The following is a 70,236-nucleotide window of genomic DNA, read 5'->3' on the forward strand; positions in this document are numbered from 1 at the left end:
CCTCGTCAAACATATTTTTTTGGTTTCAATGACTAATTTATAATTATTATTTTGATAATCAAATTTATTTATGTTTCACTAATATTATTGTAAAACTTATTGTAGATGATCAAATTTTTTCTTCGAATACGAAATTAAATTACAACACACACAAAAATAATAGTTTAAATTATTTTTTAAAACTAAGGAATGAAAGAAAAAAATAAAATAAGAATAAAAAACTCAAATAATTATAATAAAAGAAGTCAAAAAATAATTTATGTATGAAAAAAATTAAAATATACCTTGAACTTTGATAGAAGAATCATATATACCCCTAAATAATTTTTTGTAAAAAAATTAAAAGTAATAAATATAAATTTAAAACTATTCTTTTAACTTCCGTTAAATGAAGGGTATATGTAATCCATTTTGTAACGGCAGAGGTATATGTGAGCCGTTTGTATAACGATAAGGACATATATAAACCACTTTTATAACAAGAGTATATCAACTACAAATGATAAAGTTGAGAAGTATATTCGACCATTTTCCATTTTATTTTATTTTTTGCATTTGGGTTTGGCTGCCAGATAGGCTCTGTAAGCAAATTTTAGCCGAGTGGCGAGACACACCCCTGTTCCGCTGCATGCAACCGCACATTTGGCGCCAACTTTACTTAATACCCCATTTACCCTTCTATGTCTTTTTCCTCTCTCAATTATACTCTTTCTATCATATTTTCTTTCATGACTTAAATACCCTTTCTTGAACAATTATTATCAATATCTATACTATTTGATTAAGTTGATAGTTATATTATTAAATCAAATGTGGTCTCTTAATTAATATATATATATATATATATATATATATATATATAAAATCCTAGTAGAACTTGATCTCCAACATGTAGGTTGAATTAAATATTCCCACGGTGAACGGTGAACATCTCTTTCTTTCTTATCTTCATCATTTTTATATTTAATTTTAATTAAATTATTTAATTTGAGTTGAAAATTTATTAAAATTAATCTCTCTATAATAACAAGAATAGACATTAAAATTTCATAGAGTTAAAAATTTGAACTAAGTGGGGAGGAAATGCGAAGGTTAAAAATGTCAAATAAAAGGTGAAGATTCTCAAAGGCGCCACGTGACGAGATTCTCTTAGGCTGGTTTTTGTTATTCCACCCTGCCAACGCCCTTTTATATAATTATATAAGTAGTAATTCCCAGTAAACACTAATTAGCAGAGAGAGAGTGAAACATCTTTGGTGTTCATGTGCTTTCTCCGCACATGAAAATGTACCAAATATTTTCACTTTTCTCAACAACATTTTTGTTTTTCTTCTAAGCTTAAAAAAAAAATTCGACAGTTTCTTATCGAATTTGGTGCGTTAGTACTTCACTCACATTCAAGGTTCTGGCATTTCTGCTGGATGATAGTGAACCGATTTCTTCGAGGTATTTTCCGGCAGATCGGAGTTTCTTCCTCTGTTTCTGAAGCTATCGGTGACGACTGGTTCACGCGTCGGAGATTTAATTAATGCATTAAGAAAAACTCGAAATCTGATTTGATCGAAACTTGAAGCTGCTCCGGGAAGTTGTATCAGCATTGTATGTTACTCATTTATTTGCAGGTATAGCTAATTTTTTGATTGACGAAAAAATCTGTTTCTTCCTTTGGTAGATTTTTGGATTAAAAGTTGGAGGCAAGAGTTTCTCACCTCATTATTTGAAGAAGTGTATTGAATTTTCCCCCTTTGCAGATGCATTAACTTTTATCAGGGAGGAAATTGATTCCAATTCTCCTAAGTTTTCTGGCAGAGAGATTAATTTGAGTGATCAGAGTTTCTTCCTCTGTTTTTGCTGTTCTCTGTTCAACGTGAAAATTTATGCGAAAATTTGATCGCATTTTGGTTTGTCTGTTCCAGCGGATTTTGGAATCTGATTTGATCAACTCACAAGTCGTGTGGAATCGTATGCGATCGTTGAATCAATCATAAAAAATTCCCAGGTAATTATTTATTTATATTTTGCTACATGCTAGTATATTTTAATTTTGCTTTTTAAGAAAATGATTTCTCGTTATCACTGATATATTAAAGATATAATTACAGTTCAATATTTTCAAGTGATCTATTTTATAAAACAGACTATAGGTTTGCCTTGTGAATCCATTAAGTTATAAATGGCAAATCGAGCCTTATCAAAGCTTACGCAATCAACCAACTGAATTATTAAGGTTAATCACGAATAATTTAAATACAAATAAATTTTGTATATGCGCGGAAATGAAAAAAAAAATTAATTAAATTGTCATATTTTCCAATATGGACTCGGTACATTGAATTGTTCAGAAATGACAAAATCTGTTTTTTTTTTTTAAAGTTTGTTCTTATTGGTGTTGTGGTCAATATTTTGGAGTAAATGTTGATGGTGTTGTTCTTAAATGCTGATATAGTTTGTTAGTAGATGGTTCACTTCATTAACACGTATAACATATAGTGGCTCCTTTTAGTGCTCTTATTTATGTGCGATGCTTTGGAGTAAAATTGAGTTCAAATTTACTACTATATAGTTTGACTGATTTAAAAGAACGTCAATTTTATTTTTAAAAGAAGAAAAGGAAATCATAATTATAGAGCTGGAGTAGAATCTACTTTTGAACTTTGAAGCATTAATGGGCGTTATTTCCTAAGTAATTGAACTGCAATCATAATTGCAAGCCGCAAGGTGTTTAAACCTTAAAACTCCCTAATAAAGAGACTAATTAAGAGTTAAAGTATTTTTATAATATTTTCATTTTATTGGATCACATATAATTTCATATTTTAACCAAACTTATATCTTTTAAATGATTTAATATGTGACCATTGACCCATAGCTTAAAATTAATCGAGTGTAGAAAGGTCATATAATCGACTCAAACTAATCTGAATGGAGATATAATTATTTACATGTTTCCTGTAGAAGTTACGTGAGAAATATTTGTTACCCTAACGTGATGTAACTGCTAAACTAATGTAATAGATTTGGCAAGTTTTCTCCTAGAGATAAGCTAAACTAGGGATAATTGAGTAAGATGAATTAAGATACAAATTGAACAAGTAAAAGAAAATAGAAAGAAATATTAATTAACTAGCCAAGAACTTTCTGGTAGTAGGTGTTCATTTATTAGTTTATGGTTTTAAATCTTTTCAAATATTTATTTGAGTTTGATTTTAATAGAAATCGATAATATTTGATTTGATTTTTAAAAAAATATATCAAAACCGTCTATAATTATATTGTATGAAACACAATATATTAATTATATAAAAAAACCGACCTTAATCGAACGATGAACATCACTACTTCCCAATGTTCATTCATATATAAATGGAAAAAGGAATATGTTTGTAACACTATTACTATTCCCTTAGTAATTCCACATTACTAAAAATATTCATCAAAAAATTAGTTATTTATTTAAAATCAAGACAGTTCTAAAATATTATTTCCTATACACAATTAGTCAAAATAGTGATTAATGAGTGTGTATATCTAGTAAGTATTATTGATGAATAAGACACATAAATAAAATATACCCAAAAAAGCTAAAGAGTAAAGGTATTATTTTTGAAAGAAACATATAGTAAAAAGAAAGTAAACAAGGAGTATTACATTATGAGCATAGAAAATAGAGTTCGAATGTGAACATATTTAATTAAGATGGTAAGGGAAATTTATGGAGCTATATACTCTATTAAACTGTACACTTACCCACTGACGATAACTCCGAGGATACAGTAATTTAAAGAACGATATGGTCAATGAAGGAGTTAGAAATTAGGAGTGACAGACTCATCTTCCCATACCCAAACTTCAATTTCTACTTTCTTATCAAACAACCACTTATGTGTCATCCTCATCTCAATAAATACTTTTTCACGGGCTCCTCCTCCTTCCGTTTTATATTACTTAGTCTATATTGATCTGACATATTTTAAACGATATTAATAAATACCCTTTTAACAACATTTCAGTAATATTGAAACAAATAAGGGTATAAATCTGTGAAAAATATTTTTTAAACAAATTTAGTTTGTTAAATCCTACTATCTAGTAATTATCTTGCATAGATGTAGGAATAATTAGGTTTATTCCAACATCCCTCACACCCCACGTGCCCATTTTTTCTCCTTAGACTAATTCATCACCTAGTATACAAAATTCAACGCCATCGTTCTTTTCATAAAAGATTGGAGCTCAAATTTGTATCCATTGATGAAGTTTAGTACTTACTCTTCTTCTTCGACATTAAAACTGAGGGATTCTACATAGAAATCGACTGCAAAATTATGCTTATTATGTCATATTCATAACTGGGGACAAATCTTTGTTCTTTACAAAGGTAAGAACCTAGTTACTCTTTCGTGTGAACTTCACAAGGATAATGTAGTATCCACACGCAGGATGCAACAGCGACATGGATATCTAATTACTCTCCCCGTCTCAAATTATTTGTCGTGTTTCTAGTATGAATTTTTGGTTATTTATGTCTAGTTATATAATACTTCTGGTAATTTTCTCAAATTAGTTCTCAACGCACGTCAAATCTCTCATAAGACTTCTAGTAAGTCAAATTTTGGTTTACAAATATGAAATGGTTGTAAATTCCAAGGAGAAATATTAATTGGTATTTAACTCTACAATTTTTCTACTACTATTACTGTTTCATTATAGGTCAGTCCAATTACGGTTATACCCATATCCTTTTAATAGAACAGGCAAGCTAAGTAAGGATAAACTAGTCATGTTCGAAGTCCTTTTTAATTTGTGCTTTGCGGTTGTTAAACAGAATCATCCTTTATGTGTTCGTTGTGCACAAAGCATACTTTTGTCATGAATAGCTTCTTTATAAAGACTCATCTCATTTACTGTTTAGAATTCAACAAGCCTCCAACAGACCTTCTTACTTATCTCTCCTTGATTTCTTCTTCTAATGTATAGGTTCTAGGTTGCTACAACAAGTGATCAAGTCTCTTAGCGATTAATCATGGCCTGTAGTTGTATATCCATAATGAACTCTCCTATAAACAGAACCTCTAAAGATGCCTGGACGGAGCAAGACAACTTTCGGAGGTCATTTCCGAGCAAAGAGACTCGTGAAAAAGCTCAAATGAGAAGATCTTATTCCGACAACCACCTGTCTTGTCGTGCAAATCGTATCCAGAGTTTAGAAACTCAGCCAAAATTGAAGAGTAGTCGTTCTACAGGAGGTCCCTTTAAAATTCAGTTGTCAAGTTCGTTCCTCCCGGATTCTCTACGGTCATTCCTGTTTGATATCGAGACCAGTAAGGATATTAACATCGATGGTGTTATCTTTGAGAGTGATCATGATCATGATGATGACAACGAAGGGATAGAGACTGAGGAAGAGACAAGAAGGTCCAATTGGATTCAAAGGCTCGTTGAGCTAAAGAGGAATTGGATAGAGAAACAGAAGGAGGAGGATGCAGAGATAAGTGAAGACAACCTGGAAAACAGCGGTGAAGACTGCGAGGAAGAAGGTTGTGAAGTAGACTATGAGGGTGACAATGAAGAAGCTGATGAGATGAACATTGATAGAGAATCATTCTCCAGGTTGTTAAGGCGAGTTTCATGGTCAGACTCCAAGCTTTTCTCTAAGCTGGCATTCTTATGCAACATGGCTTATGTTATTCCCGAGATCAAGGTTTGTTCACTTATCCAGGACATACATAAGGTTTTTTGTGCATATTTTTCTTTTTCTGGAAGTCTGATTGCTAAATCCCACCATGATAGCCAATTATCCTGTCATAGCCCTTCGTAAAACAAGCTAAGGTAGATTTCCCTGGGAAACCATATTCTGTGTTCAACGAAGGCCTTCCAGTACCGCCCCTAACACCTGCCTTAGGTGATCTTAAATAAGGTGACCATGGCTGTGCATCGATAAATTAGCCATGTAATCAAAGAGGGACCTAGAACAATTCAAGCCTCTCAATCAACATGCATGACTAATTAGTTAGTATCTATTTCAATTATTCTCATCAAGTCTAATAAATGAAAATCATTTGTCCAATATGCAGGCCAGGGATTTAGAAAGATGCTATGGTCTGGACTTTGTAACATCTTCCTTGGTGAAAAAAGCAGAAGCTATGGCTATCAAAGCCAAGTTCGACAAGGATTCAGTTTGTGTGCCAGTTCCATCATCAGATAATTCAGTGCCTAATCGAGATAAAACAGAGGAAATTGAGCATAAGTGTCTACCTCCGCCATCAGTTGCTTATGATATAGCAGCTTCGGCAGCATCTTATGTCCAATCCCGTGCTAAGGGCCTATTATCAGTTGGCAGTGAGTCCAAATTGGTAGTTGATGATGCGACCTTGAAAGCTAACAAAGGGTGCTCAGCAGATGAAAAAGATAACTCTTCCCAAAGAGTATACAAGTCAGAGATGGCTGCATATGTAGCTGCATCAACAATGACAACAATGGTTGCTGCTGATGAGAAACAAAAACTGGAGGCAGCGAGGGACCTTCAATCACTTCAATCCTCACCTTGCGAATGGTTTATTTGTGATGACCTGACCACATATACTCGCTGTTTTGTTATTCAGGTAACTCCTTTCTAGTAAACTTGATGACAAACAAAGGAACATGCATGAAAAAGTGTAGTGAAATAGCACAACTCATATAAACAATTGAATCTGCAATCGAAGTGGGACACTGAAAAAGAAACCCTCCGTTTCTTTTTATATAGCAGTATTTGACTTATCACGAAGTTTAAGAAAAAAGAATTTTTGGAATTTGTGATCCTAAACAGGCCATGACATTCCAATGGCTAAAAAAAAATGTCATATTAAGAGTTATATTATTTTCAAATATGGAAAGGTACCATTCATTTTTGGAGTGGATTGAAAAGGAAGAGTGTCATATAAATTTAACAGGTGTGGATATTATTCACGTTCATCCAGATTGACAAGTTTATATGTGCGAACTGCAGGGATCAGACTCATTGGCTTCATGGAAGGCAAATCTCTTCTTTGAACCCTGCAAATTTGAGGTAGGCATCAGAAGTGACTCTCTGTATTTCTTGTTTTTATAATTATGGGAAAGATGAAGTGATTCAGCAACTAATAATTTCATTGTCACAGGAAATGGATGTGTTGGTTCATCGAGGAATTTATGAAGCTGCAAAAGGAATTTATGACCAATACATGCCAGAGATAATGGAGCATCTGCAGAGGTTTGGCAACAAGGCGAAGTTTCAGTTTACTGGCCATTCTCTTGGAGGAAGCCTCTCACTTCTGGTCAACTTAATGCTGCTAACTCGGAAGGTTGTCAAACCGTCCTCTCTTCTACCAGTTGTCACTTTTGGATCACCATTTGTGTTCTGTGGTGGTCAAAAGGTGCTCAATGATTTGGGTTTAGATGAGAATCATGTGCAGAGTGTGATGATGCATAGAGACATTGTTCCGCGAGCATTTTCATGCAACTACCCAAACCATGTGGCCCAAGTCCTCAAACGTTTAAATCGTACATTCAGATCCCATCCTTGTCTGAATAAGAATGTGAGTACACACTCTCATACATCGTTTCTAGATTTAAAATTTTGAAGCTACTTCAAACCCCTTCTAATACAGAGAATAACCAAGTTTTACAACTGAATGTTACTTCTAGCTTTGTGTAACAATCTAACCCACCCTGGGACGTGTGCTTGTTCTTGCAGAAACTTCTATACTCTCCAATGGGAAAGATATTCATCATCCAGCCTGATGAGAGGTCATCTGCCCCTCACCCTCTGCTTCCTCCAGGCAGTGGCATTTATTCCCTAGACAGCACCAATTGTGCATTTACTAGGAGAGCTTTCAGAGTTTTTTTGAATTCTCCACACCCATTAGAGATTCTAAGTGTCCCTACAGCATATGGTTCTGGTGGTACAATTCTCAGAGACCATGACTCGAGCAATTATCTGAAGGCTGTGAACAACATTATAAGGCAACACACAAAACTACTTGTCCGGAGAGTAAGAAAACAGAGGAACCTGATTTGGCCGTTATTGGCTTCACAATCTCCACATGCATGGAGCCATGAGCGCGACATAGAAGATAGAGGAATATTAAGAAAGGAAATAATGTCAAGCGTTTGATTTCCTAGTGAGAATTCATACCCTACCTATTGAGGCCTTCTCTTGCCCCAGACCTGCCAGCCAAATTATAAGTCTATTACAAGAGCTCAACCTCATTTGAGAATTGTTCTACCTAATTAGAACCTATAAGTTATCCTACAACCTATGATCTTTAGAGAACTATAAGAGGGAGAGATGGTTCAGCCTATTATAATTTATATGAAGACTTTCAATGTACTAATAGCAACAAAGTGCAGACATATCAGGAGAGCACATAAGCAAAGGAGCTTGGTTTGACTACTTTGGTGCATGATATCAGTAGCCATACTTTGGAAAAGAAGAATGGGTATAGTAATTACTGAAATCATAAGAGGAAGTACATGAAATGTTGTCAAATTATATCATCTTCTATATAGTCTACCGAGTCAGAACACCTTGTCAAGTAATTGTATCATGGAAATAGTTGTTTATAGTGTAAATAAAGTGTCAACTTGTGAAGTCTTACTTGAAAACTAGTGATAAGAATTTGTAAGCTCCTCTCACCATACACAATTACACACAGTACGGGATCATCAAAAGTTCATAATGCTCTTCTTATCAGAAGAAAGAACTATGCTAAATTGTCCTACATTGTTTAACGTTGTTTCAAGTACCCAATGTGAAACACTGCATCCATACAAAAGCACAGACGTGTTATTGTTATAGAAACCCACACTCCTTCAAGAAATGAAATGACAACGTTTCAAGAGTTTGTCAAACTCCTTTACGTTTTCCCCATTTTGCTGTTTTTCTCCCACAAGGCCAGAAACTCCATTATTCTTAGGTTGAGAAATTTGAAGAACTAACTAGTCGGCGTCGGAAAGTCTATTGTTAATGTCGAAAAAAAATGCTTAACGTTCTTTAATTTTATAATATTAAATATATCATGTGGAAACTTAAAATTAATGATGCTTAAAAAAACATTTTTTCCAAAAACAAACTAAAAAAAAAAAATATAACAAAAACGGAAGGAGTAATGTGAAAGGGAAAGAAAAATTTACATTCGAGAAACGTGTATATTAGGAGCTCTATTCAAGGACTGCATGCATCCGGCGGTCCAACACAACCTAACGCTAGTTGAGATTAACATCGATGCACATGAGGTACTAACCTAAATCAATACAATTTTTTCCTAATTTTCAGACCTAATATCTTAAAATATGATTATTGAATAATTGAATTATGCCAATTAATTAATCTTTCAAGATTTTCTAAGTTTATCGTATTGAAGATTCCTAATTCTTTTTAACGCTAGAATTTTTTATATAATTAAAGTAGAAGTTTTATTTTTTGTATAATGAAACAAAAAGTGTATGTTAAAAGGAGAACTTTCACTTATAGCCACTAAAAATAGCCTAATTGTTCTTTATAGTTATAATTTGATAATTACAATTTGTAGTTACATGTTTTATGGAGGAGAGAGGTGAGCGAGACTGGGAAGAGAGAACAAAAAATGGAAGAGGTGAATTGTATACATATATTTGTTAGATAATTGTATATTATACATATGCATTTGTATAAATGACAAGCAAAATTGGAAGAGAGAGGAGAGAGGCAAGCGAGATTGGGAGAGAGATGAGCGAGAGAGGGCAGAGAGTGAGAGAGAGAGGTGAATTGTATACGTATTTTGGTTAGATAATTATATATTAAACATATACATATGTATAAATGACAAGCGAGACTGGGAGAGGAAAGAGAAAGGCGAGCGAGGTTGGGAGAGAGACGAGCGAGAGAGGGTAGAGAGTGGGAGAGAGGTGAATCATACATTTGTATACAAATGTATGTAGCTAATTATACAATTTGAAGTCAGCCCACATAATTAATGTAGAATGTTAGTGGTGAGTGATAATTATAGTAAATTATAATTATAATGAATAATTAAGTAAAATAAATTTGCTTAACCGCATAATTTTCTCGTATTAAAATTGACAGAACTAAATGATATAACATACATTCCATCAATTTTTGAGAAAATTGACAGAACTAAATGATATAACATACACTCCATCAATTTCAATATCTTGGACATAGAATATAGCTATATATATAAGAATTAATTTTGGATAAAATTTAAAAGTCAAATAGATTTAATAATAAAAACCTAAAGGTCAAATCAATTATATTTATATGGCTTAAGTCATATTCAGCATCCTAAAGTTGTCCGTATATTTCACTTGAACACTTGAATTGAGATTTATACCTATTAAACATCTCTAGTAATTTAAATTGATACCACTTAAGCACGTTTTGCCTACATGGCACTTTAAATGTGATTCACGGCAAATGAGCGCGTGAAAACATATCTTTAGACATTTTAATTTTTTATTTTTTTTAAAAAAAATCTCTTTCTTCTTCCTTAAGAAGGTTACAGTCACTTTCTCCGGCAGCCACTATTACTGCCGCCACCATACACCTTCTTCTTCATATATTCTTTTCTCCCCCCTCATTTAAGTCGTTGTCACTATCATCTCCGCCATTAACGTCGCTGCTCAGTCATTTTTTTCTTCAAATCTATATGCTTGGTCGTGTTTTTTCTTCAGTTTTAGAATGAATTGGTTGTGTTTTTTTTTCTTCAAATCTTGGACTAAATTATTTTTTATGGATTTGTGAAAGAAAGCAAGATTACAATGCCATTAACGTCGCCGCTCAGTCGTAATTTTATTTATTTTGAATCTCAATCTTCCAGGATTGATTTAAGTTAGAAGAGAAAATGATGGATTGTTTCCAATGAATGGCAGCACCGCGGATTTAAGTTAGTAGAGAAAATGATGGATTGTTTCCAATGGATGGCAGCACCGCGATAGGGGAAGACTATTTGGTGGATGGTTGGGTTGTAAAGGGTTACCTAACAATTATTTTTTTAACTTTAAAATATTTTTTTTCTTTTTCTTATTTTTTTAATAATATTTTTGACTCACATGACATATGTCATAATTTAATTTGTTGTTGTGCCATGTCATCGCGAGTGTATCTCACTCACTTAATATTTGAGGCTGATTATTAATAAAATGTCAAATAGGTATCAATCTGAAGTACTAGAGGGGTTCAATAGGTACAGATCTTAGATGAAGTGTCCATGTGAAATATCCGGACAATTTTAAGTAACCGCATATGACTTAAGCCTATTTATATATTATATCCGTTCAACCGTCTTTCGTAATGGTGCATTCAATCATGTGTATGCCTTTTTACCACGTAACCAAATCTAATGTATTTTTGCTGGTTGTAGCCTTAGCTCTAGTGTTAGAATTTATAATGGTTGGTGCACCTATAGCACACTAACTCGTTGTACCCCTTTTGAGTAGTTAATGAAAGTTTTGATCTTTCCGGCCATAAAATAATACTTCCTTCCGTCGTATTCAAATTCGAATTTTAAATAGGTTTATCTTTAATATTATATTTTTTATATATATTTTAATTTTTTTGATTTGCCAATTGTTGCAACTAATATTACTTTTTACATAGTTTATAAATAGATATATTTCATTTTATAAAAAATTAAAGATTTCACGCATAAATTTTCGATCAAAACTTAAATTGTTTGACTATTAAAAAATAAAAAATACTAGCAGTGAAAAACTAGAGAAAGAAAATATAACAATGCACTTTTTTCACAACTAAACTGTTCATAATAATAATAATAATTATTATTATTAAAAAAAGAATTAAATTCAAAATTAAAAATATATATATAGAAATCTCTTTCATTATCCCCTATTATTTTAAAAATTTTATAATGTATCTGAGTTGCATATTAACGTATATGAGCCAATATTTAATATATTTGAGCTGGTATTCAATGTATTTGAGCTACATATTATGTGTTCGAACTAGTTTTTAATATAACGGAAATAATATTTAATGTATCCGAGCTTTAATTATTGTATCATGTCTTTTTAATTTTTAAGGTATCAATGTAATTAAAAATTTATTAAGAATAAATCATAATTTTATATTAAAACTATGAGATTTATGTAATTTACACGAAAAAAAAAACAAGAAAAGAGAAATTGAACATGGTTTGGTTAGAGGGTTAGGCCTAAGGCCCATCATCGCCAAGGCCCACACTATAGGGGACCGTGTCTCAGATGAGATTGTTGGCCCAAAATGGATTACGTGTAGATGCGCATCTATATTTGCTTTCCCAAATAAGCAAGTACGTAATTACTCGAAAAAAAAAAAAAGATCAATAGATTTTTGATATATAATTCAAATTGAATTTATTGATCATTGTAAGGCAGATTAATTAGACAAATTAATTACCCTGAATAATTCCATGTACAACATAGAAGTACTATTTTTCGATTAATTAAATTCGTATAGTTTGTTAATTAATTTTTGTAATTTTATAGCTGATTAAATGTGTTTTTTTCTTTAAAAAGACAATAAAATTGATAGGTAGCATTAGGTGTTTTCAAAAGTTAAGAACGGTATAATAGATAAATGTATCGTTTAACTTGCCTCTTCTAACTTTGGGCGTGCGCTGGTAACACTTAAACTTATAGAGAGTAGATTAAATAGGCATATGTGTCATATGTGACATCTTACATGATCAATTTGCATCATTGATATATTTATCCGGATGAGATACCATATTGTTCGAGAAATCCTAGGTTAGAGTAAATGATCATTAACAAGAACATTTTATTGCATTGTTGAATTTTATCCAAGACTTGCATAATTTATGCCACGTGAATCACCAAAAATACTTGGAGTGTAAGGCTAACCTAATAACCAAAGTTTTGTGAAGAAACATTTTTGTCCTTATTTTTTCTTTTCGGCGCGAATTAATTTATTATAGATTATGTTTTGGAGTTATCGAATAATTTGTGAGTAATAAAATTACTTGAGATTTTTCTATTAATGCTCTTCTAACTTATAATGTCTTTAGATAACTGTTGCAGTTAAATCAATTAAAAAGACTAAAAAAATATAGCGAAACACAATAAAAATAATCTAAATAAGTTCCACATAAAATAAAAAATTAGATTTTATACCGTAAGTGAAACTAAAAATCTTTTTGTTGGTCATTAATTATACCAATAATTCTATTTTTTTGTGATTTTATAGTAATCAAAAAGCTATCATTTGCTACAAAATTTACCTACCCACCCCTTTTGATTTTCTTTGAATAGAGAAAAGGAGGATAAAAGGGGCCAAAAGAGATCAACAAAGAAAAAAAAGAAAAAAAAAACAAATCTCTCTTCTCCTTTTGCCCAATTGGAGTGTTGGTTTTTTTTCTACATCGTCAAAACCAATTCCTCCCTCTTTCTTGAATTCCATTTTTCTCTCTCACACAGACACACAGTTCAATCTGTGCTTCCCATTCGCACACACCCTCTCTCTAACGCTTCCCTTGAAACACATTTGCCTGTTTCCCCAATTTATATATCTTTCCCTTCTCTGTTTTCCTTTGGATTTTCAAGAACTCCCCTTATGTACGCTTATTGGGAATGAAAAATTCCATCTTTATTTGATAGAAAATCAAGAAAAGTTGTGGATTCGTCATTCTGTTGTATTTCAGGGCTTTCTTGATTTCTTGGAAGTTCTGTTTTAGGGGTATCGGTTGCTGTTTTAATCCATTGATCAACTATTTCTATCAGACCTCTCTAGGGTTCCTCTTGTTTTAATTTTTTATTTCTAGGGAAAGGTGGGTTTTTTAATTCATCATTTTCTTCCTTTTTGGTTGATATATAGGAGTAAACAAAAACTGCTATTGACACCCTTTTTGGTTTGCAATTCAGGAATTAGCTTTGCTTTATTGAACTGCTTTGTTGGGGTTCTGTTTGTAATCAGATTTAGCTTTTGTATGGGATACATGATAAAGGGGTTGCGTTTAGTTTTGTGAGGATAAAGACTAGTTTGAGAACTTTTTAGCAGCATTTTGAGGGTAGCTGGCTAAAAAAGTTGGATTTTTATTGTTAAAGTTCTTGAAACAAGAGAGGAACTTTTGTAGTTGGGTTATACAAGTAGTGTTGTATGGGAGAACATGAGGAATGGGCAGAGCCAAGTGGGCTATTACCGAATGGGTTAGTGCCAGATGCAGGACCTGTCATCAGAGTCCTCGACTCTGAGAGATGGTCAAAGGCTGAGGAAAGGACTGCAGAGCTCATTGCCTGCATTAAGCCTGACCAACCATCCGAGGAGCGCAGAAATGCTGTTGCTGATTACGTCCAGCGGCTCATCATGAAGTGCTTCCCATGTCAGGTTGTCTTGATGTTCTGGTTACATTCAATATTGTTGGAATTTTCTGTTGTTATGCTGTCTAATAGTTTGCTACTTCTCTGTGATACGTGTGTACTTGTGGTTATATTTTGCTACTTCTTTGCGAAAAGGACCAACAAATTCACTTGTTCTCAATGCATTAGGAACTCTAGTGTGCATTGTAAACTTCTGGAATGATGTACATCTTGTTGAAACAGTGATCTTTAATTTGTATTCTAGAGCTCTTTATTGAATATATGTCAGGTGGGTAACTAAAAACATTTGGTTAAATGTTGGATTTGCTTACCTAGGTAATATTACTATGAAGAGGAGATTCCTATTTTTCCTTTATTTTCCAGAAGTAAAGGGATCGGAGTAGATACAAAAGTTGGATATAAATAGTTGGGGGTATTATGAAGGCCAATGAGTTATTAAGTGTGAAAATGGAAGAGAAGTTAGAGTGTGGGTATGTGGTGGAGATGGGTGAAGAGAGTAGAATGTGAGCTGGTGATATCTTTTGGTGGTTCAAACTTTGGTCTTGTAGTCATTTTTACCCCTAGTGTGGAGTCATTGCTCTCATAGTCACATAGTTTTGATATGTCAAAAAACGTTGTTCTATGTCAGATATGTGTAGAAGTATTGACTTTTTTGGGGTAAAATGAATCTGGGGTATAAGTGTGCATGAGTTGTACATTTGACTGTGCTAATTTTTTGTTTGTTGCAAGTCTTTCTTCACGAAGGAAGTGAATACTTGGATTTTCCATATGGGACTTTGTTCTCCTTGCTCATCTAAACACAAAAAAGAGAACAAAAGGAGTAAATGTTTCAACCTTGTTTATGTGTTGTCACATCTTTTGGGGTTTTGCTTGTTATTCCTTTAATGTCTTCACATTTCCCAGGTTTTTACATTTGGTTCAGTGCCCCTGAAGACTTATCTTCCCGACGGGGATATTGATTTAACTACCTTCAGTAATAACCAAAGTTTAAAAGATACATGGGCTCATCAGGTTCGTGATATGCTAGAGAAGGAGGAGAAAAATGAAAATGCTGAATTTCATGTCAAGGAGGTTCAGTACATTCAGGCAGAAGTAAGTCCTTTTTATAGACTCCCTTCTCCTTAAGGTTTGCATGCATATTCTTAATCTTCTCCATTGGTGCCTATTAGAGTGAGAAGTAGGTAGTCGTGACTGGCTTTCTTTAGTGGTAAATGGTATTTGGCAATTTGTGACTTTTGATAGGATGGAGAATGTTCCTTGTGTAAAAAGAAACGATAGGATGGAGAACGTTTTTGGAGTAATTTTTTTTTCTATTATAAGGAGTTCTCATCAGGCATTTTTAAATTTCAAAAACAAGATGGTACCATGATCATCTTTGTTGGTTTTATTTGGGCTTGAATTTCACTTGTCCCTTTTGTGGGATTCTATCTCTGGATCTGTAAAGATATCGGTGTCCATGCTTCTATACTTTGATATTTGTTGTTGAACTTTCAAAAGAACATTCAAAAATTTGCTTTGTTACTATTTTTTGGGTCAATCTTTTGAAACTTTTTTGCTGTTTGGCTTTTCTGAGATTTTTCCCCCCTTCTATTTTGATGCAAGAAAGCAGGCATTATCTAGTTTATTTCTGTGGTTTATGCAATTGTTTTATCTTGTGGTTTTGGTCAGTTTAGTAGCGCAGATTTCTCATGTTAACTAAGATTTGTGATTCTTCTTTGATAATCTTTTTTAAGGCGAAGAAGTTACCATATCTAGTATTCCTCCGTTTCAAATAGGATGACCTAGTTTGACTTGGAACGGAGTTTAAGAAAAGAAAGAAAACTTTTTAATCTTGTGGTTCTAAATTAAATTTATGTCAAATGTACCAAAATGTCCTTTAATCTTGTGGTTTTAAACATGCCACGTAAAAAGTTAAAGTTAAAGTATTGCCACAAAAAATAAAAGGGTCATTCTTTTTGAAGCAGACTAAAAAAGAAATAGGGACATTCTTTTTGAAACGGAGGGAGTACTTACCATCTGTTGTATTGATTTTTGATCAGCATAGACTGAACTATTCCTATCTTATTAAAAAAAAAAGAATTATTCCTTTGAAAATAGGTGACACTCATTTAAACCTTTTTTTTCTGGAGTTGCAAAAGCAGTGAAACATTGTTCTCATTTTACTTGAGACTAGATCTTAATTAACATTAAAGGGAGATCTTGTGAACATTAAATGTCTGGTTGTATTTGACTGTAGTTATCAGAGCAGAGTCATATTCCCGAAACTGTGGCAATGCTATATTAAGTTTCTTTTCAATGTGAAACGAAAATATTATAGAATCTGATGGTGTTAACATTTGATATCGTACATTGAGATATTTTGAGACTTTGAGGGATTATATGTTCCAACTTTCAAGAGTAATCTATTTATGGGATTCCTTGCCAGTAAAATAAACCCCATTTTTGTGTCTAATATTTCATGTTTGTTACACACCACATAGAGGTTCTGCAATATCATCTTAGTTTAAAAGTGTTCTTGTGAAGCACCCAGTGGTGTTTCAAATTCCACTGGAGATAAAAACACTAGGTGATCTCTTCCCATTATCCTAGCCTTGGTGGACATGATAACCTGGCACCTATTGCTAATGGGAGGTGATAGACAACCTGTGGAACTAGTCAAGGTGCAAGCAAGTTGATCCGAACACCATGGTTACAAACGAGTGTTCATGTGAATGCTTCTATATATTGAATATTGCATCTGGAATTTAACATACATACATTGAATTTATTCTACCTTTTCCCCATATTTGATGAAGTTGTAATGGTATCAATCATATATTCTGTTTACATAGTATATTCTGCCAGAAGAAAAATATATCGAGAGCCTATTTCGAGAATTTGGGGAATTTATCATGTAATTAGTTCTATATCTATAGTTTGATTTGTTGTGATGGTTGTTCCCAAGGCCAATAAATGTAATACTCCCTCCGTTTCTATTTGTTTCTTAGTGCGGGTTACCTCTTCTATTATGTGGGTTGCTGTTATTGCATAGGAGCGGGGTTTTTTACCCTGTGCGCACCCTAAGGATAGCGGCAGCCTGATTCCTTGTTATAAAAAAAAATTAGAGTTGTTTATGTACCAAATGCCCTTTGAATATTGTGGTCTTAAATATGCTAGGTAGCATGTTGAGTATAAACCGTTATTAAATAGAAAAAGTGATATTTTTTTAAAAAAAAAATAGACTTAAAAGGAAAGTATGACAAACAAAACTGAAATGTAGATAGTACTTTTTATGTTTTCTTAATTCTATTTTCGTTGCTTTTAGGAATGAATACAGTTGACATTCACTACAGTGTTATTTTATTATAACTCTTAGACAGAGACATTTTTCTCTTGCCTTGTTTTGCCCGAGTATCTGCCAGGAACGTATAAATGGATCTATTAATTCTCCATAGAAAACTTCGTTGGTGGGGTTTGGCTCTTATCAATCAGATGTAGTGATGATTAGCTACGTCATTTTTGGATTTCCTGAGGCTATTTATAGAATTTTTTGAGACTTTTCTAGTTGGATTATATACTTCGCAGTTACTTTTCACAAGTTGCGAGGAATATCCTCCACTTCCACTAGTATTTTGGACCAAGCATGGCGCACTAGGAGAATATAGTGTCGAGTGGAGTTGTGTGAGGAAGGAAATGCTATTTGAGTTTGTAGCTAATACTTTTATTTAAAAAAATAAATAAAAAAGAAAGAAAGAAAGCCAGCAAGCTAATACTTCAATTTGAATAATGAATCATCTTTGACTATTTGGGTAGCTTAATAAGGGTTGTAGTTGCGAATGTTGGTTATATAGTTGAATTTTCTGTTTTTCTCTTCATATGCACCATCGTCTTGTTGATTATATTATTCCTGAATTCCTCTCACTGTTCTTTTTTTTTTTTTTTTCTGTCTGCAGGTGAAGTTAATAAAATGTTTAGTTGAAAATATCGTGGTTGACATATCTTTCAATCAGCTAGGGGGTCTATGTACCCTTTGTTTCCTGGAGGAGGTGTGTAGTTGTTTCTTATGCTATAACAAGGTCTGCTGTTAGATGATACAGCCGTAGGGTTAACATGCTGTGCTAAGTTATTACTTTCCTAAATAGAACTAGTTTAGAAATTAACAAATTCTTATTAAAAGGACAATGAACTCTTTACTCTGTTTGTCTTTTGTAGGTTGATCACCTAATAAACCAGAATCATCTATTCAAGCGCAGCATTATCTTGATTAAGGCATGGTGTTATTATGAGAGCCGTCTACTGGGTGCTCATCATGGTCTCATTTCAACTTATGCCCTGGAAACCTTAGTTCTTTATATATTTCATGTGTTCAACAATAACTTTGCTGGGCCACTTGAGGTGCATGCTACTTTTACTTCTGTGTTTTTTCCTTTTGTTTTACTGGTTTTGTTTTTTATTTTTTGATGTTTTTATTTCATGTATAGGTCCTTTACCGCTTTTTGGAGTTCTTCAGCAACTTCGACTGGGACAACTTTTGTGTTAGTTTATGGGGTCCTGTGCCAATTAATTCACTTCCTGATGTCACTGGTAATGACCATATGTAGAGTCATTTTTTTTAAAAAAAAAATTCCTGTAGTTTGGATTAAGTTTATTTAATGGCTTAATTTGTTGTTCGTGTTACAGCGGAACCTCCTCGTAAAGATGGTGGGGAATTGCTTCTAAGTAAAACATTTCTTGATTCCTGTAGCTCCGTCTATGCTGTTTTTCCCGGCGGGCAGGAAAACCAAGGGCAACCTTTCGTCTCTAAACATTTTAATGTGATAGATCCTTTACGAGTAAACAACAACCTTGGCCGTAGTGTGAGTAAAGGTACTTGAAATTTGAATATTCCTTTTTACTAATCTGTACTATATTACACTTGCCCTTAGTGAAATGTCGTTCATGTTTTTATTCTTAAAAAATATAATATACATTGGACGAAATAGTAGTTTATGTTATCTTCCTAATATGTAGGAAAAAATTTTATCTGAATTTTAGGTATTAAATCCTTATTTGAAAAATTTTGGAAGTCCTAAATGAAAATAAAACAGTATTCCCTTCCTTGTGTGATTGGATAAGTTCATAATAAATTTATTTACTAGAAAAGAATAACAAATAATTTCTTTACTTTTGCATCTACACACATCGGGAATGTACTCTCTTTCTTTCTTAAGCTAACGAAAAGATTGTGTAGTAATATACAGTAAATACTGACTTCAAATATGTACTGACAATATGTTTATTATCTGTCAAAGAATTTAAATTTTAGTGAAATGAGCTTATATATTCCTACCTGTTTTGGTGTTTAAGGTTTAGGCTTGGGTTAGCTTCAGAATTCTAAGTTTGATAACATGTTAAGTTTTCTATATTTTTATTGAATTGAGAACTTTTATTTATTACAATTAGTTGATTGTTTTGTAGAAGATTTAAAAAGAAACAAAAATAACATATTAAATAAAAGTACTTTTTCTTCAAATGTAATGACATACACCTTTTAACAATGTCATTGCATTCTTTCTCAAAATAAATAAATAATGTCATTGCATTCTTTCTACCTCAAATTATGTATTTGATTGTTTGTCGCTGCCTGCATTTGGTGGTCTATATGGATGGGAGAGGAACCATAGATGTTTTAAAAACAAGAGTTGCCCTATGCAGAATTTGAAGCGGAACTTTTTTTTTTTGGGTGTAAACATGAATATCCTCAAGATGCAGAGGATATTGCTAGTATTTCAGAGTTCTTATGACCCCCATAGGAGTTGTTTTCTTTTGCAACTTTTGGATGTAAGTACTAGAATACTCCTTGTGTATTTTTTTGTATATAATACAAGTTACCATTCTTTAAAAAAAAAGTAATTTAGAAAGAAATCATAGGTAGAACAAGATAACAAGCACACTAAAATGTCATAAGGACGGTTAATCATTGTCAACTTCAGATGCCTATGTGATATAAGTTTTAGCACTCGTAAAATGAGTAAAATGTGGTAAACTATCAAGAAAACAAAACCTACATGCAATGCACATATAGTCAAGTGGTCATGTACAAAAGGATGAGTTTGTTTACCTTTCGATCAAATGCTACTTCTATGACACTTTTGTGCAATGAAGCAAGTAGAACACAATGAAGGAAGAATCACTTAAGTGAGTCAAACCCTTAAACATAATTAACACTTATCTTTGAAATTTGTTAATTTTCATGTTATTATTCAAATAAATCTATATTCATGTTATTTTTACCCTTAGGGGTGACCTAATGGTTTAGGCTTAGGACTTACATGTTAAAGGTCTCAATTTCTAAACCCCTTGTAAAGCAAGCAAATGGGTTTGCCTTCTGGATCAAGCTCATCGCATTGGGCTTGGCTAGTGCGGTTACCTTTCCTGTGTGGTTTGGGAGTTATTGCATAGGAGCCGGGGTTTTACCCGCTGCGCTCTCTAAGGTATGCGACTGCTGGTTTCCCTTGTCAAAAAATAAAATAAAATAGTATTTATGTTATTTTTAGAGTTTATTCTTATTTAATACAAGGGAACTCATGTGGTGCTTACTCTAAAACTATTTTTGTCAATATGACTGTTGATGTCATCTTTTTCATTCTAAGTTGCTCGGACTCTTCACTTTTGGTGCCGCATCCCTGTTGACGCGACATGGGGTGTGGGATTCATACTTGATTAGCTCAACTGATTTTGGGTACTTTGACCAAAATCAACGGAGAAATTCGAGAATGATATCACAATTTCTGTAATGGAAATAAAAGTTAAAGATGAAATTGAAGAAAATGGAGTACCTTGTATAGAAATCTCCATCCGTACCCCCAATCTTATATTTAGATCATGAAGGATCCGCACCCGCACCTGACACCCACACTCGAGTCTGTGCAACTTAGATTTCATCAACTTCCATTCATCCCTCAACTTCCATTCATCCCTGGCCATACTTGCGGAGGTCTTTGATCATGAGCATTTACTTATATTTGGCTTTAGATCTCATTATTTTTTCCATGAGTTTTCTTTACTAATTTGATGCTAAATTTAATTATATATGTAAAGTTCTGACGTTTAATTTTTGCCACCACTGACAAGTGAGGGATAACCTAGAGGAAAACACCCTCCACCTAATTATCTTGAGGTTGGGGGTTTGAATAGATTGCAAAAGGGAAAGTCTGGGGACTCCTTGGCAGCATGTCAGTTTGACCATATCAGGAAAAAAGGGGGTCCACACTACTGTTTTTTGCATGATGCATGTTAGTGCACTAGAAGAACAGAAAGTTACAATTCGATTGCTTACTGTCGTAGCTAAACTTTCTTCGACAGGTAAAAAAATTGAGTGAGGGAAATTTTTGAGGCATAGCCTTGTATGGATACTGCTTAATAGCAAGTAACTGCATGGTTTCAAAAGATCTGGTTTTGACATGCTCTTCACATAATTGCTTTCTGATACTTCATATTGGTCTGATTATTATTCTGGCAGGTAACTTTTATAGGATACGGAGTGCGTTTGGATTTGGTGCCAAAAGGCTAGCAAGATTACTGGACTGCCCCAGAGAAAACATAATTTATGAAGTAAATCAGTTTTTTATGAATACATGGGACAGGCATGGCAGTGGCCAAAGGCCTGATGCCCCAGAGGCCGAATTGTCACGCCTAAGATTGTCAACGCCAGATGACATACCAGAGTCTCAGAATTTCAGTGTAACCTCCAGTGGAAAAAAAGTGAAGAAGGTGGAGGGAGCCAATCCACCGAATGTTTCTTCTCAACATGGTAATCATTCTTCTGGAACCTTTTCTAGAATGAATGATTTTTCTGTTTCCTCTTATTCTGAAAACCAAAAGAACCATGGTAATTTGAGAAGCTCAAGGGTTTCTGATCAAGTGCAGAAGGAAACCACTTCCTCTCAGGTTTTACATTCAGACAAAATTCAGAGAGAATCTAAATCTGATCAAATAGCGAATGATATCCAGGGTAGGTTCGTTTTTGCCAGAACAAGGTCTAGTCCCGAGCTTACAGAAACCTATGGTGACGGTAACAATCAAGGAAGACGCGGAAGAGCTCTAGAGACTGCAAAAACACAACCCACTCTGTCGAGGCAGGACAGCAGTTATAAGAGGAGGAACCAAGGATCTGAAAATGTAGCAGGTCAGAGTGGTCGATCTTTAAATGATAGCATGCCAAGACACATTCCATCCCATCAGAGTCATGATCCTATCACCGAATCTAACTGCGTATCAAATAGCTTTCATCAAGAATCAGGCATCGATGTTCCGAATGAAGAGCTATCATCCGCTGGTGGGACACATGGGATGCATCAGGAAGAGCAAGATCTTGTGAACATGATGGCATCTACTTCAATTCATGGACTTAATGGGCAAATTCATTTTCCTTTTAACTGGGCTTCAGCTCAATTACCGTTTCCTATCTCTCCTTCATTTCTGACTTCTATGGGTTATAATCAACGAAATATGCCAGGAGTTCCCACAAATATTCCATTTACGAATCCTGCATTTTCGAACATGCCATATCCGCATGGTTTGATTTCACCCCATCTCAACCAGTACTTCCCAGGCCTCGGGTTCAATCCAACTTCTGAAGATCCAGTTGACCGCAATATTGAAAATTTTAGCTCTATGGAGATGAACTCAGGTGAGGCAGAAAATGATTTCTGGCAAGATCAAGATGGTGGCTCCAGTGTTGGATTTGACCCAGAAAATGGAAATTATGAAACACTTCAATCTGAATTTAAGCAACAGTCTGTACATTCAGGTTTTAACTTTGTTCCTTCAACTTGGGTTAGTGGCTCTGGCAACCCTCTGGGAGCTCAGCAGAAGTATATGAAGGAAAAACATGGACCAACTAGGGAAGAGCATTCTGATAATATTCAGTTTCAGGATAGCCGGTTGAATGACATTTATGCTGAAGAAAGGATGGCAAGTTCCAGGTTCTCATCCAGTGCTCATAGTAGTTCTATGAGAAGTAAAACCTCCTCTGAGAGTTCTTGGGATGGGTCTTCCGCTAAAAGCTCAAAGTCAACAAGGGAAAGGCGGGGAAAGAAAACAGGTGCTTCAGAGCCAACTACTGGTTATGGAAAAGGTAAAATGATGTCTGACCATGTTTCAGATCAAGCTGAGGAGGATGATCAGGATTGGAATTCTGTTTCAAATGCGGGTACTGAAATGGCTGAGAGAAACCAAGGACCTCACTCTGTTATTTCCATGCACCTTGCAAGGCATGTGCCTGAACATGAAATTGCTCAGACTAGTGACTCGGACACAATGATACCCATTACACCAATGCTTACTGGGCCTGGTTCTCGGCAAAGAACGACTGATAATTCTGGGGTTATTGCATTTTACCCCACTGGACCACCAGTTCCATTTCTAACTATGCTTCCAATATATAATATTTCACCTGAGGCAGGAACTCCTGATTCTTCAACAAGTCATTTAGGAGGAGAAGAATGCCTAGATCATAGTGATTCAGCCCATAACTTTGAGTTATCTGAGGGACTTGATCACTCTGAAGATTTAACTCCATCCAGTTCTTTCAGAGGGGCTACTTCTATGGAGCCACCTGGTGAACGGAAGCCTGATATACTTAACAGTGACTTTGCTAGTCATTGGCAAAACTTGCAATATGGAAGGTTTTGCCAAAACCCTAGACATACTGGACCACTAGTTTATCATTCTCCAGTAATGGTACCACCTGGATATTTACAGGGTCGTTTCCCATGGGATGGTCCTGGAAGACCTCATTCAGCCAACATGAACGTCTTTACTCAGCTGATGAGCTGTGGTCCTCGTGTATTGCCCATTTCACCCCTACAGTCTGCTTCTAATAGACCTCCTAATGTGTTTCCACGGTATGTTGATGAGATACCAAGATTCCGTAGCGGGACAGGGACATACCTGCCAAATCCTGTAAGTAGTTGACTCATCAAACTTTTACATTATTAAATTTTATTTCTCTCTCTCTCTCTATTATGTCGCTTTAACTGATAGTAATTAGGTGGATGTTGGAGTGGCTCATCAGTTGTGAATGGGTACTTAGTTTCTTTATATATTCTTGGGCAATCCTCACCTCATGACCTAGTTTTGGAGTTGAATTAGTTCCAAGGTCCATTTCTTCATCTGATGTTAGTGCCAGATCTATCCCAATTCATGATTTACCCGATGTAGGGTCCCATGTTATATTGTACAATCTTCCAGATGTCCAGTCTTGAGCATGTTTCTGTGAGGGAGAGGGGGTCTTGGAAAATCTTCACCTAATCAGCTAGCTTCTAGGGTTGAGTTAGGCCCAAAGTTCAGTCTTCACTATGTATATCTTTTGTTTGAAAAAAAAAATGCAACTCTCTCGTTTCTGAACCTCTTATTTGTGCTCATCCTGTTGTATGTAATCTATGGATTTGTTAATGCAATTCAATGTTTTCATTCTGTTCGTTTCGCATAATGTTCAAGCATTAGTATAAAGAGTAAGGCTCAGTGCCTCTTTTATTAGTCATTAGGGGGAGACAGCATTATCCTTGTCACTAATTCCACGAGAGATGTTCTTGAAAAGTGAATCTCAATGCTGCTTTACTTTTCAATGCTTTTGAGTTGATGTTTGCGGATGGTAACAGTCATTTATGTGCTAAATATGGGACAAATGAATCCGTGGTCTTTCCGTAAAACTAGATTTTATGTATACATTTTCTTAAGTTGGTACAATATTATTTGCTTGCATCCATACTACAAAAGATTAAATGGAACAGTTGGTTGAATGTTGAGTTATTTACCTTGAAGACTAGGGATCAAATCCCACTTCATACATTTTTCCTTTTTTTGGGGGGTGACATCCATGTTCTAAAAATCATAAATTCGCCTCTAGTTACAACAACATTTTGCCTATATTATGTCCATGAATCTTACATGCAGATTGCCTTTCTTTCCATTTGGGGGAAGCTTGATTTTGTGTATTTTAGTATTTATTCTTTTATTCTCTGTACGCAAGATCTTTTTAGATTGATATGTGCTTACTACATTTCAAGTTGATATTTTACCTTTGCAATTTGGTGTTGCGTCAGAAGGTTTCAGTTAGGGATCGACACTCATCTAATACAAGAAGGGGAAATTACAACTATGAGAGAAACGATAACCATGTTGACAGAGAGGGGAATTGGAATATGAATCCAAAATCTCGTGCTGGTGGGCGCAATTATAACCGCAGCCAATCTGAGAAATCAAACTCAAGAGTGGATCGGTTGGCATCCAGTGACAGCCGGGCAGACAGATCATGGAGTTCACATAGACATGATTCTGTTCCTTATCTGTCCCAAAATGGCCAATTGCGTGGAAATTCAAGCCATAGTGGCCCTCCTAATGTGGCATATGGCATGTATCCATTAACAGCAATGAACCCAAGTGGACCGACTTCAAATGGGCCTGGTGGTTCGCCTGTTGTGATGCTGTATCCATTTGACCACAATGCTAGTTATGGTTCACAAGGAGAACAACTTGAGTTTGGGTCTCTGAGTTCAGCAGGTTTCTCAGGTGCAAATGAACAACCTCAGCCAGGTGAGGGAAATCGACAACGGGGAGCCTTTGAGGAACATCGATTTCGTGCAGTTTCTGGGCAACGGTCTTCTCCAGATCAGCCATCTTCACCTCATCATCAAAGGTAAACGAAGGTAATATTTATGGTTTCCTCATGGGCTTTGTTCAAATCACGACTCTAGGGCATTTGTTCCAATTGCAGCATCTCATTTGTGAAACTGAGCTGGTTTTGCCTTTAGGTTAACAGACAGTCTAGTCTTCTTATCTTCTCTGGTGATGAAACTTTCTTGACTTTTTCAATTCATATTACTAACAGGAGGATTTAGTTAGTTTGGAAGATCAGTGGCTGGAAGGAATTGTTATTAAAGGGTACAAATTCGACATCCCTTTCACATTAAGCTGGAAAGAAGACAATGATTTGGTGATGGAAGAAACAGTGGTGAGGGGCAGGTGTGTTGCTACCATCAAATGATAGTTTTTTCAGTGAAGATCTGGACCATGAGAAGTTACTCATCAGATTTTACTAGAAAGTGGTCACATCTGGTCCTTCTGCTCTTATTTTTGTATGTTAGCTATGAAATCCTTTTTTAGCTGCAGCAACCCTCTTCAACGAGATATAGGTTTTATTCTGTTCTTGTAGATCATTGAAGTAGAAACTTTTTCAAGAATTTAGAGTGTAAAACTTGTTATAGTAGTTTTACCATAAAAAAAAGAGTTTCATTTTAAATAGAATGTACTGTATTAGCTTTTGTCAGCAAAATGAACTTGTACTAGTTCTCGCTCACTGTGGGATATTTTTAGAGTGTAGTGATGTGATTTTGGTGGGCACAGAATTTAGAGTCCTTTTCAAAATGATCTTTAATCTGCTGTGCTACTAACTGTTCAAGGCAATTCTGCATCAGGGTGTTATTTTTCTTCATGTTATTGCTTCTAAAAAGCACGCCCGTGGTGTCAATGAAAGCTGGTATAGAGCATGAGTTTCAACTCCAGCTGTGGCAGAAATCTGTCCAAGTTTTGTGGATAGAGAGAGTTACATTGTACTTGTGTCGGTTGAGGTAGCAGTTAAGTAGTTCACTTCTTTTAATTAGAATTGTAGAAGAACAGATCATTGCCTAGCAACTGAAGTATATATTTTAACAAGTACCTAAGAGTAAATGTTTCGGTAAATATGCAAGTGAAAGAAGCAATTATAGATAGACCTCTGCTGGGTGGGCGTCCAATATCATCTTCCTAGATATTGAAGGGTAGGCAAAGTGGATAAATTGTTTTTGAAGGTCTGAACTGTGAAAAATTGTTTGAAATTAGTATCCGAATGTTCGATATCATATTTGAAGTGAAAAATAGGAAATGTCTCGTTAACTCTTGGTTCGTAAGCAAGTAATTTCAAAGTTACAGCACAACTTCATACTAGACCTCTGCTAATTCACCAGGATGTGGCAAGTGATTTGCCACATGATAATTTATATTCAAAACCCAGATATAAGTGCATAATCCCTTAAAAGTGCAGTTTGCTCTTCTTTTATCTATGTTGATTTATTTTATGGTCGTACATTCTTGGAAGTTGGAGACTAATATGGTTTCCAATGGCTACATATTCCAGTCCTTTTTTGTGAAATTTCGCTGTACCAGATCTAATATGGTGTTCATTCAACACTACAATATTAAAGTATTGAAAATATTTTTATGAGGTTCGTATTATCTATTTCTCAAGACTTCTTAATAGTTGGATACAATAAAAGCTCGTGTTTATTTGTCCCCTATACATCAAAAACTAGTTGCGTTATTTAGATATTCCTATTCAGAACAAGTATGAAGGCCTTCTCCATAAATATGTTTTACTATTTTAGAGCCTATTTGAAAATATTTCCCAAAAATGATATAAAATTTTAGCATCATTTTGGGTTGTATACTACAATTAAAGATTGCTGATATCTGATAACTGTGGCTGTTTGTAATTCCCACTTACTAATAAATGAAGAGACAAAATAGTTCAACTAGAAAGAGGAAAGGCCAAATTTCCTATTAGTAAAAAAGGAACTCAACTTATGTTCTGTCAAGGCTTTGAATCCTCCCTAGCAAAAAAATTACAAACAATGGGTAAAAACAGCACTTAGCTCGAAATTAATTGTTGCATTGCACGGCCTATGCTGTGTATATATACACTTCGTATGCATATATGTGTATGAGAAGAAGCAGCAACACTATCTCAATTACTTGGAACGTAGTCCAGGAATATTTTTCAATCCCATTTTCCCAAGAACAAGCTTTGGAATTGCTGGAGGGTTGTCAAGCCCCATGGTCCGACTAAACTCGTTTGCAAGTTCAACAAGTCTGTACTTGTCCTTACCGATAGACCTGTTGGAATTATAGTAACCAAGCCATGCCTGGTATGCAGATTCTTTGGTTTTCATTTCTATATGGGCTAACGCACGTTCCACCTACACAAGCATTTATGTCGCTATTACCAAAGAATGTTACTTAGAAAACCAACAGAGAAAACCAAGGAATTAAACAACTTCAAGAACAGAATATACTCCACATTCAGCTTTGAGCTTCAGATTATGCCAAGCTACAAAAGAAACATTGCTCACGCAAAGTTAATACCAACCTTTTTCTTGGCCTCTGGATCAAGCAGAGGTACAGGTGCCTTTGATACGGGCAAATCTTTAATTGTAGACAAGAAGAATTCCTCCCATGGAGCCAACAACAAAATGCCTTGTCCTTCTTTTCCTTTCCGTCCGGTTCTACCTAGACGATGGATGTACTGCTGTCTATCAGCTGGCACTCCAATCTACAAAAGAAAGGAGTCGACATAAGCCCACAGACACATGATATCCATTAGCAAGCAGATGAGAAGACATATTATCTGTCTAGATGAACTGCTATAAATACTCTAGTAACAAAACCCAACTTTAGAACAAATGCATGACTTAAACTTTTGCATGATAGAATGCAAGATTGATTTCTTCACAGGGGAGAGAGTTTAGACAAAACTTACATACAAAAAAACATATCAACCTTGGCTTGGTATAGATATTTAAACACTAGACAGCACCAAGGACAATTGATATTGTCCAGATGACATCACATATAACCCAAATTGACACATACCTGTACAACTAAGGTAACATCTGGATAATCCACTCCACGAGCAGAAACATCTGAGGAAACTAGAATAAGACCTGTTGACTGGCGAAATTCATCTGAAACCCTTGTTCTATAGCTTTGTGGCTTACGAGAATGAATCTCCCGGACGTTTAAGTTAAGTTCACCAAGAAGTTCAGCAACGAGTTTTGTTACCATTGCAGTTGTGCAAAATACAAGAACCTGCACTCGGGAACCAGAATCAAAGTGTTGGTGACTTCTGCAAGTGATTGTTATTTGAACTTCCAGTTCAAAAATACCATAAATGATATATGACAAGTAAGCTATGGGAGACTTAGAGCCTGTTTGGGTCGGCTTATTTTATATGCTTTTAAGCACTTTTGTTGTGTTTGGTGAAGATGAAAAAAGTGCTTGTAAGAACATGTTTTTAAGTCAAAGAACAAAAATAAGCCATAAGTTGGGATCTCTAATTTATGTCTTATGCTTACAAGCCATAAGTTTTGAGCCCATCCAAGCAGGATCTTACTGTTCCTAGCAATTTAAAGAGCCAGATTGATAACATGAACCAGAAGAGCAGCACAATAAATGTGACTTTCCAAGAGTGTCACACTTTCCAGGCCTACTTTTCCTTGTCCCCCCTCAAGAAACCCAGAAAAGAAAATGCCTAGAATATCAAAATTTACAAGTAAAATACCTTATAGTTAACATCATCAGCAATGTGCTCTTTTAGTAGAGCATAAAGAAGGGAAAAGTGTGATTCTAGAGGAGAAACCAGATGCATCTGCTGAACCTGAAGAATTCACAAAGTATTAGAAAACAAGTCAGATCCAACAAAGGTATCAATCCTAGGAACTCCAATAAATAACCAAGACCTACTTGTGCATGTGTCTCTTCACTGCCTTCCTCAACAGTATTGATAAATTCGTGGTCTCTTTTCAAAGCAATATGACAAATTTGACGGACCTGCAAAGTCGGAGGTAAATTCATTTCCTTCTCTTTATACTACTTACTCCAGGAGAATAATTAAGAAAATACCTCCGGTGGAACTGTTGCAGAAAAGAGAAGTGTTTGGCGCTGTTTTGGAATAGCAGAGATGATTCTCTCAATTTCTTTACGGAATCCCATATCCAACAAATGATCGGCTTCATCAAGGACCAACACTTTAACACCCATCAACCGAGTAGCAAATCCTGCTGTATTCTCTACATGATCTCTGAGTCTCCCAGGTGTCGCCACAAGTATCTGAGTCGCTTATTGGAAAACGTTAGTAATTATTTCCTTTTTGATAAGTGGCATTAGTAGTTATTTTTGGAAGTGAAAAGTCAATCAGTATCAATTATTTAAAGACAATATAGAGCAACATAAAAAAAGTAGTTTTTTTAAAAAAAGAATAGGTAACCAAAAAAAAAGTAGTTTTTTAAAGCATAGAAGCAAGAAAAACGTTCAAGTCTGTCATTAATTGATCATTAGTTAAACTGGCTTGCAGCTACACCCATTCTCGCTTGAAAGGAGAGTGGTAATCATGAATAACCAAATAAAAATATTTATTCTCAATGATAGGATGCACTGAGATGGTTAAAAAATTGGCCTTTTAACAGGCCATCTGTATCTTCACTAATACTTGCCTGACACATTCTCCATAAAAAATTAATAAACAAGCCTTGCTCAGTCTGACAGATGCATAGAAAAGATGAATTAAGACTAAGCTAAGAAGGTCAGCAACTATTGATCTAACAAAGGTGCTTTGCGAGGTCAATGGAATCAAAGAAGAGAAGCACTTCTAATATTCATCATGTAGGGCCTAATTTTCCCTTATAATAACCCCATGCCTGCAATGTTAAATCAAATACACAAGCATATCATTATTGTTGTAGTAGATATATGGTGGTTGTACTACATTATTGTATCCAACAGTTAAACAGAATAAAACCTCCTTTTTCGATTCGTCAAAAACTTAAGCTCGCCAAACATTTTACTAATGTTTCAGAGGTTTCATCTAAATGAATTTCTTCTTCTCAGCTAGCTGTTGCTTCATTTATCACAAGAATCATGTATATATTATTCATAAAGCAGGAACTTTATAATGAAATAAAGTAATAACTACTACATCTGGCATGACTTCTGTGCCCTTCTCAAAGAAATACTATATTTTATTTTTAAAATGGAGTCTCAAAGAAATAATTACCTGACATGGATTTGCTTGCATCCTTTTCTGCTCAAGTGCAAGCCTTGTTCCGCCTATAACAACTTGAACCCCAATTGAAGGGTGATATTTTAACAAGGTGTTGGCCTCGGCAGCTGCTTGAGTTGCAAGCTCCCGGGTAGGGCATATCACAAGCACCAGAATTGGTGGCCTCTTTTGATCACGGGTGTTGGGGGGTGATTTTACAACAACTTCAATTGAAGGAAGCTGAAATATAAGTACTAGAATGGTTTAGGCCAACGTGATATCAGAGATGCCAGTCATTTTCTCGGATAAATTTTAAAATGACCATGAAAAATCTATATCAATATTTGGAGAATCTTTAACATGACTAATTTAACTGAGTTGATATTTAATTAATTAAAAAGGATTAGGTTAACAGAATCCATTTCAAAGCCATAACTCAATCACAAAATAGGTGTTGAAGCTCTGCTTTCTGGTTTCTTAATAGGAAAGAAATTAAAAAGTAAAAGGCAGCTGTGGACAAATGAGACAAGTTGACTATCAGAAAATCTAATAATCACTGAATGTTGTGTAACTGCAGTATACCTAAGATCTAAAGTTAAAAAATATCAAAAAGGCAAAACCCATGACCCAAGATGGATACGAACTTTGTCCTCAATTATTATGTGTACTAAAATGTTTTAGCTTCCCTCTAGTTTTTCCATTTCTTGTTATATATAATGCTTTTTCCTTAAGTGTGAAGCGAAGTACGAAAACAGCATATACTTGTACCAAAGAACAATAATTACCCAGCATATTGAGAAACACGTCATATAAAAGCAGAGAAATGTTGGGACTCAAAATTAGCAGACTATCACCACCTTTTTGTGCAACAAAAGAAATTTCATGTTTAAATATAATTTAACTTGTTAAAATTGGTTAAACAATTTTTAATAGTGAAATCACACCTGCTTACAACTTGGTTGTTTCATGGCATACAACTAACTTTATTAATTTCTACGGAACTAAAAAAATGAAAAACTTTAACTAAAAACTTCAAGGGAAACGGAACACCAAAAAATAACAAACTAAACCAGTAAGATTTTTTTTTTGTTTTAAGGGGACAAAACTATGGGGTTCAAACCCTTGTCTTTACATAGAGCAATTCTATTTTCTGAAGAACTTCAGCAAATAGTGGCTTTCACTTCTATTCACGTTCAACAAACCAAAAGAATGCATGTATTGGTAACATTACAACTTGAAGATACTCATCCTTCAATTCAAATAATGGTGTTGACATCAGTCCTGTTCCAAGAAATCTGGGATATAGGGGTGTTCAATTATACAAGTCACTATGAAAGTTATAAACTAGCAAGAAAATGGAATACCAATTAACAGGTGACATAAACGAGTATAAAATCCATTTGTTATATCAGTGATTGCGTGTGACGATTTTTTTCTTATTCATACATGAAAAGATACTCTCTGATGGAAAAGACGTAGTGTTTTACCAAAAATGCTACAGTTTTCCCAGTGCCAGTCTTTGCCTTGGCCAGAACGTCCTTGCCTACCAAATACAATGGATTACAACAGGCACTGTCATCAATAACACATACAATAAATGAATAAGACAAAAAAAATAAAAATCCTAGCAACAAAGAAGGCTGGGATAGCACTCTAATACATAGTATATTTCTGCATGTAGTTTCCAGACTGCTTGAAGTAACACAACTGGACATATTATTTACAAAGCCATCAACCTCTATTACTAACTGATGAATGACATCTCAACTCACTATGCTTCTAGCTTCTGCAAAATATAAAAACTCACCTTTTAGAATAATGGGAAGGGTTGCCTCCTGCACTACAGTCATCGTTTTGTATCCAGCATCTTTAACTCCTTTCAGAGACAAGGGAGAGAGAGGAAACTGATCAAACCTGCAGGGAAATGGAAACAAATATTATCTAATATAATAAAGATAAATTGACAAAAGAATTTAATTTACCTTCAGGTTACTTAAGAGCATGAACAACAATATTTCACTACAACTGCCTTGATAATTAGAAGTTCAACAGAAATTCCATCTAACTGGAAAATTTACCACATTTTTGGGCAAAATCCCTCTGATTGTGTAGAGTCAAGCAAAAAAGCCACTTTCAACTAATTGATGAAGCATGATTCATACGCTCAACCCCTTCATTAAGTTAGCCTATACATTAATTAAGCATATACAGTGTCTCTCTTCTTCCCATAGTACTTGATGATAGCTAATCCACTAAATCTTCCTGGGTTATCTTCTTTCTATGTTCATTTAACATATTCGCTAATAGCAACCTGCAACTATCACATATCTAAATCCTAACTCAGCGATTTAGAAATACAAATAACAACAATCCAAATCCACGTTGCTTTCTGGCAAAAGATTCACAAACCTCTGGATCATATGTGTGAATGCTATAATTTGTTCATTATTCTAGCATCATGCTTGTAAGAGCACGAGACAGCTATTCAAAAAAGATCCTAACTAGCATGCTGTGTGATACATAGCGAGACATGAGTTTATACATTACCTGGTTTCGGTGAGGTGGGAATCACTTTTTCCATGTGAGCTCGGGCTTGATGCCCTTGGACTGTCCTCCTCCAATGAGGCCATCTTTTCATCCTCGACCTCATTGTCTTCATCAGATTCTTCACTTTCTTCCTCGCTGTCAATCAAATCTCGGAACCCCTTATAACCATTCTCCTCTTCCTCTTCGTCATCCTCATTATCGGTATCATCTTCATCCAACAGCATGGAACTACCTCGACCCATACCTGCCCCTTCTTTCCTCCCTAACCTACCATTACCACCTTGTGCTGCCATATCTCTACCATATCCACTACCAATCCTGCTTTTACCCCTATTGTCACTCGAACTTGCCATTTCACTTCCAAACCTCCCTCCCTTCCTTGGAAGCGACTCTGTCCGATCCTGGCCTCCACTTCTTCTACCTTCACTTTCTCTCCCATTATCACTTCCAAACCTTCCTCCCTTCGAAAATGACTCCATACGATCTCGGCCTCCACTTCTTCTACCCTCACTTCCACTCCTTACATCACTTCCAAATCTTCCTCCCCTTGAGGAGGACTCCTTTCGATCTCGACCACCATCACCTCTTCCACCCTCATATCTACTCCCCCTGTCATTTCCAAACCTCCCTTCGTTTCTTGAATTCGACTGCATTCCACCTCGTCCCGCACCTCTTCCACCCGAATATTCACTTCCAAACCTTCCCCCATTCCTCGAATTCGACTGCATTGGGCCACCACCCCTCCTACCAGGTCCACTAAAATCATCATCTCTCCTTCTCTTTTCACCTCTATCTTCTCCACCATTACGCCTATTACTAAATCTACCCCTACCCCTTTCCCTGTCGCCCTCATTATCATCACTCTCACTATACACCTGAGTTTTCGTGAACGAAGAATCAGACCTCAACCCACTCACCCAATCACTGAGTTCAGCTTCATCTTCAATCAAGCTCTTCGAAACTCGCACGTCAGCACCCGACCCGGGTCTTGGTCTCCCTGAACGGCTCGAGAACCTACGAAGCTCTTGTTCTTGAGCTGCTAAAATTGGAAACGCAATTGACCTATACTTTAGCTTGTGTGGAAACATTCTAGAAAAAGCTGGTATTGTTTTAGGCTTCAAAGTTGAATTGCATTTCATGGTGGGAAAATGGGTAAGTGGGAATGTTGGATTGAAGAAACGAAGCTGTGGTAATAACTTGAGCGGCATGGAAAATGGAGAAAAATATCAAGGGGGGGAGAAATTACGGCTTTTTTAAAAGAAGAAGAGGAATTGAGGATAGGGTTTTTTAGGGTTTAAGCCCTATTTGCCCTCTTTCTGAGGGTTTAAGGGTAAAACGTTTGATTTTGTGGGAGGGAGATATTTGTATGTCAGACTACGACGACGTCCAGTAACTGTATATGAAAAACAAGACAAATTTCCGTCACAAGTACTTGGCATTTGGTGTTAATGTTCGATTTGGTCCTCTTTTAGGCTTGAATTCGGATTTACTTTGTTAGAATTATGATTTTCAATAGCTTTTGAACACGATTTTATAAATCGCTATCTTAAATACAAATGCAATTACGAAAAAATCAAAAACAAACTAGACGACTACATATCCAGGATTAACATTTCACAATTAAGAAATATTACTTGTTTAGGTTAGATATTCGGCAACTCATCAAATATCTAATGGATGATCTGATTTTTGAAAGAAAAAGAATTAAAATGAATAAAAGGATGTCTGAGACATTCAAATTTCAATTGTGAAGAAATAGCAAGTAACATATTGGAGTTTTACAAGGTAAAAATAACAATGAACTACAACTGATAAATATTAGCTGAATAAAACTGCATGCAGAGTTTGACATCATATACATTTTTACTTTTCTCCAGCTCGAACTTGAAGTCAAGGTGTCTAGCTGTTTATCTTGTGTTTTTGTACAGTGTATCAATGTTGTTCTGCAATTTCAATGTTAGTTATGTGTCAGCAATAAACAAGAGAGTGGCTTCCAACTTGAAACAAAACTTCTCTTAGAAAGCACTCGACCTTTCGCTATAAGGGCATTCTAACTTGGGAGAAGCAGAGTAGCAAACCTGGTAGTATTTGAGAAACTGGGCTCTCTTTTTCTTGTGAGTCGGGGTTATAAGTTCACGCTCCATGTCAAATGGTACAGGGTCAAGGTGCACAGCTTTGATAAATTCAAAGCCTTTCAACTGTAAACGGAATCACACATTCAATAATTCAAAACCAATGAAACAGTCATTCTGTGTAGAACTCTGCTGTATATATGTAGATACAGGACAAGGAATGACCTTTTTTTCCTTAGCAATATTGGTTAGTTCTGATAGGATATATGCTTTTGCCTTTGGGTTCTCACATATAGTATCGAAATCCCCAGTCATTCCATTCTCATTGGCCCAGGAACGAAGAGCTTCCATATTGGGATTCACGACAGCAACAAGAAATGACTCATAGCTACTACCATAGATCCATATCTGTTTCAAATGGACAGAAAAAGTCGTTCAGATAAAATGCAGTGCTGCAACTATATGTAGAGTGGACTTGATCATTTAATATTGAAGTATAAAAGAAACATAACTTAAGAGGGGTGAGCGTAATATTCAAGACATCTGTAAAAATAAAAGAAACATACTGAATCAACACTAGAGGCAAGAGAATAAATGCCCTCCAGATTCTCAACGGCAACATATTCTCCTTGGGAGAGCTTGAAGATGTTTTTCTTGCGGTCAACAATTTTCATGCTCCCATCCGGCTGCCATTCACCGACATCACCTGTTGCAAGTTTATACAGTAAGCAAATGGCAAGGTATCCAAAAACCAAGACTTTGGGTTGAGAACACAGATATATGTCAAGTCAGACCTGTGTGGAACCATCCATCAACCAACACCTCCTTGGTGAGGTCTTCACGCTTATAGTATCCTGAGAATAAACACTTTCCTCTTATGCATATCTCTCCACGAGGGGTATCTCCAAGGGCATCATACCCCATTTCAGGAACAGACTCTAGGCACACATCTATAATTGGTAAAGGAGGACCAACAGTGCCAACCATTGCCAGTTCATCTGGTCTTGCAACAAATGAGCCTGCACAGGTCTCCGTTAAACCTACAGCACATACCACGAAGTTAGAGTTGGTTCACAACTAGTGCCTAGTGAATTATTACTTGAATAATTAGGAAAATCCTTTGCAAGAAGAAGATGTTTGATAAGTAATAATAAGTACCATATCCTTGAAGAACATTAGCGCATGTTACAACTCGTAAATAGGTTTCAACAGTGGAAGAGAGAGGTGCTGCTCCCGATAGAATGAGACGCAAGTTTCCTCCTAAACCCTCCTTCACCTAAATCAGTAATCGTCTCATAAGGTATTAGCAAGTCACTTGGAAAAACTGTTGTTTGTGATACCAAAAAGATGGAGAAACAAAGATGAAAAAAAGAAGCTGTTAAGAAAGCGACCTTGTTGAAAATTATTTTATCAAAAATAGGAGCTGCCTCTGAGTGCCTATACCCTTTACTCATGTTACCCAATTTGCTGCAAGAAATATATTGTGCGTTAGAAGCAGATCCAAGAATCGAGCACATGAGTTCCAAGCTCAGAAGTATATCACAACTCATTTGATTTATTGAGTTCAAACTCTACTATTTGTACTTCTTTAATGGATTTTTTAACATACCTACAGAGTCTGAGCCAAATCAATTGTGTCAAAATGAACCATACATCCTGAACTACATCCACTGCTGTTATCCTTGATCATTAAACTAATGAAATAGCTCTTAGTAATATTTCCAATGTAGCATGACATATCCATTGAACAGTCCTAATTTGCATATGTCGTAACTCATATGAGAGGTGTATTTATGCACATTAACAATTTTACACAGCAAAGAGTCTCCACTGTTTACATACATATAAGCTTTTACTCTTTCTGTGAATACCTACGCACTCATATGAGTTATACAGGTATATATGCTACAATCGAAAAAGCTTTTTATCATGGCAAAGATCCTAATCATGACGACGTCCTAACAGCCCAAAGACCTCCATGAGTATCAGATGGCTAAGTAACCACATGCGCAGACATGGACTCAAAAAGTGACAGCAAACTGAAAAAGCCATCAACAAAAAAAGGCTTCTACCATTTAAGTATCATTCTGTTTGTTCCATATTAAGGAAATAGTGCAGATGGAATTAGTAGATTTCAACGATTGACTTTATTTTCCCTTGCAAACAAGATCAAATGGGCACTTACTAGTTATAAGTAAAATTAAATAGTTTGTGTTTAAGGAAACCCGCACATGAAATCTTCTCCACCAAACCTGAAAGTGGAAATGGTTAACCGTTTAAGAATCTTAGTTGAATTGTGCAAAACAATGCAAGAACCTCGCACTAGGAATATTCATTATAAGATGATAGCATATTTGCAATAGAAAAAAAGAGGAGACTTTCATGAAGCAATTAAAAGGGCACGGTTCTATGGCAGTTGAAGAAAACGTTTCTGTTAAAAACATGTATCCATGGATCTCAATACTCATTGTTTTCTGTATTTTTATCTCAGAACTATCTTTAGTAGAATGAAGAACATTAAGCCCATGTAAAACACGATGCAGCTCTGTTAGCTTCTGGCTTTCACCTGAATAAATCTTATCCAGCACACGCGGAACTGAACAAAATACAGTTGGCTTTAGCTCTTTGATGTCATCAATCAATTGTCTAACATCCTGAAGATTCCATCAATAAAGCATCATTATTTTCAAGTACATGGAACCAAAAAGTAATCCACCATGTTTCTTTACTTACCTTATGCCAAAAACCAACTGAGGCACCTTTAGAAATGAATAATTCTTCAATGACTCGATCAAATATGTGTGCTAAAGGAAGGTATGATAAATATACATCCTTATCAGTGAACTGCATATCACAGAGGGATTAGTAAATGGAACACGCCTAAATGAAATATATATGAAAAGGTTGAATAACAAAAATCCATCTGAAACATAACAGTAAACTCAGGATATAAATATCTATGGAACTTCTACATTCATAGATCATAACTGACACCCTGAAGAAATTCTTACTTAAGACCTTCATAACTTTTTACTGTCCTGGAAGACAGAACAAGGGCAATCAATTTTACCTCTTCACCTACGGTCTCCATATGGTGGTTTACTCCAGATATAAGAGACAGAATGCTCTCATTGGAAATCATGACACCCTTTGGGTCACCAGTTGTTCCACTTGTATACATGATTGTACATATATCTGTCTTTTTTTTAGCTGGAAGATCAAATTTTTCTTGCATTCCCTGTAAATTAGTACTGAATATCAATCTAAACTACAGAAAATGGAAGAGGAAAATAAGTTGCATAAATTAGTTTTCCAAGGTTAGTTCCAATAATAGTATATATGGAACATTCTATTAGCTGACAACTGATATATATGCAAAGGTTTAATAACCCAAAGAGGAATAGGAGTTAATTATATATATATGAAGATATGTCATGAGATAAAACTATGGATTGCGAGAATGCATTGGATAGAATTTGTCTTCAGATATAATATAAGAAGATGAGCCAGTTCCCAAAAAATGGTCAAACTGAATTGGATTCAGGCCTATGTTGAAACTGATCTAGGGTTAATATCTCGAGCATTTTTCTGCCCTTTCTATGTGGTACAGGCATGACACTGCAGCTATAATTTCATACAAATGACAAACCCCATTGAGACATGCTGCTTTCACAACGATGGTCATAGTTCGAATGTGAATTAGAATAAAAAGGACAGAAACACTGTTGAAATTGGTTTTAGTAAACTTCTCTTGTGTGACTTAGTTACTACTTAGTCACCGAAAGTTATTATGAATGATAAGAGCAAGGGAATAAAAAATCCAATAAGAATCCATTAAGTGAAGAATGTTTCTCGCGATTGTCGAAAAAAAGAGGAAGACATGACTTTAACAGTAAATCCAAGTAACCTACCAACAACAGGAACTCATCCCAAGAATATAACTTCAGATCAAAATTTCCAGCCATGTCTTTCTGTTCCTGTGTAACCTTACCAAAGCTTATGAGACCTACATAAAGGAGCGACAAACTTAGCACCTTCAAATGGATCATTTCTCTAATAGTAAGAAGTTAAAACAGTAGTTACTTACTTTTCAGGAACTTTCCAGCATTAGGAAAAGCTTTCAGCACCTAAAACGTAAATAGTCAGTTGCTGGTGGAATGAACTTTGGGCAGATGAAGAAAAAGATTGGAGACAAGTAGACTAATGAAATGGATCAAATTTCAAGTAAAGTTTCAAGATGTAGTGTGATCATTCTTACCTCAAAAATTTTAGTTTCCTCTGCAAAAGCAACAGAAACTTCTGCATGGCAAATGATATACTCTACTGCACCAGCGCCTGAAGCCATAATAATGCTCCAATAATGAGTTGGAACATTTATATATTGGAAAAGCAAATGCATATATTAATTACGCTCTAGCTATTATAATGCTCTTCTTGCATTTCACTCAAAATACTTTTTTATGTGTAGTTTAGACTGATCCGAATAAATCAAATCTGACAAAAATGTCGTGAAGCATTGGTAACATACTTTTCTTGTAGCTGTGATGCTATGTCCTAAAAACATTAACATTCTGGAGAGGTGACACGCTTACCTAGAGTGTCATATAAGGGGACGCAATAAAGACCAAGAGCATTGCAGGCCTGCACAAAAAGAAAACGCCATTTTGCTTGCTTTACTTATTGGACACCATATACTAAGCTGATGTACAATATGAAAAAAAAAAAACAAATATTCTTAAGATCATAAAGAATGTTTCTGAGATTAGTTGAGACAACGCCGTTATCCAATTTATATTCTTAAAAGATTTATGGTCTAATGAAATTAAAGTATATTAGGAGTTATATACCTGCATGCTTATTACCCAGTTCGAGCAATTGGCCCCGTATATACCACATTTTCCACCCTGTATATAAGCAATCAGATAAAACCTCATTACATAACAGAATTCAATCCACGGTTCTGACAAAACTGCATCTATTTCTCTAACACTTTGAAGGAATGTTCCGTACGCTTGTTAAAACATATGAAACGTAAACTAGATTACTAAAGCATCAAGAGAAAAATCTGCTTGATTTTACAGTATGAAAGTCTTACTTGCTTAACACCGCAGACACGCATAGAAGCTCCAACTTTTAACACGAGATCATACACCTCCCTATAAGTTAACCAAATGTATTTACCTGCCTACAAATTAAATTAGACACAAAAGTCAAAAAAACCTGAGCTTAAGAAAACGGAAATGTGCTCAAAGAAATTGTACTAAATATGTATATACCTGACCATGAGACATTTCCCGCTCACCTAACATTCGGTTATGTGGAAATTTTCTGACAGGCTCACTGCACATCAACATAACAATAAAAAATGTGTATTGAGGTAAGTGGAAATAGTAATGGAGAAAGATATACTCTGGTAGAGTTGATTGATACAAATACAAGTTAAAATCAATTTTTTATTGAAAAAAATATAAAATTAAGAATAAAAAGAATGACTTTTTGAGATAATGAAATAAAAAGCTAACTCATTTTGTTTGGTGAAAAAATGAAAAAGAGGAAACACAAAGAGAAGGAGGCAATTTCATGAAAATAGGAGAAACTGAGAAAAAATCATGACGTTACGGCTTTTCATTATTGGCAGCTCATATACATTTTGGGAGCTTCCAGGATCATATTGACGCTAAAATTTTTTTTTTTTTTTTCAAGTTAGTTCATCTTTTCGATTTATTTATTTGAAAAATATTTTTAATAAAAAAATTGTGTCTGACTAATTTTTACAAAGTACTTTTGATGCACTTTTAATATTAAAATAATTTTATAGAGATAAATTATTTTAAATTTTATTTTTATTTTTATCAAATTAAAATGTTTTCAAATTTTGATCAATATTACATAAAAAAATTATTGATATAATATTAACATAATTATTCAAATATAATAAAGAAAAACAAAATAAAATAAATTTAAAAATCATTTCATAAATTAAACACCTCAAAATAAATTAAGGAATATATGGTAAACAGGTATATCTTGAAATTAAATAAATAATTTTGGACTTCTACTTTTATTTTTTTTAAGATGCCGAAATTTTTAGATTATTTTCGATACCAGTAACTAAATATTTTTTGGGTGCATGGTGTGGTGGTGTAAATGGACTGACCAGAAAATATCCCAACAACTTTGAAGGGATTGAGATAAAGGCCTAAAACCATCTTTGGCTAACACATTACGATAAACAGGGCCTCTTGACGGCCTTCCATTTGATCTCACTTCTTTAGCTTTTTCAACTTCAAATACATATAGCTTCTTTTGATCCTCCATTTTTTTTTTAATCTCCACAAGCTTATGAATAATTAAAACTTTGCTTCATTTTTATTTATATAAAAGAGTTAGTACTAACAATTTAATTGTTATAAGAAATAGAGCACGTAAGCTTCCATTTATTGGTGGCCAGTTAATGGGATGTAGTTGGTTTCATCAACTAACCTTCAACAAGCTTTTTTGACTTTCTGTTTTTTGTTATGTAATTAATGGACTTATCACAAGACATGGGGAAAAAAAGAAAACAAAAGAATATTATAACGTCTCTCTATTGTTCATAAATTGATCAAGTAAAGTTAACAGAAAATATTCTACTTGATAAATAATGTGTGCTCTTCGTTTCAAATTATCTGTCATGATTATTTATTTTTTTATATTTTTTTATAAGATAATCATTTTGAGGAGCTTTTTTAATCATTATTTATGTGCTAATTGAAATATGATCTCTCTACATTGAATATTAATTTTCTAAAATTTGCAAACTAATTATATCAAAAAAAATTAATTTGAGCAGAAAGGAGTAACTAAGGTAGGTTCTATTCTGATGAACGCTGCTGCCAATAATTTCAATTGGTCGCCACACGGTCACACCAACCTTGATTTTTTATAATCTTTTTTTATGTACACTATAATATGGATAGGAACTTCGTAAATTAGTCCAAACGAAATAATATTCTTTTAATTTGTTTTGTTTTCTAATGAAGAATGTCCATTTATCATTACCCCTCCTTTAGTTATATACGCATACTAGTTAACATATTCGCGCGAATAATTATTTAAAAATATTTTTTATTATAAATTAGCACGTACTAAAATAAGAAATATGATCAATACTTAGTAAAAACTATAAAATGTTTATAATAATTATTTAAATTTACAAGATATTCTTTTTGTATTATTTTGTTGGGGTGAAAAGAAAATGTTTTATATATTGGGAGGAAAAAAAGCTAATTTAATTTTCTATTTGTCGCGGATCATCAAATGAAACGTAAATAATTTGTCCTCTTCGTCTTTTAAAAGTATGAATGCTTATTTTTATATAAGAAACTACTGAACTTAGGCCTTTTTAAATATAGTTCTTCAATATGATTTATTTAACAAAAAAAACATACTTGTTAGGTACATAATCTTTTATAAAATTCTTTAATTTTTTAAAAAATTGTGCAAGTTAAAATATGAAAATTAACAAAAAGCATGTCAATAGTAATAAAAAGGAAAGAACGACTAACTATCTTAATCAAATAAAATATAAATACAAAAAATTGTAATAGTAAAATTGAAAAGCAATCAATATTAATATTTCAACAAACAACTCAAAACAAAATTATAGTCATTTTTATTTATTTTAATTATCAAAGAAAAATTATACAAATAATAAATAGTGAATATTTTAAATCTTGAGGAGTTACAAAACTCACTAAATGTATAATTATTTAGAGAAATCACAATTTAAATAATGACAAAAAAAGCAAAAAATAGGAAAAAAAGAATAAGTAGGACTTTTAGTATATAAGAGTTTTTGCTATTGTTTGTTTTTAATATCATATTGAAATTATTTATAATTTTTTCGTCTTCACACAAATTTAAAAGTTAATTTTTATTTACTCAATATATTTCACTAAAATAATAATTCAATTCATTTTAGTGTGTATTTTGTATGTTCTGTTGTGGTCATTTTATTTAATTACTAAAAAGTTAGAAAATAAAAAAAAATTATTATTTTAGTACAAAACTTTGAAAATATCGAGTTTTAATAAATAATATATACTCCCTCTTTTTCAAGATAAATGAAATTGTTGAGCCTTTTTTCATAGTTCAAAATAATTGATTTGTTCCAAGTTTAAGAGAGATGTTGAAAAATTCTTTCATTTTTGCCCTCATTAACAATGTTAAATAATTATCAAAAATGAATTTTTAAGAACATAATATGTACATAACGTCATCAGAAAATAAATAATTTATTTTTAAATTTATTTAGAATGCTCATTTGTGAAATAGATAAATGAATTAATTTTGAGTAAACTTAATATATCATGTAAATGAAAGAAAAATGAAAAGAAGTCCTAAAAAGAGAGAAAGAATTAAGTAAAAAGGAATTGAGGAGACATCTTTATTTAGCAAAAAATATAAATAGATATTGTAAGTGTGAGATGGATCAACCCGCTAAAAAAAGAACAAAGCAACATAGTAGTATTTCCTTTTTAATTTTAAACAAAATTAGAGTATCTCTTGTTACCAAAAGTTTACAACCACAAATAAAAAAAAACATATGCTTCCATGAAAATATTCTACGTGCAAATCTTGAATAGTTGATGTGCAAATGATAGACTAAAATCTAAATCCATTATATATTGGGAGAACTAATGTAGATGTAATTAATAGAATCGTAAAAAGGAGTTGAGGAGATATGTCATTTAAGTAGAAAAAGTGAATAAACAAAGGTTTTTTTGTAATTTACGAGATGTAATTAGCTGGAACAAATATTACAATTCTTTTTAGTTATCAAACAAATTAATTAATGAAGAGAGTAAACTCATTTTTTCAGTTTCATAATCAACTTAAACAAATATCAATTTTCTATAACTTAAGAAAATACGTTCATTTGTAATTGGATATTGACAGAACAAATTTGAGTCCCACAATCATATATATAGACTAACTTTACACAAGTGTTAACAAATACGAAACAAAACTTAATGAAGGAGGATCTCATCTCCTTTTTAGTCAATTCAAAATTCATAAAAGAAAAAAATGTGTTATATCATCTAAATTAGAATGAAAAGAAGCGGATAAAGCAAAACAAAAGATGATGGAATATTCTTGATCGAGAAATTATGTCATGTTATATACATGTTATATACATAATATATATCGATATAGAATATGAATTTTATATCCAAAAGACAAGTTTATATAATGAAAATATCAAAAAATTTATTTAAGCAACAAAATAATCAGTGAAAAATCATGTTGCCCTTGATACAAAAAGTATGCTTTGTAATATAATCTTGTTCTTGAAGGATACATATCTTGATGGATAAATAATTAATTGAAAAAATATATAAGCAACAACAAGTGCATCTATATATTTGTAAATTATTGAAACTTCTACTTTTTCAAATTTTACTCTGACCAACTCTTGATGAATCTTCCAGCACTGTTAAACTTTCTTCTTCATATTGATGACTTGTATCAAATTAATTTTTAATCATCTCTTTTGATGAATCTTACACCACCTTTAACCTTTCTTCTTCATCTTGAAAAACTTTTGCTTGAATATTGTAACACAAGAAAAAATTCTAAAAAAATATACATATCTATAATCTTCATAAAAGCTGAAAAAAAAAAGATATTAACAATATGAAGTTGGAGAAATTAGAAATGGACATGCAACAACACCATATATGATTGTTATTTATAGATGAGAATTAAGTAAAAGGAAGTTGAGAAGACATCTTATTTAATTAGAGAATTCAAATAGATGGAGTTTTTTTGGTAACTTTCATGTGATATAATTATATGTAATGAATATGATTGTAATAAATTGATTAATGAAAAACATGAATGAAAAAACTCAAAAAAGAGAGAATAAAGATAAATAGTTTTCTAGGTCATTAAGTGGTGCCACATCATCTTGTTTATATCTAGCTTTATTTTATATATATATTTTTTGTATTTAATTAAATAATATACATTTTATATACATTAAATAATAAAGATAAAATACTTAAAATATTCAAAAAATATTTTTCTTTCGTAATTGTAATTAGAAGAAGGACAAAAAATTAAAAAAATATTTTTTTCTTAATAATATAAATTAGAGAGGTATGAATTATGAATAATTACTCTTTGTAAGTTGGCATATGAAGAGTCTTTGTTGTAAATGTTTTTCCATTAATATAATACTTATTGTAATAAATTAAATAATGACTTTTGCAATAAAATAATTAATTTAAATAAAAAAGAAAATCCATGAAAATGAGAAAAAAGATAAATACATGTGGAGATCATAGAGAGGTGTCACATCAACCTGCCTATAATTCTCCTTTCTATTATATTAAGATTAAGATAAGATTAAGATTATGTATCGATCCACGAAGGTTATTTAATTACTATTCTCTTCGTTTATTTTTACTTGTCATGTTGCATTATTCGTAAGTCAATTTAAATAATTTTTGAAGTTAAATTAGACTACATTAATTTGATATTTTAAACAAAAAATTGTAAATACTCCAAAAACTATACGAAAAGCTAAGTACTATAAATTGCCATTTTTGGCATATCAAAATGTTGAAAAAATATATCATAAAATGTAAGTCAAATTTTTTATAATTTGACTCTAAATGAGAAAATTATGACAATTAAAAATAAACTAAGATAATATTTATCAAACAGTAATAAATTAGCAAATATATAGTACAAGTTATCTGTGCCATGTACTTAATTAGACTCCACAAAGACATCATGGACCTAGTTATTCAATCATGCCTAAAAAATAATTTTAACCATGTATAAAGGGTATACATATTTTAATTTTTGAACGACAGAGACAGTAATATCTCAAAAGTATGACGGATGATATCTGCATACCATTTCTGATAATTCGAAGATATATTTATTCTTTTTTTCTTTAATTTATTTTATTTATTACTTATGAAAAAAAATAAAAATAACATGTATTTGTAAATATATGGACTGATTTGCCCTCCCTTAAATCATGTTCTTTTAATTAATAGGAGGGCAATATAAATCATGATTTTAGGGAGGGCAAATCAGTATTACTTATTTTGCTGATATCATAATAGGAGAGTAGTTCATCAATTTTTTAGACTTTGTGAAATATTTATCGATTTGAAGACTCAAAAAGAACCCCCCCCCCCCGCAAGATACCCTACTAATTAAACACTTAACAATTAACATTACCTCAATCAAAGTTTATCTCGTATATAATTATAGTAGTCTGCTCAAACTAGAGCTAAATTTTGGGGAATATAGCAACAAAGATTTTCAAGTGAAAAAATATTTCTTAAAGTTTATAAAGATTCTACTCGAATGAGATGAGTTAAAACGTCAAAATTTATCGTCATTGTTTCCATAAATAAATAAGTATGAAAATAATATATGTAGCTTATCGGACGTTATTTTTTAAAAAAAATAAAATAAATTATTATAGAAGAATTATACGTAACATCTACATTAATAGCATGGTTTTAAAAAAATTGAAAAATAAAAACCACAGAATCTAAATATATATATATATATATATTATTATTCTGCTACCTTTTCTGGATCTTGTCCAATAGCAGTATATATAGAAACACTTGGGAATCTAGGGTTCTATTTATATATATGGATTAATTTTCCGTTGGGTATTAATTTACCCAACTAACATAATAACAACGATAGTTTCCACAATTAGCAGTACTAATTACCAGATATAAACTGGAAGAAGAAATTCAACCAATTAGAGAAATCAAAATGGAAGGGGAAAAAATAATAAAGAATGTAGATCAACGTAAAAGGAAAATGAACCATGCAGATATTATACGTACACCAAAAATACATTATCTCATTTTCCTTGTACGTGTTAGTGTATTTAATGCACATACCATATGGGGAACTTGTTGATCAACTTTAAATACGAATAGATCCATCGAAACAATTTCATACAAGTTTGAGATTGAAAAAAACAGTCGAATAATTAATCATGAATGGATTCACGAATAATGGCGATAAATGCCTTAATGTTTTAATGTTTCCATGGTTAGGTTATGGTCACATCTCTCCGTTCCTAGAGTTAGCCAAAAAGCTTAGCCAAAGAAACTTCATTATTTACTTATGTTCTACGCCAGTGATCCTGAACTGTATCGAAAAAAAACTTAGCCCGGAATTTTCACCATCGATCCACCTCTTGGAACTTAATCTCCAAAATTTACCAGATCTTCCTCCAAGTCACCACACTACAAATGGCCTTCCGCCTCATCTCATGAACACTCTCAAAGAAGCTTTTGACTTAGCTAGCCCCGATTTTGCCCTAATTTTGAAAACCCTAAAACCCGATTTATTAATTTATGATTTTCTCCAACCGTGGGCTCCAAAAGCTGCAGCTGAATTAAAAATCCCAGCAGTTGAGTTTATTAGCAGTAGTTCCACGATGACAGCTTACATGTTGCATGAGTTCAACAAGCCAGGTATAAAATTTCCATTTTCGTCTATTTGTTACCGCGATTATGAGAAAGCTCGTATTGAGAAACAAGAAGCAACTATGTCTGTGGAAAAGCTTGAAGAAGATAAAAGGAGAGTTAGAGAATGTTTTTACCTATCTTGTGATATTGTTTTGATTAAAAGCTTTAAGGAGATTGAGGGTAAATATAGTGATTATATCACTAATTTAACTGGTAAAAGAGTTGTACCTCTTGGTCCTTTAGTTCAAGAACCTACACTTGAAGATAGTGAATCAGAGTTAATAACATGGTTGAATGAAAAAGAGAAGAGATCCACAATTTTTGTATCTTTTGGGAGTGAATATTTTTTGTCAAAAGAAGATTTTGTAGAGATTGCTTATGGGTTGGAAAATAGCAAGGTTAATTTTATATGGCCAATAAGGTTCCAAAAGGGGGAAAATCTTGAACTTGAAGAGACTTTGCCTAAAGGTTTTTTCAATAGGGTAGGGAATAGGGGAAAAGTTTTTAATGGATGGGCCCCACAAGCAAAAATTTTGGAGCATTCGAGTATTGGTGGATTCGTGAGTCATTGTGGGTGGAGTTCTGTAATGGAAAGTATGAAATATGGGGTCCCGATTATCGCGATGCCTATGCATATTGATCAACCAATTAATTGTAGGCTTGTTGAAGATGTTGGCATTGCTGTAGAAGTTGTGAGGAACAGTGATGGAAAGCTTCATAGAGAGGAAGTTGCAGCCATAATTAACCAAGTTGTGCTCGATAAGGATGGTGAATTTGTAAGGCAAAAGGCAAAGGACATGAAGGAAAAGCTTTGTATGAAAGGAGATGAAGAAATTGAACAAGTTGCCAAGGAGTTGAGAAAGCTATGTGCTAAATTCTAGGAGTAGTATTTTTTCACGTAGATGCTTATATTATATAGTATAGTATAGTAGCTAAGGGTACTTTTGTTCCTCTTTTTGTTAGGATCAAATCTTACTTAATAGTCTTTAAATTTCATTTGTCTACTTGTTCTTTTTTCAGATATTGGTTATCGATCCTATTGACTTAATATAAATTGTAGAATTAGTCTTGCATTTCTTTTATTTGTATTTTCCATGATCAACAATGTGTCTATTTAAAAGATATGTGAGCCATATATAGTCTCTAAGTTTTCTAGTTGAGGGGTATTTCAAACTTATTTATCAGAATTGTTGATATTTTTGTTGGGAGAAAGGTATTAAACCTGGCTAAGAATATGCCAAATATTCTGCTTCTATTAAAATTTTATTTAGACTGTGACAAGTCACTGACAACATGTAAAATAAGCTAAAATCTAGTGGAAGTCATAGTTTAGTGGAACACTACAATTTACAAGGCAGTAGAGATGTGTTTGTATTATGTTCATGGTTTATAATGTTTGAAAGAGTTAGCAGACTCTTCTATCTGTAAAAACTACCACTTAAAACCAAACTGTCATAGATGAGCCTCTTTCCTTTCCAATATTTCCAGCTTTAGGAGCTAAAATCAGGCTCAGCTGGCTTCTGAAGCAGCAAGGGACTCAATCTGGTGAATGATTTGGAACCCCTTGGATGGTTGCGCCTCAAGGCACGCAACGCATTAGCAGCAAACCTTGATGCATAAATGGTAGCTCCAAGACTTGGTAAATTTGCTGTCTCATTTGCTAATGCAGCCTGTAGTCTATCTTCTTCCTCTTTCAAAGATTTCTCAAGCTTGTTCCTGCAGTGTCGACGCCATGCTGCTTGTATGAAGCAGGCTGCCCATGTCCTCCAATGCTGTGAATAGAACCTGAAACAGCCCAAAGTACATTGAAATTGCTAATGGCCTTCTCCAAAACTGATGTCAGTACAAGTGTTCTGAAATTGAACAAGAATTTGTGTACATACCTGAAAGTATGCCGAATCTGCTTGCTATGAAGACGTCTGAATTGAGCTGCGACAAACTTGAGATCATCAGCTGTGAGAGCAAAAGCTTCGACATCTATGACAGCTTTTACTGTTCTAGTTGAGGAGGGAAGAGTCGTGGAAGAATGAGGATCCAAAGCCCATGTAAGAAGCTCCTCTCCACAGAAATCACCAGCTTTGAGAGATGCAGAGTTGAAGAAACCAGTTCTTCCACCATTGGTGGTCATAGTCAATAAAGTACCTCTCATGAGAAAAAGCATCTCACTCACTGGATCACCTTCTCGGATAATGAAGCTATTCTCTGTGAAAAGAGCTGGTTTTAGTCGATCACACAATGCATCCAGCAACTGTTCATCCATCTTCTCAAACATGGGAACCTGCATGTGAAAGATCAAATAAGATCAACAGTTTCAAGAATGCAAGAAAGGGCATGATGAGCACAAAAATAGGCACTCACTCTTTTGAGCAAAGACCAACATAGATGGCGTTTTACATCTCTTTTCAAGTCTTTGGGAAGGTTAGAAATTAGATAGTCTTCATCAACACCTCTAGTTTCTTGCCATTTGTACTGCTCATATCTTCGAATACGCTCTCTCAGGTTTTCAGGAAGCATGCGGTGAGACATCCACTGTTCTGCATCTCGCCTTCTCAATCTCATTCCTTCTACTCTAACTGTGATAGACTGCAAATATTCCTGTAGCCAGAAACGAATGCAACTTTAGTTGAGTTCAATTCTCCAATGTGAAAAAGCTTCATCTATTCCTCTAGTTTGGCTAATGTGAACTCACAACTTCATCTTGAAAACAAAAGGGGTTGAATCTTGGCACTGCCAAATCATTGATTTATTCAAACTTTCTTATAGCTCATAAACTAAGAGGAAGAGATTAAAGTTACTCGATGCATATCAATGCATTGAATATGAAGAATTCTCACTTTAAAACAGAGTTGACTTGTTCAAGACTTAAAGGTAAGAATAGTGATGCGTACCTGCATGTTGCCAATAAGCAACGAGAACAGAATCAGGCCAACAATGCAGATGAAGACGGCAAAGAGAATCTCCCATACAGAGTTGCTTGTCTTAAGGTCTTGACCAAGAGAACTGAGATACATAAGACAGAAGAATCTGTTTAGCTGAGAGAAAGTTATCAAATGATTTGTCAGGATTAATGAAAAAACAGAAAGCAGGACGACAGACCTTAAATTTCGCAGCCCCCACCAGAAGCAATAGGAGAGTTTGGACCAGAAGTTTCTTTTTTCAGCAACTCGAGAATGAAGAGCATCAAGAAATATCCCAAAATCAAAGTCATGCTCTTGTACATCTTCCGGTTTCAGGAGAGGACAAGAAGAATTTAGAAATTGAGTGTTTGCTTTCCCTGGATGTCCACAACAGATGCTGTCTAGCACACACTTTTTAATACCCCTACATACCTTGCGCCAGCAGTCATCTTGTCTTTCTATTGTGATCAAATACCAAAACGCTCCAACTACCTGAGTTCAGACATTTGCGCATGTGAAGGGAACCAAGAACATGTATACGTAATGTAACATCAGTATTGATCTCAGAAATGACTTATTTTTGCAGAAGGCATGTAAGAAATTCTGCATACTCTGACCATATTATAACTTAAAGCACAACTGATATGTGATGATTGATGACTGATATAAGAAAAACATACATTACTGGCAATCATGAATAGGAATAAATTGAAAGCAGCTCCAGCCCATGCAGTTTCAGTTAAAAATCCCGTTGTCCTTGTTACTTCCTTGTATAATGGGTATATCCTAAGGGATCTTGGAATATATTGTGCAAGTATAACAATCACCAACTGTTTTCTCGTCACCAAAGAAATGGGACGATTTGTGTTGGGAGCGATGATAAATAGCACCATCTGTACCAACAAAGTTTAAAGTATACATGTTACATAGATATCATACTGTCTCAATTTAATCTGTACAACCTATACAATGGAACTAGACACAAACCTGTGGGAGTGGAAGAACGGCTAAAACGTCAATGATGAAATAAGGAAACAAGTATCGCTTGGCTATAAGAGAAGAGTCCTGAATCAACTCACCCCTACCAAATACTCGAGAAGAAGGAGTAATAAAGCCAGTGCGAAACTGCAAGATGATATGATAGATATAGATAAGATCGGAGACTGATCTAAGAATAGAAATAGGGATCTTCAATGTACGATCCAAATCAAGGCACTTTCTCTTGTTATCAATGACAGGAATGTAGAAAAACAATGGATCAATGGCCAGTGAAATAATACAAGCGAAGATAAATACTTTGTTCCAGAACTGAAGAAATGGTTCCTGAGGATCAAGAATTTTGTTTCTTGATGATCCTGAAACTTTTCCTGAACTGTCACTTAGGAAAGGGGTGCACAGTGATTTTCTTAGTAAGCCACATATTCTATTGGAACCCCTCGCAGTTCCTCTTCTAATAGTACTTATGCATGAGCTGATCGATGATTTTCTGACTGAAAACATCCCATTTTCTTCTGACTTGCAGTGTTCAAACCTGAGAACAACAGGTCATATTAGATAGACAATTCTATGCTATAGCACTTGTACAAAAGGTACTATGAAAAAAAAAAACTTGAAAATGTACATCTGATAAGACCATTCATGTTGTGTTAGTTCACAAGTCAAGGGCTGCAAAATACAGGATAGAGGATGCTGATTATCGAACTAACCTCACATATTTTTCTTCATTGAGAATCTTCATTTTCAGCTTCTGCTATACTGTATGCTCATCAACTTCTCTATTCCAGAAGGAAAATGGCCAAACAATTCCTTCCTTTTACACTATTCTACTCTCCTAGCATAGAGCCCAACTCTTCCAACTGAATGAAATGCAAACTAAATCAGTAATTTTTCAATGACAGCTTATCCAGGAATGAAACAATTGTATAACATTGAAACTGTAACTTGAATTCTATAAGATGATTCTTTAAGTTAACTCAGCCATTTATTTACACAAAATCTCAAAATGCTATGTTATGCAACATGAACATACATAAGAACTCAAACTTAGTATAGTAAATTTCAAGTGTATGTATATATAAAAGAAAGGTAAAAGTATAGACACCTTGAGAAAGTGGATTGAAGAGAAACTAATAATGTAGAGTACTTTGCTCAGGGGTATATAAGAAGGTGGATGATGAGCAGGTTCCTAGAGATTGCTGTTATAAATAAAAAGTACAATTGGATCATTGCAGGGGAACAAAGAAACTCTCAAGACTACAGTCACAAGTCAATGAAAAGCTGCTAAAAAGGAAAATGTTTCCCTGTTCTTGAATTTCCACATGTGTGTAACCTTGGACCAACTTTTTCCATTATTTAAATATTACAACTTTTTTTTCAAAAGAAATGTGAGTGAACCTTTTGAAAATTTTGGAGGAAAATGTATATTATTGATCTAGAAAACAGGATATTCAATTAGAGTTGGGTACATTTCTTTTGCTCATACTTAATATTTTTATAGTGAAGGGCGGACCTACGAACCCACTTTGTTGAAAATAACACCCTATATTTATTCAGTTTTTGAAATTTTATAGGTATATTAAATTTTGACTCCATTTAGCACAAAGTGTGACGCTTAGCCTAACAGTGAAAAGGGTTCAGTTTGTCCAACCAATCCAAGTTTAATTTTCGCTTCCAACGTTATTTATTTTATTTTATATCTTGAATCCATGCACAAGGTATACTAATTTCATTGCAGAATTATGTTATCCTTCGTGATGGAATAAGTTATTTTATATACGGTATACATGATGGAATAGGATAACGTGTTCCCAATCAAATGATCCATACAAAATTTAAATTCTGAATCTGCCTATAGTGTTGCATGGATAGACTGTGTCAAGCCGTGTTATGAAAAGATGTTTAATCAAAGTCTTATAATAAGTGACAAGTGATAGGATAGTTATAAAATAAATCACACGGTTGAATTTCATAATTAAGATAAGAAGTTTTAATTGACCTTAATCAGCAAGAAATGACTTTTTGGCTTTTAATTGGTCCTTCATTACTTAGAAGTTTCTTAAGAAAACGGAAAGTAAATAAAAAAGAAGTCAGAAAGAAGAAAGAAAGAGCAATTTCTAATTATATTTTCTCATTAAAGTAGCTTCCATGCTGAGAAAGTAGCCTAAGTTCAATTGATCTGGTTATTACACCATTAGTTTAGTACAAAAAGTTGAAATATAGATAACTTAAAAAATGATTAGAGAAGTAATTATACCTAATGATATGATTAATATAAAAGTTGTGGTCAAAAGATTCGATATTGACAGCCAAATTCCATGAAGTCACACAAGTATTGTTTTTGTAATATATATGCTTTGTGTGGTACCAATAGTTTAAGCAAAAATTGTTTCACATGCTTAAATTATATATCCAATTAGAAGACCTCAATAATTTGCCCTATCAAGTTCACATCTTATGTTTGTTTTTGAATGATACGTTAATTAATTAAATTGATTAATTAAGTATAAGGACGGTGAATTTTTTTCCATGAAATTTGGAAACATATTATTACTATATAAAAAAGTTATTCTATTTATATACTCCCCCGTTTCAAAAAGAATACACATATTTTCTTTTTAGTTTGTTTCAAAAAAAAATATCACTTTTCTTTTTTGGCAACACTTTAACTTTAATTTTTCACATAATATGTTTAAGACCACAAGATTAAAGGTCGTTTTGGTATACTTAACATAACTTTAATTTAGAACCACAAGATTATAAAATTTTCTTTCTTTTTTTAAACTTCATTCTAAATCAAAATAGGTCATCATTTTTGAAACGAACGAAATATATTTTAATTAAAATAAATGAGAATTAGAAGAAGACAATTCAAGAAAAAGACAAAAAGAAAAACTAAAGCAAGAAAAAAGTTTGTAACCCAGGCTGGCCTGAACATGGGAAAAACAATACTGCCCTCGAAAAGTTAATTCTGAGTATTAATTTTAACTTATAAAAATTGATAATTTTAATCTTTGTTACAAAATTGTCTATTATTAACACAATGATCCATTATTTTATTTTTTAACATGAAATAAAACTATGATTATATAACTTAAATCACATTGTTAATAGTTTATAATATCTCAACAAATAATACTTATCATATTCAACTATTACGTTTATAAATTACAATAAAAAATCAATCGATCTTACTCTTAAGATCTTAAATTCTAAGCTTCATTCATTATAATTTTGTCGGTCGGTCCCTTCATCTTCAGTACATATAAGTCCTGCATACAGAATAAAAACAAAAAAATAGGACGAAACAGATTAAAGCAAGCAATATCAGTACCAAATTATATTGAGTGCTAAGAAATTAGAACGTAAAAATAACTTACTTGTTACAATTGTTGTTTTTACGTACATGAGGCATTTTTAAATTTGAAACGACACACGTGTACGGAAGTTGAGCAACACGATAGGAAATAACATTATTATTTCCAAGATTAATGAGTATTAACATATAACAACTTAATCTTCTTTTGAAATTTCAAGTTTGTAAAATTTTATTTATATCAATATATCAAGGTGTAGAGAATAGCAGAGGAGAAGTATATTTAGAAAATCTTTTGCTAGTTCAAAATCGTTGAATTTATTTTCTAACACTTCCTCTAAAATATCTAAATATATCTACAAGATAATTATTTCAAATAATATACTAAACTATTTTAAAAACTATACTAAAAAAATTTATGACATTTCAAAAATTAACTTTATCATTTTTCACACCAGCTACTGTTGGATTATTAATATTACCACTATTTTTTATAATGTATGGTAGACATTGAGTTAGCTGTTGGACTGATAGGAGCACCCAACACATATTTGTTTGCTCAGGTTTGTTACCGTAATTTTGATCTTATTTTTTAAACTTTATTTTTAAACATATTTATTTATTAATAATATAAAAAGTTACAGTTTGACTGACTTGCCCTTATTCAAATATTATAATTTATAGGAGTACGTACATATAATTCCAATTAAGTAAATATAATTATGAATATATTTTTCAATAGATGCTTTAAGAATAAAAATCCCATGTCTTTGGCTCGATAATCATCCCAATTTTTCAAATGTATGAACCAATATCCATCATATGGAATTGTTTTATTAAATTCGGATTGTGCACAGGAAAAGTGTTCCGAATAGGATTTTTTTTATACTCAGGAATCGAACTTGAGACTCTAATTAAGAGTGAAGCACTCGCACCAGTATATCCATGTTGATTTTGGTAATTTAATTTCATTTATAGCAAAAAATTGAGAGAAATAATATCTCCTTTTAATTGTGACTACTATTAAAAAAAATCAAAATAAATTTATATCAACCACATTCAATATAAGTTCGGAATATATGGAGTTTTAATTATATTTCAAACTTAACAACAAACTTAAAGAACAATTCCTTAAGCTTGATTCCAAAAAATTAATCACTAATACTGAATTGCAAAGTAGCCGTGGAATAACTATTCTCAACGTTTCATATTAGTTGTTATGTTTCATTTCTCAAAAGTTATGTAAATTTTAAAAGATATAACTTTCATTGATTGTCACGAAAAAAATTATAATTTGTAGTACTTTTCAATCACCATACAAAAAATCTTTATTTTAATTATAACTTATTAAATTCAACTAATTCAATTTAATTATAAAAATTAATTAAATTGACTTTTAAAAAGTAAAACATGACAGCTAATATGTGACAGAAAGGAGTATTTATTTTTGTTATTACTGCTGCAGGCAGCAGAGATCTACTTTTTTGTTCGTTTCAATTTTGGGCAACTTTCACATATAGCAAACAAAAAATTCATATTTGTATGCTATAGCAAACTTTGCATAATTGCGCTCCATAGCAAACATAAAACTGTATAATTTGCTATACATATACAATTGTATAATTCGCTGGCCTAAATTGTATAATTCGCTGGCCTATTTCGCTGCAATTGTATAATTTGTTTTGCATACAGTTGAATCGAATTAAAATGTATGTATATTGCATAATTATAAGTGTATAACAAGAAGATATATGTTTTTCTCGCTTTATACAAAAACAGAAACACAATATATACACTTCTGTTGTATAAAGCTAGAGAAAATTGTATTTCACTGCAATTGTATAATTTGCAAATTGTATAATTCGTTGGCATTTTTCTCTGCAATATTTAAAGTAAAATGTTTGTAAATTGTATAATTAAGTGTATAACACGAAGATATACATTTTTGCATGTGTATATACAATTTTCTCTCGCTTTATACAAAACAGAAACAGAATTATACACTTCTGTGTATAAAGCGAGAGTGGCGAGCGAGATTTTTGGGAGAGAGACGCTGGCAAATGTTAGCTAATTTTTGCTATGGAGCACAATTAAATCAAACCCTAGCTATTCCATTTAATTTAAGTTATTAGTTTGCTATTATGTACAATTTTCCCTTCAATTTTTTATTTTATTTTGAATAATTTGTTAAAATAAAATATAAAATCATGATTAGAAGTTGTTTCTATTTATTTTGTATTTGTTTTTTTTATTCTTTTAGCAAATTTTCATTCCGATTTTGGGAAGATTTTATTAATTCAAGTTAAAAAAATATCAAAATCTTGCCATTTATTTTAAAATCTTACTATAAAATATATAATTTTTTAAAATTTTACTAAAAAAAATTAAAAGGAAAAACTTCTAAAAAAAACACTAACCAACTAAAAAATAAATAAATTAAAACATAATTTTAAAAAAAAAAGAAAAAAGGAAAGAGGCGAGGCGAGGGGAGGCGCAGGGCGTTACTTGTAAGGCTGCGGCGCATGGTTGCTCCTTTTACCCAATTTAGATAGGTTTTTTTTTTTAGAGATCTAAATGCCACCCTTTTGATTCTCAATTCAATTTTGTTATCCTTTTTTGAATTTTTGGCTAATTTTCTTGCCTTTTTCGCTCCGGATCTAGGCGTGTTTAAGGAAAAATTCACCTAGATTAATTACTTGTACGATACGATTCTACAAATAGTTTGAGTTGATAAATTTGTGACTAATTAATTGGACGAGTTCTAGAATTGGCGTTACCATTTTCAGCCATATATTATTCACATTTTGTGAAAAAGCTTCAGTTTTGCTACACAAAGTTATGCAATGGTTACAGTTTTTGATAAATAATTGCACAAGGGATGAAAACAAACACAAGAACAACCCACTAGGATTTAGTACCAATACTACCACTACCACAACTTTTTAATTTGTGGTAGTCATAGAATTTTAACTTTTTATTAAAGATTGAGATTTTTTCAAATGTCATATATCACTTATACATATAATAGATCCATTGCACTAACAAGTAGTGGTATGTCCAACAGGAGGCAGAGTATACCCTGTGTGACATTGTTGTGAGCCAATCTGAAAGCGTTTGGGATCATAATTCGTATGTACAAGTCTATTCTTTATACACTTGCAAACAGCAGAATAATCGCCGCGCTTTTTCATCATGTTACTTATATCTATCAGTCCTCTGCAGCATCTGCCTGATGGCTTGATCGAATGATATCTCCCTTGAATGTACGAAAGACAAGGGGCTAGCCTTTTCGAAACTGTTTCACAAGAAGGTTTGCTCGTTCCTGGTGTTGCTAAAACAAACAACAGAATGACCATAGCATAGATCAGCTTCGCCATTTGTGTTTTTTGCTTTTTGGATTTGGATTTGGTGATTGTGAAAAGGAGAACTAAAGAGTTGTATTTATATTGTTATATATGTGTGGAGAGCTTTAAGTAAGGGTTTCTTGCCTGAATTTCATGGGCAGTTAGCATTCATGTATTATGAAATGCTGTTATTACTGCACATTTCAAAAACTGTGATTTAGTTCTTGACCTTTTTTGTTGGGACGGCGTTCAATTCAATTATATAGGTTACATTTTGAAGTATTATGATCCAGCTAATTATACACTAGGATGACATATAAAATCAATACATTATTAATCTTGAAAATATGTACTTTGACCAATCTAAGAAATCTATAAGTAATTAATATTTATTACAGTACTTCATACATTAACTTCTTTTTCCACTCACTATTCTAAAATATCTGATTTTGAAAAAAGAAATATCAATAAACAAATTAAAACATTTTTACACAAAATATATAGGAAAATTGAGGTAGGAAAAATCTATTTAAAAATTTTTGGATCGAAAAGATTTGACTATGAAAACAAACTCAAAAATTTAAATAGTCATCCAAATGCATTTAATTTTTGAAATTTGTCATACTCATTATTTATTATAAAGTTAACTTAAAAAACATTAAATAAGAATAAAATTACTTAGTTTTTTAACAAATGCAAATTAGAAAGGCTACATATATAACAAAAAAAAAGAGGGGGGGGGGGGAACGGGGGGGGGGGGATACCATTTTTGAGAACTATTAAGACAATTTTAATTTCTGAAGGGTTACAAAAAGGAGAACTATAAACAAAGACCATAGATTACTAAGAGTTTGTTTAAATTGTCTTATTTTAAGTATTTTAAAGTTAAAATAATTTTTAAATATTTTTTTAAAGTTTGAAAAAATAATAAAATACTATTTCTGGACACTTAATTTTTTGAAGCAAAAATAAATTAAAAATCATAAGCCTTCTAAGGAAATCTTACATAATGTTGTTACGTACTATCAAGAAAGGAGTAGGAATTTATAGAAGTAATATAAAATTTATGTATTACTTTAAATCTTAAATTTGTTTCATAATATGAAAAAGAAAAAAGATTGAGAATGAACTTCTCTTGCTGAATAGTTCTATTATTGATTGTTGATTTTATAAGGATTTAGTGTCCTATCATTATTGGATTGTTGGTTTGGACTTGGACCTCAATTTGGTTACTTTTCATTAATGGGTTATAATCCATCATTTAATAAGAGAAGTAAAGTTATATGATTATTTTTTATCTTTTTCATTTAGTTTCAAATAAATATAATAAAGTAATTAATTTATAATAAATATAGTACTTTTTTATTTATATAAAAACTAGCCAAAAGTCATGGAGATATAGACTACTATACTATATACTTAATTAATTTGTAAAAGTTATAAAAAAGTATAGGCTTAAGTCATCGATCGCCCTTCAAAGTTGTCCGCATAATTCACTTAGACACCTCAACTAAGACTTGTACCTATTGAACACCTAAATTGTTCAAACATGTACCTATTACACACAAAATGTTGATATGGTAGAAAAAGTGTATTGCACTTCCCTGAAGCGCGTGAAAGACTTGAAAGAGTGTCTTTTTTATTTTTTTTTACATTTTTTTCTTCTTTTATTGACACTTGGCATTATAATTAACTTAAAAAAAATATTTTTCTTCTTTTATTTACACTTTTTTCAAAAAAGGAAAGTACCCCACTCCCTTCCTATCATCTTCTTCATAATTTAGTTTACAAAACTTTCTTCATTTTAGCTCCAACATTGTTTTTTTTTTATATATACAAAAAATTTATATCTTCCAAATATGAAGATAAATGAAAATCAACTATGAAGATTTTGATTTGAAAGAAAGTCTTCGTATGATTTATTTCAAATTTCATAAAAAGAAGGAAAAAATATGAAGAAGATGAAAGAAGATAAATGATTTTTACATATAAAAAAAGTTAGCCGATATTTATTTATCACAATTTTCGAACAAAGATTTTTACTCAAATTATATGTGTTTATTAAATTTATCAAAAATGATATCAAAAAATTTGAAAGAAATAATTCTAGAGCTATAAATGTCATCGATGTAGAGTTGAATAACCGCCAACAAAATTTTCTTTCTTCTTCATTCTTAGTATGAGAAAGAATATGTTTTGGGGAAGAAGATGAAGATGTATATATATATATATATATATATATATATATATATATATATATATATATATATATATACACATACATATTTTTAAAAAAAAATAATTTTGAAGTTATTGAAAAAGAATAAGATTTTGTAATTTGAGAAAGATTGTGTTTTGGGGAAGAAGATGAAGATGAAGATGAGGGGTTGGGGTGGGGTGAGGTAAGGTGGGGTAGAATAGGTTGACATTTTCATTTTTTCTTTTTCTTTTTTAAAAAATTAGATATTAAATGTGTGTTTTTTTTATAATTTTCGGGGCCCAATGTCAAATGTTATTTTTTAATTAGTTATTTTGCCACGTCACAGCAAGTGTATTACACATTCTTCACATTTTTTGATGATTATCAAAAAATGTTTAATAGGAACGGTTTTTGTATAGGTAAAAGTGTTCAATTGGTACTAGACTTAGTTGAGGTGTCTAAGTGAATTATGTAGACAACTTTAAGAGGCCGCTGATGACTTAAGCCAAAAGTATATATATACTTAACTATACAATATAGCTTATTAATATATAAATTATATGTCGACAATAGATTATGATACTCTAAAAGGATTTTTAATACATATTAATTATACATGAAATATACACGGACGAATTCAATCTTGATCAACTTAAAATCACCTCTAGTCAGTCCTAAGAGTTAGATATGCAATCTTTTAGATGTTTTGAGTTATTGATATATAATTAAATTAAAATGATTCAGATTTTTGATACGGTGAATTTTATTTTTATAAAAGAAGACGAAGAAGAAGCAACAACACCAATCATTAATGACAAAATTGAAAGGAAAAAAAAGTGAAAACCATAAAAAACAACCATTAATGACAAAATTGAAAGGAAGAAGAAGCAACAACGACAGAATGGTGAATTTTATGAACACTACCTTCATTCATGAAGGTAACCCGAAGATGTTGATGCTCAAGAAAGACAAGATTTAAGTTTTGAATGACACTATCATTGATTTATTCAGATAAATATGATACTAGACTTTCAGTAATACCTATGATTTCGCATAATTGTTAACTAGTAAAAAATTTCATTTGTTGCCATACTCCCTGAAATTTATTGGTCATATATTTTTAAATTTGATTTTATTTGTTATTTTTTTTTAAATCAAGAAAGAATAATTTTTTTTATCCATTATACTCTCAATTATTAACATATAGTAAATATTTTTTAAAAATGTAATAAGTAAATATGTTTAACACCCTATGAATTAATAGTGATAAAATGATAAATTTAGAAATCAATCATTATTTGTATTTTATTTGAAACATATACAAGATAATATTTGTTAAAATTGACGTTGCCTAAAATAAGTCTCAGACTTCGACAATGCAAAATTCAATCAGAGAAAATGGTGTCACTTGATAAAAATTTTAGTGATCACATTACGACTTCGGCAAAAAGAAGGACACGTGTGAGAATCACCAATCAGTCAATTGTGCTGATTCTAGAAGAACATTAGTTAGGGTATAATGGTATTTCTATCTTGTAAAATTAGAAGTTATTAGAGTTTGTTAGGATAAAAAGAACATTTTGCCATGAGTTAGCAATGTTGTTTGACATTTTCTTCGTCTATAAATATTGTGTATAATACATAAATAAACATAGGGATAGTTTTTTCATATTTTTACTTTCGTTTTTCAATATGCTATCAGAGCAGTAGTGCAATAATTTCTTATATATTCATAGTTTTTTTTTAAAAAAATTTGAAACAAATTTAAAATACAAGTCAGACCACAAAATATAATACAGAGAAGATTGATATCTCAAGTCCATATTTCTTGCCTTGAATGAATTTTAAGTATGACTTTTATTAGCACTGCTTTTAATGGATCCAATTATGAAAACTAGAAGAGATGAATTCTCATCTCCTTATTAGCCAAAAACAAATTGGGTTTCATTAATGATAGTATAACACCAAAGAAAGATTCACCTCTCTTATCTATCCTAGCAATTCGATGAATTCAAGTTTTGATACCATCATCATTATCAATTTTTTATGTGAATGGTACTAGATGTATCCAACTTTCCTCCATTACGCCTTTTCTTTATTTCGTCAAATGCACTTCTAGATGAGAAATATATATCTTATTTAAAGTTTAAAGTTTAAAGATCAAAATTAAATTTTAAATAAGACTTATGACTCTCATCTAGAGATATACTTGACGAAGCGATGAAAAGAGATAACGAAGGGAAGCCAAATCCGTACTAAACTTCCATTAATACTTACAATTATGCAAAATTGTTAACTAGTGAAAAAATTCATTTGTTGTCATACTCTAGAATTTACTTATCAAATATTTTAAATTTGATTTGTATATCTATTTGTCATTTATAACAAATAAAAAAAATAATTTTCTTTATCATATTATATCTTCAATTATTAACAATGAATTAATAACTTAAAAAATAAAATAAATAAATATATTTAACACTCTATTAATTAATAATAGTAAAATGATAAACTCAGTAATTAAATATTATTTATATTTTATTTGAAATTTGAAACATATAATATTGATAACTAAAATACTAGCTCTGTTTCATAATTGTTGATATTTTTTTTAAAAATCATATTCTATAGAATAAGTACTATAAATAAACAAATAAAGTAGTTAATTAATAAATGAATTACTCACATAAAATTAATTAGTTATAGATTTTTAAAGTTAATCAAAATAAATATATTTCTAAAATTAATTAATTAATCAATAAAAATATAATAGACAAAATATAATTTTTTTTTATAATTTCTATATAGGTAATTCTTGAATGGTACAAAAACGCTACTTTCAGTCATCAACCCAATCCGATGAATTTAACTTTTGGCAAGAACCGGCCCGGTTCAAGAAACAAGAATTGACCGGGTTTAAGGTACTCCTTTTTTTCTTTTTCCTAAATCGATTAGAATTCGAGCTCTCTTTATATATAGTTCAAAAACGAACCAAATTTAGATTTCTCTTTCCCCCAAATCTCAATCGCCGGCGAAGAAGCGCGACACTACCAAAATCAATCGACCGGCATCAATCAACCGACAATGGAGATGACTGAAGGATTAGTGATTCATCAAGTTCTCGTCAAATTCCTCGACGGAAAGCACAAAGCCTTAAATTTCACTACCCCATCCATCTCCACCCTAACCCTAAAGCACAAAATACAGAGCCTAACTTCAATTCCTTCTCACCTTCAGCTTTTACTGCCTTTCAATTCGTTCTACCCTCTTCAGGACCACCAAACCCTATATCTCACAAACGGGTTGCCCGACAACCGAAATATCGGGTCGCCGGAAAATCTCACAAATTTGTCTCCGGAGAAGAGAAATTTTCCGGTTGTGGTGAATTTGTTGCTTCGGCTAAGGGGTGGTAAAGGAGGCTTTGGTTCATTGCTGAGAGGAGCGGCAACCAAGGCAGGGCAGAAGAAGACGAATAATTTTGACGCGTGTAGGGATATGAGTGGTAGAAGGTTGAGGCATGTGAATGCGGAAAAGAAGCTGGAAGAGTGGAGAGCAGAAGCAGAAGAGAGGAAATTGGAGAAGATGGCGGATGAGTTTCTTAAGAAGAATGCAAAGGAAGCTGCGAAGAAAGGTAAAAAGGGTGCTACTGGAAGTAACACGGATAAGTATGTGCAGAAGTATAGGGAGGATTCTGCTAAGTGTATGGAGGAAGTGGATAGGTCAGTTAGGGAGTCCCTCAAGGGATTCGTGTCATCTAAAAGGAAGGGGGTTGAGCTCAATGAATCAGAGTCCAAAAAGCTCAAGATATGGTAAGAACTGTCACCTTTTTATTTCTTGCATTCTTTTTGCCCCTTTTTGTTTAAGAACAACTAATTTGTTTTGAAAAGCCTCAATTTTTAGTATTGTAATGAGGAATGACTATTGAGGATTAGTATTGGAATGAGGAATGATCATTGAGGATTTGTGGGTGACTCGACTAGTTTGTGGTTTAGGTCTGCTGTGGTTTTATGTTGAATTGAGTTCCTTTTTGGAAGCCATATCTTGGGTGGAACAATTGAATGTCATCTCTGTTCTTTTTAGGGAGTGAAATAGATTTCAGTTTAATGTGAGTGCTTTGACTCCATCCTTTGTATTTTCCAAAATCAAGTAGTTTTGATAGGCGATACTCTTGTATACCATAGAACCTTGGTTAACGAGTGGAACAGTCTGCTCAGATGTTGAGCAATCAGGGACGGTTATGGGAAATGATCCATTATCAGCATTCTTAAGACCAAGTAGTTGGACAGAAAGGAGGGGAAGTTCTCCCTACCTGGTTTTCCTGATTCTCTCTTTTTATATAATTATTTATTTACTTACTTGATACAGGATGTTGGTTCTCCTGTAGTTGGTTCATAAGAATCCTTAATTAGAATGGGTTTGTGACTTTTCCATCTCCAATTTCGCTCGACCACTATTTACCTAATCAATTTGCTGTAAAAATAAAGTGGTGGAGTGTCACTGTTTTGTTTTTATTATATATATTAAACAATCCAAAGGGGGAGACCTAATGGTCAACGAAATGGTAGGAGAGCCATGATGTGTTTCTCAGGTTCAAATCTGCCTAAGCCTTGTAAATTATATTAAACACTCATAACTGTACTTGTTACCTGCCTGATAGAAAACCTTGTAAACTTTTCAATGATTAAATGATTGAATGCACGTAGTAGAAATTATGTTTTTTCTTTGATGATTCTCCACTTTTTGCACAGTTTTTATACATAATCTATATGTTGAATTTTCTCATTTGTTCAATGAACTTATTATCTTATAAAAAAGGAATTATAACTTACAGTTTGTGATTTTTGGTAGGAAGGGTAAGAGGATAATGGGCGATAGTGATAGCGAAGATCTAGATGATGATGATGACTGTGATGAAGAAGAGGAAGAGAAAGAGAAATCCATCGTCATAGATAATGGGGGCAATTCAGACTCCAATGGAGAAGCAGAGGGAAGTTTGGATTCTGTAACTGACAGAAAAGTTGATGGTGGTGCATCTGAGAGTGGCTCCGAGGAAGAAAAGGATACTCTTCTTCTGAAGAATCTTGAACCTGGTAAAGATGTCAATGTAAATGCAGTTCACCATGAAAGTGAAAGTCTGTCCTCACTCACTCCAGACAGTCCAGAAAATACTGGGCAGAGTGCTGTTGCCTCTAGTGTTGGCACTGATATTGCATCTGTGATTGAAAGTATTCAAACAGAAAAAGAAGCTTCTGAGCCAATTGTTGTGGAGGGGAGCTTTGGTGTGAAAGAAAACAATGCTGCAAAACCCAGTAATAATCTAAGCCCTATATCAGAACCTCAGGAAGATGCAGTCTCAAAGGATTCAGAGTTAGAAAAACCTTTGAATTTTGAGCAGTTTAGTTCAGCAGCGGAACTGGAGGTATGCATCATCTTTCATATAGTATAGTTGATCTCCATTGCTTACTACATCTGTGTTGTTCAATATGTATCATTAAAGGCTTCCTCTGCTTGCTGTAGCAATTTGTTTTCAACTGGTTGTTAATCAAAATTAAGATTACAATGCTTCACCTTTTCACTTTGGCTAATTTACCCCCCCCCGTGTGTCCCTTTCAGTTGTGGATGGCTCAAGATTGTTACTTGTTTACATGGCCTTCCCTGTGAGATCAATAGCAGTTAATAAATAATTATTTTGGTGTGTGTGTGTGTGGGCTAGTGGCTAAGTAGGAGAGTCCCAACACTTCTATAGCCTGCAGGCTGCACTGCAGGTAAACGTAACCTGTTTACAGTGAAATCCTTAAGAGGGTTAATAAACACCTCATCTGTCATGGTCCATACTTTTTTAATCATCTTAGCTGATGTCTGAGTTTAATTGTTATTTTTCTTCTGTTCTTGCATAACGAATGACATTGCTGCTTTTCTAATTTGTGTTTTAATGTCGATTCAGTGATATCGCTTCAATTACTAGTATAAAACCTCTTTTTGGCTTCAATGGGATGTTAACAAAGTTGCTGGAAAATGATTCTGAAGAAAATAAAAATAAAAAAGGCAGGGAAGTCATTCTCTAGTATTCTTTGTTGGAAAAGAATTGGAGTTTAAATGAGAACAAGACCATTTCTTTTTCCTTACATTTGCAGCACTTCGGAGGAAATCTTTCCTGGGTCCAACAACTTTATTTTTTACTAAATGCATCAAAAAGTGTGAATAATTTACTTTCTGGTACTTGGTTTTCCATTTCCACACAATCAAATGGTACCTATGTGTCCTTACTGCGAGTTAAAATCGGTTTTAGGGGGGAAAGGATGTGTGTCTTCTGTTTGTTGGTCTTCCGTTCTTGTTGGAACTGTGGCATTCGGGCATTGCTTGGTTCATCTGCCACTGCTAAGTTTGTATTCTTCGACTCTGATAACAGTATGGAAGTATGACATGAATAATTTTTTTTTATATATATGCTATTTTAACTGGGACTTTATACTATGATTTTTGCATTGATTGTTGTGTGGTCTCTATGTTTTCCTCATCACCCGTAAGCTTGTGTTACTGTTCATTGGTGAATGCAGTAGTGTTTGTTACCAATAGTTCCTAACTAAATGTATTTTTGATTTGGTTGTGTTAGGTACTCGGCATGGAGAAGTTAAAGTCAGAACTTCAAGTGCGTGGGTTGAAGTGTGGAGGCACCCTGCAAGAACGTGCAGCCAGGCTTTTCTTACTCAAAACCACACCTTTGGAAATGCTTCCAAAGAAGTTGCTTGCTAAGAAGTAATTTTGTGCTCGTCTGTTTTGCTATTGTAGCTGGTTGTAATTGTAACCTCATGTTTCAAGTGTCAGCTTATTCTCTGTTTTACTTGCTATGTAAATATGCGTGTGCATTTTTCAATATATTTCAACAACTTCCAAGGACGAACAGTAGTAATTCACTTTTTTAGAGTAATAAAAGGTGACTAATGTTCATTTGGTTCCGATATTTCTGAATTTGTTGTTGTATCACTATGACTTGCTTGGTGCATCTTTTCTAAACGGAATCTAGCAAGTAATGGTGTTTGATTACCTTTCGTTACACACAGACATGTTTTTCCAATTTAGAGCTTTTTCCTCATAGTGTATCGGTTCGTTTAGAAGTGAAAATTAAAATAGAAACATAAATTAGAGAAAATGTTTTGAACTAATTTGGAGTTGGAACATTGTAATTGCTGGTTTCTCTGCTTGTCCAATTCCATGAAATTGAGATGTATAATTCTGCGAAGAAGTCGAAAACGGAGAAGAAAAAAGGTTTAAATGTAGAAGCTTTCTTGGAAGAAAAGTAGAAGGTTTAAATGCAAACTTTGATTTGGAGCAAAACTGCATAATTATTATCTTTTGATTGATTATCCATATGATTTAGCAATGATCATTCCACTTTTTAGTTCATGGGCCTCAATTCTTCTTTAGCGTAAGAACTTTGCTAATAATAGGAAAACAAAGGGGTCCCTCAGCAAAAGATTCCAAAATTATTTTCCTAATTTATATTTTCTATAAAAGCAATCAATGTCCATGTGTTGTACATAAAGAACAACAACTTGTGCTCCCTCCGCCACCAACGAATTAAACAAAGCCACGGTTTCCTAAGCCCAGCTATCTCTGTACGTGGCACTATCGCATTGGTTAAACCACCTCGGTGCAAAAAAACAAAAAAACTATACACACAAATAGAAGGATTGTGCGCCCCACAAATCTCATCTGTTGAGAACTGTATTCCTTTCTTCAACTTCTAAAGAATTTTTCTGCGGAACTATGCATACAGCTTTCTGTATATATAGATTCGTGATTTCAAAAACCCTAAAAATGGAGCAGTTGTAGAGAGAGAAAATTGAGCTATAGCTTGGCGATGTTGGAGAGGTGGTGCGGAACTCGAGGTAAAGATTCCCGTCTTTGTAACTTTAACCCGGACTCGATTCTCAACATTGACTGTGCGAGAAATGCCTACGTCACCTGAAGAAAACCCTAACCCTAAGGTGAAATCGGCGGCGGCGGCGGCGAAGAAGAAACGGCGGTCGAGCTTGTCGGATATATGGAATAACAAGGATGCTCAGGCGTTGAAGCAATTGGTGCTTCAAATGCGAGCTCAATCGGTTTCTAATTCCACTACTCCACCGTCTGAGCCCGAATCTGATATCCAATCCCTAACCCAAGAAGACGGGGAGCCGACCCGTTTTAGTTCTGGACCAGATTATACCGCCGTACTTTCTGATAAGTTGCTGTTGAATGTGCTTTCGAAGCTTCCGGAACACCAACATATTTCTAATTCATTGGTTTGTAAGCGTTGGTGTAAGCTTAGTGGGAAGTTGGTTAGGTCTATTAAGCTGTTAGATTGGGAATTTTTGGAATCTGGAAGGCTTAGTTATAGATTTCCGGGTTTAATTGACATTGACCTAGTTCGAGCATGTGTGAAATCCCGGAGGAATTCGGGAATTGTGATGAGTCATAGGCTCGTTTCGGTGCATTTGGATTCAAACTCTATTCATGGAGGGTTTGTTGGGAAAGAGGGGTTTTTGGGACAAGAGGTGGTTGATGGAGGGGTTAAGGTTTTAGTTGAGGGTTGTGCTAATTTAAGAAGAATAGTATTGATAAATGCGAGTGTAGAGGGGCTCGGTTATTTGGGTGAAAAGTGTGAAACTTTGCAAGAGTTGGAATTGCATTTCTCTGATGACTTTGCATTGAAGGGATTATTTGGCTGTAGGAATTTGCAGATACTGAAATTGGTTGGTTGTATTGATGGATTATATAATTCCATGGTTTCAGATATAGGGTTGACAATTTTAGCTCAAGGGTGTCCGCGTTTACTGAAGCTTGAGCTGGTAGGATGTGAGGGAAGTTATGATGGGATCAAAGCAATTGGGCAGTGCTGTCAGATGCTTGAAGAATTGATACTTTGTGATCATAGGATGGATGGTGGGTGGTTGTCTGCTTTGTCATTTTGCAGCAACTTGAAAACTTTGAAGCTTCAGCATTGTAAGGTTCTAGATTCATGTCCTGGTCCTGATGAGCACTTGGGTTCTTGTTCTACTCTCGATGAGCTACATTTACATCAGTGTCAATTACGGGATAAGCAAGGTGTGAGAGCATTGTTTCTGGTTTGTGGGACTGTCCGAGAGCTTGTCTTTGGGGATTGTTGGGGATTAGAAAACACTATATTTGCTGCTGCAAGTGTTTGTCGGTACGAACA

General features: G+C 33.3%; 8 protein-coding genes and 1 pseudogene across 16 annotated transcripts in view; 5 read left to right on the top strand and 4 right to left on the bottom strand.

Annotated features, from left to right (window-relative positions):
• The first annotated feature begins 885 nt into the window (after window positions 1–885).
• Window positions 886–8,611, top strand: LOC101245704 (phospholipase A1 PLIP1, chloroplastic). 3 transcript variants are annotated; one of them, XM_010328661.4, is made up of 7 exons: window positions 886–1,622; window positions 1,752–1,999; window positions 4,978–5,701; window positions 6,075–6,602; window positions 6,989–7,048; window positions 7,140–7,556; window positions 7,715–8,611. In XM_010328661.4, exons 3-7 carry the CDS (start codon window positions 5,024–5,026, stop codon window positions 8,132–8,134), a joined length of 2,103 nt encoding a protein of 700 aa, XP_010326963.1. In that variant the 5' UTR covers window positions 886–1,622; window positions 1,752–1,999; window positions 4,978–5,023; the 3' UTR covers window positions 8,135–8,611. The 3 variants fall into 3 exon arrangements, with proteins under 3 accessions (XP_010326963.1, XP_004231212.1, XP_019066384.1); XM_004231164.5 differs by having other exon boundaries at window positions 1,231–1,622; window positions 1,917–1,999; XM_019210839.3 differs by lacking the exons at window positions 886–1,622; window positions 1,752–1,999 and adding an exon at window positions 4,067–4,378.
• Window positions 8,612–13,310: 4,699 nt separating this feature from the next.
• LOC104649446 (uncharacterized) lies at window positions 13,311–26,619 on the top strand. Of its 5 annotated transcripts, none has more exons than XM_069288185.1 (10): window positions 13,311–13,802; window positions 13,897–14,359; window positions 15,256–15,444; window positions 18,285–18,377; window positions 18,544–18,726; window positions 18,813–18,915; window positions 19,012–19,197; window positions 21,833–24,276; window positions 25,419–26,021; window positions 26,204–26,619. In XM_069288185.1, the coding sequence occupies exons 2-9, from the start codon at window positions 14,132–14,134 to the stop codon at window positions 26,013–26,015; spliced, it is 4,023 nt and encodes a 1,340-aa protein (XP_069144286.1). In that variant the 5' UTR covers window positions 13,311–13,802; window positions 13,897–14,131; the 3' UTR covers window positions 26,016–26,021; window positions 26,204–26,619. The 5 variants fall into 5 exon arrangements, with proteins under 5 accessions (XP_069144286.1, XP_010326977.2, XP_069144290.1 ...); XM_010328675.4 differs by having other exon boundaries at window positions 25,419–26,011; XM_069288189.1 differs by having other exon boundaries at window positions 25,422–26,021.
• A 1,257-nt stretch (window positions 26,620–27,876) lies between these two features.
• On the bottom strand, window positions 27,877–35,140 carry LOC101245996 (DEAD-box ATP-dependent RNA helicase 31-like). The gene is made up of 10 exons (XM_010328687.4): window positions 33,710–35,140; window positions 32,970–33,076; window positions 32,650–32,705; window positions 31,178–31,402; window positions 30,028–30,234; window positions 29,869–29,955; window positions 29,687–29,782; window positions 28,999–29,214; window positions 28,496–28,678; window positions 27,877–28,325 (listed from the first exon to the last, which is right to left on the bottom strand). Exons 1-10 carry the CDS (start codon window positions 34,915–34,917, stop codon window positions 28,098–28,100), a joined length of 2,613 nt encoding a protein of 870 aa, XP_010326989.1. The 5' UTR covers window positions 34,918–35,140; the 3' UTR covers window positions 27,877–28,097.
• Window positions 35,141–35,413: 273 nt separating this feature from the next.
• Window positions 35,414–42,195, bottom strand: LOC101246288 (long chain acyl-CoA synthetase 4-like). Its single transcript, XM_010328692.4, has 19 exons — window positions 41,939–42,195; window positions 41,058–41,121; window positions 40,877–40,966; window positions 40,629–40,685; window positions 40,374–40,422; window positions 40,040–40,116; window positions 39,869–39,908; window positions 39,693–39,787; window positions 38,852–39,019; window positions 38,515–38,625; window positions 38,348–38,435; window positions 37,967–38,033; window positions 37,173–37,248; window positions 36,940–37,057; window positions 36,576–36,821; window positions 36,348–36,487; window positions 36,007–36,189; window positions 35,788–35,907; window positions 35,414–35,652 (listed from the first exon to the last, which is right to left on the bottom strand). Exons 1-19 carry the CDS (start codon window positions 42,097–42,099, stop codon window positions 35,617–35,619), a joined length of 1,986 nt encoding a protein of 661 aa, XP_010326994.2. The 5' UTR covers window positions 42,100–42,195; the 3' UTR covers window positions 35,414–35,616.
• A 5,504-nt stretch (window positions 42,196–47,699) lies between these two features.
• LOC101246573 (beta-D-glucosyl crocetin beta-1,6-glucosyltransferase-like) lies at window positions 47,700–49,366 on the top strand. The gene has a single exon (XM_069288135.1). It carries the CDS (start codon window positions 47,807–47,809, stop codon window positions 49,163–49,165), a length of 1,359 nt encoding a protein of 452 aa, XP_069144236.1. The 5' UTR covers window positions 47,700–47,806; the 3' UTR covers window positions 49,166–49,366.
• Window positions 49,367–49,500: 134 nt separating this feature from the next.
• On the bottom strand, window positions 49,501–53,058 carry LOC101246872 (cyclic nucleotide-gated ion channel 1-like; annotated as a pseudogene).
• A 5,473-nt stretch (window positions 53,059–58,531) lies between these two features.
• On the bottom strand, window positions 58,532–58,870 carry LOC104645456 (non-specific lipid-transfer protein-like). Its single transcript, XM_010317152.1, has one exon. It carries the CDS (start codon window positions 58,868–58,870, stop codon window positions 58,532–58,534), a length of 339 nt encoding a protein of 112 aa, XP_010315454.1.
• A 5,020-nt stretch (window positions 58,871–63,890) lies between these two features.
• On the top strand, window positions 63,891–67,996 carry LOC101247169 (uncharacterized). The gene is made up of 3 exons (XM_004231169.5): window positions 63,891–64,846; window positions 65,886–66,456; window positions 67,651–67,996. Exons 1-3 carry the CDS (start codon window positions 64,122–64,124, stop codon window positions 67,795–67,797), a joined length of 1,443 nt encoding a protein of 480 aa, XP_004231217.2. The 5' UTR covers window positions 63,891–64,121; the 3' UTR covers window positions 67,798–67,996.
• A 543-nt stretch (window positions 67,997–68,539) lies between these two features.
• The window catches only part of LOC101247473 (F-box protein At5g51380-like), a 4,742-nt gene continuing 3,045 nt past the window's right edge, over window positions 68,540–70,236 (top strand). For all 3 annotated transcript variants that reach the window (XM_069288204.1, XM_069288199.1, XM_069288205.1), the window contains exon 1: window positions 68,540–70,227. In XM_069288204.1, the coding sequence (XP_069144305.1) occupies window positions 68,990–70,227 (1,238 nt within the window). In that variant the 5' untranslated portion in view covers window positions 68,540–68,989. The remainder of the gene's footprint in view (window positions 70,228–70,236) is intronic.

This window comes from Solanum lycopersicum, chromosome 1 (genome assembly GCF_036512215.1).
Source record: "Solanum lycopersicum chromosome 1, SLM_r2.1".
In the NCBI taxonomy this organism is placed as follows: domain Eukaryota; kingdom Viridiplantae; phylum Streptophyta; class Magnoliopsida; order Solanales; family Solanaceae; genus Solanum; species Solanum lycopersicum.

What these genes read in the sequence shown, in the direction of transcription:
- LOC101245996 (XM_010328687.4), bottom strand. Translation starts at nt 34,917, where the DNA reads ATGCCGCTCAAGTTATTACCACAGCTTCGTTTCTTCAATCCAACATTC. An exon ending in CCTTCCCATTATTCTAAAAG is followed by an intron (nt 32,706 to 32,969) that starts GTGAGTTTTTAT and finishes TGTATTTGGTAG; the next exon opens with GCAAGGACGTTCTGGCCAAG. An exon ending in CTGCAACAGTTCCACCGGAG is followed by an intron (nt 29,956 to 30,027) that starts GTATTTTCTTAA and finishes CCGACTTTGCAG; the next exon opens with GTCCGTCAAATTTGTCATAT.
- LOC104645456 (XM_010317152.1), bottom strand. Translation starts at nt 58,870, where the DNA reads ATGGCGAAGCTGATCTATGCTATGGTCATTCTGTTGTTTGTTTTAGCA.
- LOC101245704 (XM_010328661.4), top strand. Translation starts at nt 5,024, where the DNA reads ATGGCCTGTAGTTGTATATCCATAATGAACTCTCCTATAAACAGAACC. An exon ending in CTCGCTGTTTTGTTATTCAG is followed by an intron (nt 6,603 to 6,988) that starts GTAACTCCTTTC and finishes TGCGAACTGCAG; the next exon opens with GGATCAGACTCATTGGCTTC. An exon ending in TTGAACCCTGCAAATTTGAG is followed by an intron (nt 7,049 to 7,139) that starts GTAGGCATCAGA and finishes TCATTGTCACAG; the next exon opens with GAAATGGATGTGTTGGTTCA.
- LOC104649446 (XM_010328675.4), top strand. Translation starts at nt 14,132, where the DNA reads ATGGGAGAACATGAGGAATGGGCAGAGCCAAGTGGGCTATTACCGAAT. An exon ending in TTCAGTACATTCAGGCAGAA is followed by an intron (nt 15,445 to 18,284) that starts GTAAGTCCTTTT and finishes TTCTGTCTGCAG; the next exon opens with GTGAAGTTAATAAAATGTTT. An exon ending in GGACATACCTGCCAAATCCT is followed by an intron (nt 24,277 to 25,418) that starts GTAAGTAGTTGA and finishes GTGTTGCGTCAG; the next exon opens with AAGGTTTCAGTTAGGGATCG.
- LOC101246288 (XM_010328692.4), bottom strand. Translation starts at nt 42,099, where the DNA reads ATGGAGGATCAAAAGAAGCTATATGTATTTGAAGTTGAAAAAGCTAAA. An exon ending in TTGCCTCTAGTGTTGATTCA is followed by an intron (nt 36,190 to 36,347) that starts GTATGTTTCTTT and finishes CATTTGAAACAG; the next exon opens with ATATGGATCTATGGTAGTAG. An exon ending in AGTTTCTCAAATACTACCAG is followed by an intron (nt 35,653 to 35,787) that starts GTTTGCTACTCT and finishes TTGAAATTGCAG; the next exon opens with AACAACATTGATACACTGTA.
- LOC101246573 (XM_069288135.1), top strand. Translation starts at nt 47,807, where the DNA reads ATGAATGGATTCACGAATAATGGCGATAAATGCCTTAATGTTTTAATG.
- LOC101247169 (XM_004231169.5), top strand. Translation starts at nt 64,122, where the DNA reads ATGGAGATGACTGAAGGATTAGTGATTCATCAAGTTCTCGTCAAATTC. An exon ending in TCCAAAAAGCTCAAGATATG is followed by an intron (nt 64,847 to 65,885) that starts GTAAGAACTGTC and finishes GATTTTTGGTAG; the next exon opens with GAAGGGTAAGAGGATAATGG. An exon ending in GTTCAGCAGCGGAACTGGAG is followed by an intron (nt 66,457 to 67,650) that starts GTATGCATCATC and finishes TGGTTGTGTTAG; the next exon opens with GTACTCGGCATGGAGAAGTT.